This window comes from Zingiber officinale, chromosome 4A (assembly GCF_018446385.1).
Source record: "Zingiber officinale cultivar Zhangliang chromosome 4A, Zo_v1.1, whole genome shotgun sequence".
Lineage (NCBI taxonomy): Eukaryota > Viridiplantae > Streptophyta > Magnoliopsida > Zingiberales > Zingiberaceae > Zingiber > Zingiber officinale.
In genome coordinates, this window is record NC_055992.1 from 67,066,446 (window position 1) to 67,138,534 (window position 72,089).

General features: G+C 40.9%; 1 pseudogene; it reads right to left on the minus strand.

Annotated features, from left to right (window-relative positions):
• Nucleotides 1–23,566: 23,566 nt before the first annotated feature.
• Nucleotides 23,567–23,705, minus strand: LOC121974112 (annotated as a pseudogene).
• Nucleotides 23,706–72,089: the final 48,384 nt, after the last annotated feature.

Genomic DNA, 72,089 nt, shown 5'->3' on the forward strand with positions numbered 1-72,089 from the left:
AGTAATCCACTACCACGAGTAGAAAGCGTTTCTGCTCGGGAGCTATGGAAAAAGGTCCCGCAATGTCCATACCCCATTGGTAAAAGGGGCAAGAGACTATTGAAGTTCTCAAAGTCTCCGTCGGCCGATGGATCAGGTTCTGATGCTTCTAGCAAGAGAGAAAGGTGGTTACTAATTGCTGAGCATCCCTTTGTAGGGTAGGCCAAAAATACCCAACCAGGAGTACTTTGCGAGCCAACGTTCTTTCTCCTGCGTGGTTACTGCAACATCCTTGATGAACTTCTTGCAAGGAATATTCTACCTCGTCTAGGCCTAAACATTTAAGCAGTGGTCGAGAGAAGGTCCTCTTGTATAATTGATTCCCGATCAGTACATATGCATGGGCTCTTTTTCTTATCGATCAGGCTTCTTCTTCATCGGCAGGTAAGATGCCTTGCTGAAGGTAAATGATTATTGGAGCTCTCCAATCAATCATCTCTTCGAAATTATTTTGTAGGTCAATCTAAACTATTAGGAAACTCTAAGTTATTGACCTATCCAACACCCAAGTGGTTAAAGAGCTGGCTATTTTGGCTAGGTCATCCGCCCTTTGGTTATCTAACCAGGAAATCTTGGTCACTGTGACTTCCTTGAAGCCCTCCCTCATTTTCTCATATGCTTCTCTATACAACTGTAGCTTCTCATTGTTAACTTCAAAGTTGTCAGCCACTTGCTAAGTTACCAGCTGAGAATCTGAATGAATGATCACCCGAGTGGCTCTAACGTGCCAAGCTGCCTGCAATCCAGCTAGTAGGGCTTCATACTCCGTCTCGTTCTTGGTAGCTCTGAAGTTTAGCCAGATCGCTAGTTGCATGATATCTTTCTGAGGGGATATCAGAAGTATCCCTACTCCGCTTCCTTGTTGAGTGGACGACCCATCCACATATATTTTCCATGTTTCCTCAAAGTCAGGCTGATGGACCTCCATGAGAAAATCTACCAAAGCTTATGCTTTAATCGCTATTTGAGGCTGATATTATATATCATACTCTCCCAATTCTGTTGCCTATTTGATGAGACGGCCGACTGTTTCCATATTAGTAAGAGTTCTCCCCATGGTGCTATTGGTCAAGACCGTAATTGGGTGTACCAAGAAGTAATGTCTTAGGTGGCGAGCCATGAGGACCAATCCATAAACCAACGTTTCTAGGGGCATATATTGGGACTTGACCCCTTTCAATAAGTAGCTGAAGAAGTACACTGATAGTTGTTGTAAAGCCCGAAAAATTCCCGAATTTATTTTAGAATTATTCTATGATTTTTCTGGAATTTTTAGATATTTTTCCGGAATTTTCCGAGTAGCGGAAGTAGCAAAAATAAATAGAATCGTAAAACGGCCTAAGCGGGAATTGAACCCGAGACCTACGGTTTACGGATAATGTTAGAAACCAGTGAACCCAGCAGGGCCGTGCTGAAAGGAAAGGGATTCAATAATATTTATGTTAGGTTTGGGCGGAAATTACCACTTAATATAAATAGGAGGTTCAAGTGGGTTTGGTTTATTTTAACTTAGTTTTGGTTTGGAAATCTCTCAACCAAAACCTCACGCCACTTTTTCTCCTCTCCCAAAACCTCACGCCGCCTCTTCTTTCCTCCTCCTTCTCTCGGCGCCCTAGCCCAAGGTCCCTAGGTTCATCTTCCGGCGACGACTCCAACACGAAAGAGGTTCTTCTCCGCGAGAGGAACGCGAAGACGTGATCGGATCGTCGAGAGGATCATCTCCACCGGAGTTCTAGCGAATAGAATCGTAAGAAATTACGATCAAGAGGTAAGAAACCCCTCGCCTGCAGTATAATAGCTTCCGGTTGAGTTTTTATACTTTAGTTAGGATGTATGCGGATTTTTATCGATATCTAGGGTGTATTTAACTCTCTTCGCAGATTAGGGACTTAGTTGAGCACCTTTAGATGGGCCGGGCATGTCTTCCCTCTTCAGATAGGAGGTTAGATGTTGTCGGGTGCCTAGAGGTGGTCTCCCTAATAGGGAGAAGAGTTAGAGCATCCCAGGTGTTCGATAAAATAGCTAGTTTAGTAAAAATGCACCATAGGCATTTGTAACAGCTCAGTTAGATACTTTAGAGGTATCTATTCAGTATTTTCAGTTTATTTCAGCTTATATGGATTAGATATCCAATGGGTGGGCTCCCACGCCTCTAGGTTTAGATAACCTAGCTCTAGGTTCGAGATAACCTAGGAATAGTATGAAAAGCGTGTATTAGCTATTTCAGTTTATTTTCAGTGGCACTGCATTCGATTAGATATCCATTGGGTTGGACTCCCGCATCGTCCCTAGGTTCGACAACCTAGTAACCCTGCTAAATTCGGGACTTGCAACCCGGTCTAGTAGGGATGCTGTACAAAGCAAGAAGAGTTCAAAGCAAGATGTTTATTATTTTCACTTATTATGTACTAGTTTTCAAACTCAAAATCAGTTATGTTAGTTGAGTTGATTTCAGTTTAGTTTAGTTTAGCTCAGTATTATGTTTCATTCAGTTCTCTATGTTAGCTTTATGATTAGTTGTATGCTATGCCATGACTTGTTCAATATGCCATGTTTCTATGATTGTATGCCATGCCATGCTAGCCTGTTCAAAATATTTTCGAATAGCATGTTTTCAAATCATAACCGCATCGTATGCATGATTTTGTGAGGTAGATGGTTTCTTACTAGCGTTAGCTTAGTACTACTTTTCTTATACTGCAGATACAGGTAAAAGAAAAGTGGATTAGCAGTGGAGGCTGGAGGTCAATGCAGATGAGGATGTGTGTGTGTGGAACTGGAATGAAAGATCTCAGGGATCTAACAAGTTTTAATTATGCATTAGAACTCGTTAGCATTTACGTTCAGCACTTTCAGCTTATTAGTTTTGATACTTTCATTTTCATGCAATTTAGATTTGGAACGCATTGAACTATGAAAGAATGTTTTAAAATGTCAGTAATCATGTTAGAATGTTATTACATGTTGTTAGAATAGTTTATTATGCAGTAGGTAGTCGTTAGATTGTATTTTGGCACGCCAAAGTGCTGAAGTCTGATTTTCCGGGCGAAATCAGACTCTGATCGATCTCCCGACCGATCGAGCTGATCGTGCCAGAATCGGTCTGCCGACCGATCCAGACGGATCTGATATCAGATCTCCTCGGATCGGTCACCGACCGATCGGTAATAGAGCTTCCGGAGAATTCCTTCTGGATCGGTGCCGACCGATCGAGATATCCGGATCGGTCACCGACCGATCGGTATATCAGAATACAAGAGCTTCCGGAGAATTCAGTTCTGGATCGGCCCGACCGATCAGACATACTGGATCGTGTCTGCCGATCCGGTGGGAACGAATCGTAGCAGGTCTGATCGATCCGTGGATCGATCAGCAGCTAGCTGGGAAGTAAATTATGAGTCCCTAGCTAAGTTGGGATGTTTAGTTTCCCCTCTTTAGCACATGTACACCAGCAAAGGAGGTCTTTAGACCTTTCTTATCAGCTGTCTTAGTTATAGTAGAGTAAAATTTTAATTAGCCCAGCTTTCCGCACAGTATAGTTTAGCACAGTACAACTGTAGCGATTCGCCTTATAGCCTAGTAGTAGAAGGCGGGTCGTTACAGAGTGGTATCAGAGCGAGGTTCCATACTTCCTACACACACATCAGCATTGTACCTGCAGCTTCCAAGTAAGAATACCTCTACTCTCTTAATTGTTCTTGTTTATAGTTACAGTTCATGTTATATGCTTATTGCCGGTTAGTACATGATAGTTTAAACAGGATGTTAGAAATTATATAACTGTGATAGTATTAGTTATACATATGTTCTCTATGTCATTAGAAATGGCACGAGGACGCCCAGCTAGAAGGGCACTAGCTACTGAGCCCCAGCAAGAGGCAGGCAGTTCAGTGCCTCCTCCAGACCTTACAGCATTAGTGGCTCAGTTACAGCAGCAGCTAGCTGAACAGCAACATTAAAGGCTAATCAGCAAAGTACCCCCACAGTCACCCCGGAACCGAATTTGACAACTCCGGTAGTCTTAGAGGTTCCACCAGCTCAGCCTACAGCACCAGCACCAGCACCAGCAGCCCCAGCAGCTGAGCCAAGGAAGGAAGCCTATCTAATCCAGTGGCAGCGAGTCAAGCCAGAGAACTTCTCAGGCACTAGTGAACCATGGGATGCTCAAGCCTGGTTCAAAACACTGGAGAGCACGATGGAGCTTCTGGACTGGCCAGAACACGAGAAGGTGAAGTGTGCCTCCTTCTGCTTGACAGGAGATGCACGCATGTGGTGGGAAAGGATCAGAACGAAGCGCCCCGTGAATCAGATGTCATGGGGGGACTTCGAGAGGGAATTCTTCGAGGAGTTCTTTCACATGCGGGTTACAAACCGCCACTACGACGAGTTCACGGAGTTTCGTCAGGGCAACCTTTCGGTGGAGGAAGCCGTGAAGAAATTCAACAGGTTGGCTCGTCTATGTCCAGAGTTAGTCAGCACAGAGAAGGAACGAGTCCGGTTGATGCTCAAGATGCTGAGGCCCGAGATCGCAGTGAACGTGGCTGGTGGCATTCATAGGCCACAGACCACGGAGGAGCTAGTGAGCAGTGCCTTGACCACAGAGTATTACCAGAACAACATGAAGCAACAGAAGCAAGTCTCCTCAGAGTCCAAAGGCCAAGGAAGCTCTCACACTCAGAAACAGCAGGGCCACAGCTCCAACTGGAAAGGGAACTCCAACAGCAAGCGCAAATCAGGGAGTGACCCAAGAGGAGGGCCATCTAGCAAGCGACCCAGTTATCCAAAGTGTGCTACTTGTGGGAAATTCCACCCAGGGGTTTGTCGCAAGGGCGCACGAGGATGCTTTGAATGTGGACAAGAAGGGCACATGGCCAAGCAGTGCCCGAACAAGGCCGGTCTTCCTCAGCCACAGCAGATTCAGTATGCAGGCCAGCCAGCTCAGTTATATCAGATGCAGGCCGCTCTAGAAGGCCCACATATCAGCCAGGGCAGATTAGAAGCCCCCCAGCTATGGCGAATGCGAGGATCTACTCACTCACCAGAGAGGACGTAGCAAATGCCTCGACAGTCGTCACAGGTCAGATTAGCATTTTTCAGTATAGTGCTACTGTTCTATTTGATACTGGGGCAACCCATTCATATATAGCCAGGATGTTCTCCGAAAAATTAGAGGTACCCCCAGAGATACTCAGCGGTCAGTTTTTGACGGCGCTACCTTCAGGAGAGATCATGGCGTCCACGCACTGGCTCAGAGCAGTGCCAGTCATTATAGCAGACAGGGAGCTTTTTGGTGATCTGATAGTGCTAGAAATGACTGACTATGACGTTATCTTCGGAATGGATTTTTTGGTCAAATACGGTGCCTCTATCGAGTGCCGTAAACAGAAAGTCACGTTCCAACCTGAAGCAGAAGCACTGTTCGAATTCGTCGGGGAACCAAGGAGAAAGGCCAAGAGGTTTCTCTCAGCTATGAAGGCACAGAAGTTACTGGATTCAGGATGCACGGGATTCTTAGCACACGTGGTCAGCACCAGTCAGGACAGGGACCAACAGTTACTACCCAGCAGTCTTCCCTGAAGAGCTACCAGGCTTAGCACCAGACAGGGAGATTGAATTTGAGATAGAGCTTATTCCCGGCACAAATCCAATTTCCAAGGCACCAGACCGCATGGCTCCAGCAGAACTGAAGGAACTTCAGGAGCAATTACAGGAGCTGCTTGACAAGGGTTTCATACGCCCGAGTCACTCACCATGGGGAGCGCCTGTATTGTTCGTGAAGAAGAAGGATGGAAGCATGCGACTGTGCATAGACTACAGATCACTGAACCAAGTCACCATCAAGAACAGGTATCCTCTTCCCAGAATCGATAACCTGTTCGACCAGCTGAAGGGAGCAGCAGTGTTCTCTAAGATAGATCTCAGATCAGGTTATCATCAGGTGAAGGTTAAAGAAGGGGATATACCCAAGACAACATTCAGAATCAGATACGGACACTACGAGTTCGTGGTCATGCCCTTCGGCGTGACCAATTCTCCAGCTACATTCATGGATCTCATGAACAGAGTATTCAGGGAGTATTTGGATAAGTTTGTTATTGTGTTTATCGATAACATCCTTATCTACTCAGGAACTCAGGAAGAACACTCAGAGCACCTGAAACTAGTGTTGCAGACCCTTCAGCAAAACCAGCTATACGCCAAGTTCACGAAATGTGAATTTTGGCTAGATCAGGTGTCCTTCCTGGGTCATATCATCTCAAAGGATGGTATTATGGTAGATCCCAGCAAGATAGAAGCAGTAAGTAACTGGAAGAGACCCAGGAACGCGAGCTTTATGGGATTAGCAGGATATTACAGGAAGTTTGTAGAGGATTTCTCGGTAGCCTCCCCAGCGGCTCTTACGGAAAGAACAGGAAATTCCGGTGGAGGATCGTGAGAATGAGCTAAAAGGAGATTGACGGTGCTCTATTTTGGCTCGCGGTGACACCAGCAGCTTTGACATCTATAGTGATGCCTCTAAGTTGGGACTAGGAGCAGTACTGATGCAAAACGGCAAGGTGATCGCCTATGCCTCCAGACAACTCAAGGATTATGAGAAGAATTACCCTACTCATGACCTTGAGCTTGCAGCAGTAGTGTTCGCTCTCAAAATTTGGAGACATTACTTATATGGAGCTCAGTGCAGAGTGTATACAGATCATCAGAGTCTGAAGTACTTCTTCACTCAGAAGGATGCGACAGCGCAGATGGCTTGAGCTGGTCAAGGACTACGATATAGACATCCTCTACCATCCAGGGAAAGCCAATAAGGTAGCAGATGCACTTAGCAGGAAATCCAGTGCTACCTTATTGTCTCTTACAGCCATGTCGCCGCCCCTACAGAAGGAGATCGTGGATTTCGGTCTCGAACTCATCGTGGGACAGCTCTCTACTATGACCCTAGAGTCTACCTTGCTTGGTGATATTCAGTCAGCTCAGGATCAGGACCCTGAGATTCAGAGAATCAAGCAAGGGCTAGCAGAATCAGAAAGTAGAGAATTCAGAGTGTCCGATAGCGGGGTGTTGTATTTTGGTGACTCTGTGTTCCGGATCGGGAGGAGCTACGGAAGATTTTAGATGAGGCTCACGGGACTCCCACGCGATGCATCCAGGCTCCACCAAAATGTATCAAGACTGAAGAAACACTTTTGGTGGCCCGGGATGAGCGAGACATCGCCAGATATGTTAGCATCTGCCTCACATGTCCGAGGGTCAAGGCGGAACATCAGCGACCGTGAGGAGTTCTGCAGCCTATACTGATTCCAGAATGGAAGTGGGAGGATATCTCGATGGACTTCATAGTGGGGCTACCCAGAACCACAAATGGTTTTGATGCCATCTGGGTAATAGTTGACAGGTTGACTAAATCAGCCCACTTCCTAGCTATCAAGATATCCTACTCCATGGAGAAGCTAGCTCAGTTGTATCTCCAGGAGATCGTCAGACTACATGGAGTCCCACGAACCATCATTTCAGACAGAGAGATTTACATCACACTTCGGAAGTGTGTTCAGTTAGCTATGGGCACCCAGTTAAAATTCAGCACAGCTTTCCATCCTCAGACAGATGGTCAGACGGAGCGAGTAAATCAGGTACTCGAAGATATGCTCCGAGCTTGTGCCCTAGATTTCAAGGGAAGTTGGTGCAAATATCTGAGTCTAGCAGAATTTGCATACAACAACAGCTATCAGGCCACTATCGGCATGGATCCTTATGAGGCACTCTATGGGCGGAGGTGCAGATCACCAATCTGCTGGTATGAGAGTGGTGAACAGAAGGAGCTAGAGCTTCAGACAGATCTAGTGGCAGATACCACAGCAGCTATACAGCAGATTCGCCAGAGGATAGAAACAGCACAGAGCCGTCAGAAGAGCTATGCCGATACACGCCGCAGACCCCTAGAGTTTTCAGTTGGGGATACAGTTTTCCTCAGAGTAGCTCCCATGAAGGGAGTCATGCGTTTCGGAAAGAAGGGCAAGCTAGCTCCCAGATATGTGGGACCATACCTTATCACGAAGAGAGTGGGCAAGGTAGCATATGAGCTAGAGCTACCTCAGGAGATGTCAGCTGTCCACAACGTATTTCATGTCTCCATGCTGAAGAAGCATATTCCAGACGCCACCCAGGTGATTGAGCCCCAGTTGGTACAGGTCCGTGATGATCTCAGCTATGACAGTCGGCCTATTCAGATAATAGACCGAGCAGTAAAGAAATTACGGAACAAGGAAGTACCATTAGTTAAAGTCAGCTGGCAAAATCACACAGCAGCAGAGGCGACTTGGGAGACAGAGGCCAGCATGAGACAGAAGTACCCAGAATTGTTTTAAGTTCGGGGACGAACTTTTTATAAGGTATGGGGGATTGTAAAGCCCGAAAAATTCCCGAATTTATTTTAGAATTATTCTATGATTTTTCTGGAATTTTTAGATATTTTTCCGGAATTTTCCGAGTAGCGGAAGTAGCAAAATTATAAAGTAACCAGTAGAAGGAATTGAACCGAGCTACTATTTTACGGATAATGTTAGAAACCAGTGAACCCAGCAGGGCCGTGCTGAAAGGAAAGGGATTCAATAATATTTATGTTAGGTTTGGGCGGAAATTACCACTTAATATAAATAGGAGGTTCAAGTGGGTTTGGTTTATTTTAACTTAGTTTTGGTTTGGAAATCTCTCAACCAAAACCTCACGCCACTTTTTCTCCTCTCCCAAAACCTCACGCCGCCTCTTCTTTCCTCCTCCTTCTCTCGGCGCCCTAGCCCAAGGTCCCTAGGTTCATCTTCCGGCGACGACTCCAACACGAAAGAGGTTCTTCTCCGCGAGAGGAACGCGAAGACGTGATCGGATCGTCGAGAGGATCATCTCCACCGGAGTTCTAGCGAATAGAATCGTAAGAAATTACGATCAAGAGGTAAGAAACCCCTCACCTGCAGTATAATAGCTTCCGGTTGAGTTTTTATACTTTAGTTAGGATGTATGCGGATTTTTATCGATATCTAGGGTGTATTTAACTCTCTTCGCAGATTAGGGACTTAGTTGAGCACCTTTAGATGGGCCGGGCATGTCTTCCCTCTTCAGATAGGAGGTTAGATGTTGTCGGGTGCCTAGAGGTGGTCTCCCTAATAGGGAGAAGAGTTAGAGCATCCCAGGTGTTCGATAAAATAGCTAGTTTAGTAAAAATGCACCATAGGCATTTGTAACAGCTCAGTTAGATACTTTAGAGGTATCTATTCAGTATTTTCAGTTTATTTCAGCTTATATGGATTAGATATCCAATGGGTGGGCTCCCACAGTCGCCTCTAGGTTTAGATAACCTAGCTCTAGGTTCAGATAACCTAGGAATAGTATGAAAAAGCATGTATTAGCTATTTCAGTATTTTATTTTCAGTGGCACTGTACTGGATTAGATATCCATTGGGTTGGACTCCCACAGTCGTCCCTAGGTTCAGACAACCTAGTAAACCCTGCTAAATTCGGGACTTGCAACCCCGGGTCTAGTAGGGATGCGCGCACAGCAAGTACAGTTGCCGGGCCCAACAGCATGTTTATTATTTTCACTTATTATGTACTAGTTTTCAAACTCAAAATCAGTTATGTTAGTTGAGTTGATTTCAGCTTCAGTTTAGTTTAGTTTAGCTCAGTATTATGTTTCAGTTCAGTTCTCTATGTTAGCTTTATGATTAGTTGTATGCTATGCCATGACTTGTTCAGTATGCCATGTTTCTATGATTGTATGCCATGCCATGCTAGCCTGTTCAAAATATTTTCGAATAGCATGTTTTCAAATCATAACTGCATCGTATGCATGATTTTGTGAGGTAGATGGTTTCTTACTAAGCGTTAGCTTACAGGTACTACTTTTCTTATACTGCAGATACAGGTAAAAGAAAAGTGGATTAGCAGTGGAGGCTGGAGGTCAATGCAGATGAGGATGTGTGTGTGTGGAACTGGAATGAAAGATCTCAGGGATCTAACAAGTTTTAATTATGCATTAGAACTCGTTAGCATTTACGTTCAGCACTTTCAGCTTATTAGTTTTGATACTTTCATTTTCATGCAATTTAGATTTGGAACGCATTGAACTATGAAAGAATGTTTTAAAATGTCAGTAATCATGTTAGAATGTTATTACATGTTGTTAGAATAGTTTATTATGCAGTAGGTAGTCGTTAGATTGTATTTTGGCACGCCAAAGTGCTGAAGTCTGATTTTCCGGGCGAAATCAGACTCTGATCGGTCTCCAGACCGATCAGAGCCTGATCGTGCCACTGGATCGGTCTGCCGACCGATCCAGACGGATACAGTATGCTACGGTATCCTCCTGGATCTCCAGCGCAATACAGTAGCTTCCGGAGAATTCCCAGGTTCCTGGATCGGTCTGCCGACCGATCCAGACATACCTGGATCGGTCAGCCGACCGATCCAGCGCAATACAGTAGCTTCCGGAGAATTCCCAGGTTCCTGGATCGGTCTGCCGACCGATCCAGACATACCTGGATCGGTCTGCCGACCGATCCAGCTGGGGACAGAATCGTAGCAGGTCTGATCGATCCGTGGATCGATCAGCAGCTAGCTGGGAAGTAAATTATGAGTCCCTAGCTAAGTTGGGATGTTTAGTTTCCCCTCTTTAGCACATGTACACCAGCAAAGGAGGTCTTTAGACCTTTCTTATCAGCTGTCTTAGTTATAGTAGAGTAAAATTTTAATTAGCCCAGCTTTCCGCACAGTATAGTTTAGCACAGTACAACTGTAGCGATTCGCCTTATAGCCTAGTAGTAGAAGGCGGGTCGTTACAGAGTGGTATCAGAGCAGTGTTCCATACTTCCTACACACACATCAGCATTGTACCTGCAGCTTCCAAGTAAGAATACCTCTACTCTCTTAATTGTTCTTGTTTATAGTTACAGTTCATGTTATATGCTTATTGCCGGTTAGTACATGATAGTTTAAACAGGATGTCAGAAATTATATAACTGTGATAGTATTAGTTATACATATGTTCTCTATGTCATTAGAAATGGCACGAGGACGCCCAGCTAGAAGGGCACTAGCTACTGAGCCCCAGCAAGAGGCAGGCAGTTCAGTGCCTCCTCCAGACCTTACAGCATTAGTGGCTCAGTTACAGCAGCAGCTAGCTGAACAGCAACAGGAGATAGCCACCTTAAAGGCTAATCAGCAAAGTACCCCCACAGTCACCCCGGAACCGAATTTGACAACTCCGGTAGTCTTAGAGGTTCCACCAGCTCAGCCTACAGCACCAGCACCAGCACCAGCAACCCCAGCAGCTGAGCCAAGGAAGGAAGCCTATCTAATCCAGTGGCAGCGAGTCAAGCCAGAGAACTTCTCAGGCACTAGTGAACCATGGGATGCTCAAGCCTGGTTCAAAACACTGGAGAGCACGATGGAGCTTCTGGACTGGCCAGAACACGAGAAGGTGAAGTGTGCCTCCTTCTGCTTGACAGGAGATGCACGCATGTGGTGGGAAAGGATCAGAACGAAGCGCCCCGTGAATCAGATGTCATGGGGGGACTTCGAGAGGGAATTCTTCGAGGAGTTCTTTCACATGCGGGTTACAAACCGCCACTACGACGAGTTCACGGAGTTTCGTCAGGGCAACCTTTCAGTGGAGGAAGCCGTGAAGAAATTCAACAGGTTGGCTCGTCTATGTCCAGAGTTAGTCAGCACAGAGAAGGAACGAGTCCGGTTGATGCTCAAGATGCTGAGGCCCGAGATCGCAGTGAACGTGGCAGGTGGCATTCATAGGCCACAGACCACGGAGGAGCTAGTGAGCAGTGCCTTGACCACAGAGCATTACCAGAACAGCATGAAGCAACAGAAGCAAGTCTCCTCAGAGTCCAAAGGCCAAGGAAGCTCTCACACTCAGAAACAGCAGGGCCACAGCTCCAACTGGAAAGGGAACTCCAACAGCAAGCGCAAATCAGGGAGTGACCCAAGAGGAGGGCCATCTAGCAAGCGACCCAGTTATCCAAAGTGTGCTACTTGTGGGAAATTCCACCCAGGGGTTTGTCGCAAGGGCACACGAGGATGCTTTGAATGTGGACAAGAAGGGCACATGGCCAAGCAGTGCCCGAACAAGGCCGGTCTTCCTCAGCCACAGCAGATTCAGTATGCAGGCCAGCCAGCTCAGTTATATCAGATGCAGGCCGCTCTAGAAGGCCCACATATCAGCCAGGGCAGATTAGAAGCCCCCCCAGCTATGGCGAATGCGAGGATCTACTCACTCACCAGAGAGGACGTAGCAAATGCCTCGACAGTCGTCACAGGTCAGATTAGCATTTTTCAGTATAGTGCTACTGTTCTATTTGATACTGGGGCAACCCATTCATATATAGCCAGGATGTTCTCCGAAAAATTAGAGGTACCCCCAGAGATACTCAGCGGTCAGTTTTTGACGGCGCTACCTTCAGGAGAGATCATGGCGTCCACGCACTGGCTCAGAGCAGTGCCGGTCATTATAGCAGACAGGGAGCTCTTTTGCGATCTGATAGTGCTAGAAATGACCGACTATGACGTTATCTTCGGAATGGACTTTTTGGTCAAATACGGTGCCTCTATCGAGTGCCGTAAACAGAAAGTCACGTTCCAACCTGAAGCGGAAGCACAGTTCGAATTCGTCGGGGAACCAAGGAGAAAGGCCAAGAGGTTTCTCTCAGCTATGAAGGCACAGAAGTTACTGGATTCAGGATGCACGGGATTCCTAGCACACGTAGTCAGCACCAGTCAGGACAGGGACCAACAGCTAGCAGAGGTCCGAGTCGTTTGTGACTACCCAGCAGTCTTCCCTGAAGAGCTACCAGGCTTAGCACCAGACAGGGAGATTGAATTTGAGATAGAGCTTATTCCCGGCACAAATCCAATTTCCAAGGCACCATACCGCATGGCTCCAGCAGAATTGAAGGAACTTCAGGAGCTGCTTGACAAGGGTTTCATACGCCCGAGTCACTCACCATGGGGAGCGCCTGTGTTGTTCGTGAAGAAGAAGGATGGAAGCATGCGACTGTGCATAGACTACAGATCACTGAACCAGGTCACAATCAAAAACAGGTATCCTCTTCCCAGAATAGATGACCTATTCGATCAGCTGAAGGGGGCATCAGTGTTCTCTAAGGTAGATCTCAGATCAGGTTATCATCAAGTAAAGGTTAAAGAAGGGGATATACCAAAGACAGCATTCAGAACCAGATACGGACACTACGAGTTCGTGGTCATGCCCTTTGGCGTGACCAATGCTCCAGCTACATTCATGGATCTCATGAACAGAGTATTCAGGGAGTATTTAGATAAGTTTGTTATTGTGTTTATCGATGACATTCTTATCTACTCAGGAACTCAGGAAGAACACGCAGAGCACCTGAAACTAGTATTGCAGACACTTCAGCAGAACCAGCTATACGCCAAATTCACGAAATGTGAATTCTGGCTTGATCAGGTAGCCTTCCTGGGTCACATCATCTCCAAGGATGGCGTTATGGTGGATCCCAGCAAGATAGAAGCAGTAAGTAACTGGAAGCAGCCGAAGAACGCCAGTGAAATCAGGAGCTTTCTGGGATTAGCAGGATATTACAGGAAGTTCGTAGAGGATTTCTCCAGGGTAGCCTCCCCACTGACAGCTCTTACCAGAAAGAACAGGAAATTCCAGTGGACAGAGGACTGTGAGAACAGCAGTGCTCCTATTTTGGCTCTGCCAGACGACACCAGCAGCTTTGACATCTATAGTGATGCCTCTAAGTTGGGACTAGGAGCAGTACTGATGCAAAACGGCAAGGTGATCGCCTATGCCTCCAGACAACTCAAGGATTATGAGAAGAATTACCCTACTCATGACCTTGAGCTTGCAGCAGTGGTCTTTCTCTCAAAATTTGGAGACATTACTTATATGGAGCTCGGTGCAGAGTGTATCAGATCATCGGAGTCTCAAGTACTTCTTCACTCGTAGGATCTGAATATGCGACAGATGGCTTGAGCTGGTCAAGGACTACGATATAGACATCCTCTACCATCGGGAAAGCCAATAAGGTAGCGGATGCACTTAGGTGAAATCGCTACCTTATTGTCTCTGACCATGTCGCCGCCCCTACGTAAGGAGATCGTGGATTTCGGTCTCGAACTCATCGTGGACAGCTCTCTACTATGACCCTAGAGTCTACCTTGCTTGGTGATATTCAGTCAGCTCAGGATCAGGACCCTGAGATTCAGAGAATCAAGCAAGGGCTAGCAGAATCAGAAAGTAGAGAATTCAGAGTGTCCGATAGCGGGGTGTTGTATTTTGGCGACAGACTCTGTGTTCCAGATCAGGAGGAGCTACGGAGACAGATTTTAGATGAGGCTCACAGGACTCCCTACGCGATGCATCCAGGCTCCACCAAAATGTATCAAGACCTGAAGAAACACTTTTGGTGGCCCGGGATGAAGCGAGACATCGCCAGATATGTTAGCATCTGCCTCACCTGTCAGAGGGTCAAGGCAGAACATCAGCGACCAGGAGGAGTTCTGCAGCCTATACAGATTCCAGAATGGAAGTGGGAGGATATCTCGATGGACTTCATAGTGGGGCTACCCAGAACCACAAATGGTTTTGATGCCATCTGGGTAATAGTTGACAGGTTGACTAAATCAGCCCACTTCCTAGCTATCAAGATATCCTACTCCATGGAGAAGCTAGCTCAGTTGTATCTCCAGGAGATCGTCAGACTACATGGAGTCCCACGAACCATCATTTCAGACAGAGACAGCAGATTTACATCACACTTCTGGAAGTGTGTTCAGTTAGCTATGGGCACCCAGTTAAAATTCAGCACAGCTTTCCATCCTCAGACAGATGGTCAGACGGAGCGAGTAAATCAGGTACTCGAAGATATGCTCCGAGCTTGTGCCCTAGATTTCAAGGGAAGTTGGTGCAAATATCTGAGTCTAGCAGAATTTGCATACAACAACAGCTATCAGGCCACTATCGGCATGGCTCCTTATGAGGCACTCTATGGGCGGAGGTGCAGATCACCAATCTGCTGGTATGAGAGTGGTGAATAGAAAGACAGATCTAGTGGCAGATACCACAGCAGCTATACAGCAGATTCGCCAGAGGATAGAAACAGCACAGAGCCGTCAGAAGAGCTATGCCGATACACGCCGCAGACCCCTAGAGTTTTCAGTTGGGGATACAGTTTTCCTCAGAGTAGCTCCCATGAAGGGAGTCATGCGTTTCGGGAAGAAGGGCAAGCTAGCTCCCAGATATGTGGGACCATACCTTATCACGAAGAGAGTGGGCAAGGTAGCATATGAGCTAGAGCTACCTCAGGAGATGTCAACTGTCCACAACGTATTTCATGTCTCCATGCTGAAGAAGCATATCCCAGACGCCACCCAGGTGATTGAGCCCCAGTTGGTACAGGTCCGTGATGATCTCAGCTATGACAGTCGGCCTATTCAGATAATAGACCGAGCAGTAAAGAAATTACGGAACAAGGAAGTACCATTAGTTAAAGTCAGCTGGCAAAATCACACAGCGGCAGAGGCGACTTGGGAGACAGAGACAAGCATGAGACAGAAGTACCCAGAATTGTTTTAAGTTCGGGGACGAACTTTTTATAAGGTATGGGGGATTGTAAAGCCCGAAAAATTCCCGAATTTATTTTAGAATTATTCTATGATTTTTCTGGAATTTTTAGATATTTTTCCGGAATTTTCCGAGTAGCGGAAGTAGCAAAAATAAATATAAACGAAAACGCCTAGCGGAATTGAACCCGAGACCTACGGTTCTATGATAATGTTAGAAACCATGAACCAGCAGGGTCGTGCTGAAAGGAAAGGGATTCAATAATATTTATGTTAGGTTTGGGCGGAAATTACCACTTAATATAAATAGGAGGTTCAAGTGGGTTTGGTTTATTTTAACTTAGTTTTGGTTTGGAAATCTCTCAACCAAAACCTCACGCCACTTTTTCTCCTCTCCCAAAACCTCACGCCGCCTCTTCTTTCCTCCTCCTTCTCTCGGCGCCCTAGCCCAAGGTCCCTAGGTTCATCTTCCGGCGACGACTCCAACACGAAAGAGGTTCTTCTCCGCGAGAGGAACGCGAAGACGTGATCGGATCGTCGAGAGGATCATCTCCACCGGAGTTCTAGCGAATAGAATCGTAAGAAATTACGATCAAGAGGTAAGAAACCCCTCACCTGCAGTATAATAGCTTCCGGTTGAGTTTTTATACTTTAGTTAGGATGTATGCGGATTTTTATCGATATCTAGGGTGTATTTAACTCTCTTCGCAGATTAGGGACTTAGTTGAGCACCTTTAGATGGGCCGGGCATGTCTTCCCTCTTCAGATAGGAGGTTAGATGTTGTCGGGTGCCTAGAGGTGGTCTCCCTAATAGGAGAAGAGTTAGAGCATCCTGTGTGTTCGATAAAATAGCTAGTTTAGTAAAAATGCACCATAGGCATTTGTAACAGCTCAGTTAGATACTTTAGAGGTATCTATTCAGTATTTTCAGTTTATTTCAGCTTATATGGATTAGATATCCAATGGGTGGGCTCCCACAGTCGCCTCTAGGTTTAGATAACCTAGCTCTAGGTTCAGATAACCTAGGAATAGTATGAAAAAGCATGTATTAGCTATTTCAGTATTTTATTTTCAGTGGCACTGTACTGGATTAGATATCCATTGGGTTGGACTCCCACAGTCGTCCCTAGGTTCAGACAACCTAGTAAACCCTGCTAAATTCGGGACTTGCAACCCCGGGTCTAGTAGGGATGCGCGCACAGCAAGTACAGTTGCCGGGCCCAACAGCATGTTTATTATTTTCACTTATTATGTACTAGTTTTCAAACTCAAAATCAGTTATGTTAGTTGAGTTGATTTCAGCTTCAGTTTAGTTTAGTTTAGCTCAGTATTATGTTTCAGTTCAGTTCTCTATGTTAGCTTTATGATTAGTTGTATGCTATGCCATGACTTGTTCAGTATGCCATGTTTCTATGATTGTATGCCATGCCATGCTAGCCTGTTCAAAATATTTTCGAATAGCATGTTTTCAAATCATAACTGCATCGTATGCATGATTTTGTGAGGTAGATGGTTTCTTACTAAGCGTTAGCTTACAGGTACTACTTTTCTTATACTGCAGATACAGGTAAAAGAAAAGTGGATTAGCAGTGGAGGCTGGAGGTCAATGCAGATGAGGATGTGTGTGTGTGGAACTGGAATGAAAGATCTCAGGGATCTAACAAGTTTTAATTATGCATTAGAACTCGTTAGCATTTACGTTCAGCACTTTCAGCTTATTAGTTTTGATACTTTCATTTTCATGCAATTTAGATTTGGAACGCATTGAACTATGAAAGAATGTTTTAAAATGTCAGTAATCATGTTAGAATGTTATTACATGTTGTTAGAATAGTTTATTATGCAGTAGGTAGTCGTTAGATTGTATTTTGGCACGCCAAAGTGTCAAGTCTGATTTTCCGGCGAATCGACTCGATCGATCTCGCACCGATCGAGCTGATCGTGCCAGCATCGAATCGGGACCGATCGAGACGGATCTGATGCTCAGTATCCTCTGGATCGGTCGGACCGATCGGAATATCTGAGCTTCGGAGAATTTTCTGGATCGGTCCGACCGATCGGATACCTGGATCGGTCGACCGATCCAGGTCAGATCTAACCCTGGAGAATTCCTTCTGGATCGGTCAGCCGACCGATCCAGATACCTGGATCGGTCTGCCGACCGATCCAGCTGATCAGAGGTCCGATCGATCCGTGGATCGATCAGCAGCTAGCTGGGAAGTAAATTATGAGTCCCTAGCTAAGTTGGGATGTTTAGTTTCCCCTCTTTAGCACATGTACACCAGCAAAGGAGGTCTTTAGACCTTTCTTATCAGCTGTCTTAGTTATAGTAGAGTAAAATTTTAATTAGCCCAGCTTTCCGCACAGTATAGTTTAGCACAGTACAACTGTAGCGATTCGCCTTATAGCCTAGTAGTAGAAGGCGGGTCGTTACAGTTGTACATCATCTTGCTCTTTTACCAACACCGCCCCCACGGCCTCAGGGATAGCTAATAGATATACCCAGAGCAGCTCTCCCACAATAGACTTAAATAGGGAGGGTAAGGTCTCTAGATGCTTCTTTAGTTCCTCAAAAGTTTTGTTGTACTATTCATCCCACTGAAACTTGGCAGCCCTTCTAAGCACTTTGAAGAAAGGGAGTGCTCAGTCAGTAGATCGGGACATGAACCGAGAGAGTGTCGTAATCCTGCCCACTAGCTTTTGTGCTTCCTTCAGATTCCTGGGTGCCTGCATGTCAGAGAGGGCATGAACCTTCTCCGGATTGGCTTTAATTCCTCGCTCAGTAACCAGATACCCTAGGAATTTTCCCCCTCGGGCATTGAACAAGCACTTCAGTGGATTTAACTTTAAGACATACTACCGCAGGGTACTACAGGTTTCTTCCACGTCGACTATACAGCTAGTGGCTGTGGTGGACTTGATGAGGATGTCATCTATGTAAACGTCCACATTTCGCCCGATCTACTTTCGAAAGATCTTGTCCATCATTCGCTGATAAGTTAGCTCCAGCATTGGTAAACCAAATGGCATAACCGTATAACAGAAAGTGTCATTGGCTATGACAAAGCTCACCTTCTCTTGATCTTCTGGAGTGAGAGGGATCTAATGGTATCCTTGATAGGCGTCAAGCATATAGATACTCTCACAACCCGAAGCAGAATCCACCATTTGGTTGATTCTTAGTAGCGGGTAGCAGTCCTTGGGGTTGGCTCGGTTGAGGTCTCTGAAGTCTATGCAGACTCTCCACTTATTATTAGGCTTGGGCACTAGGACCACGTTAGATAGCCAGGATGAGAATTGTACCTCTTTAACGTGCCCTGCTTTCAAAAGCTGATCCACTTCAGTTCGGATGATCTAATTTTATTCGACCAAAAAGTTTCGCTTCTTCTGCTTGACCAGCCGAGAATCAAGCAGGAGGTGTAGCTTGTGCTCAGCTACCTCGAACATGACTCCCGGTAGCTCCTCAAGGGACCAGGTGAAGACGTCCCTATTGCATGTCAGGCATTTGACCATATCTGTCTTGATTTCTATCGGTAGATCACCTGATATGCGGGTGATGCTCTCTTGCCGCTCCGGATAGAGCTGGACCTCCTCCCAGGGAATGGGTTCCTCTGTTATAGGTAGAGGCTCCTCTTGGATGACGTGGATTCCGCCATTCTGGGTTCTTTAAACCTTGCATGCCTCCACTTTTTATATGTCAATATAACACCTGCAAAAGACCAATTGCTCGCCTCTGATTTCTCTGACCTGGTCTCCCACTAAGAATTTAATCTTCTGATAGAAGGTGAAGACTATCGCTCGGAACCCGTCCAATGTCGGTCTTCCCAGGATGACATTATAGGAGGATGGTGAATCCACCATGATGAAAGTGGTTCTCCGCGTCCTCACTAGGGGCTCGCTATCCAGAAATATGGCTAGCTTGATTTGGCCCATTGATCTTACCTCATTGCCGGTGAACTCGTACAATGAAGTGGCTATAAGCGGGAGCTCGTTGGCGTTGATTTGCATGCCCTCAAACGCATTCTTGAACAACACGTTGACAGAGCTTTCGGTATCAACAAAACCCTGGTCGCGCAGTTGTTGGCTATGATGGCCTTGATTATTAGGGCATCATCATGTGGGAGCTCCAACCCTTCCAAGTCTTGCAACTCGAAACTAATTATGGGCCCGATAGCTTGTTCCCTCTCGGCTGCACCCTACAGCATGTATCTCCAAGCGACATTCATGAGATATTCGAGCCCTAGCGGAATTTCCATCCGTGGGCCCTCCAGAGATCATGCCAATCTCTCGGATGGCCACATTTCCCTTATTCTCAAGTGGAGGCAAGCCTAGTTCAGCTACTTGCCGAGATTCCCGGGTGAACTAGAACAATCCTCAGTGGCATGGGTGTGGGACTTGTGGTAAGTGCAAAAGCGGGGTCCCCATTGACTGGGTCTTGGGGCTTGGACAGCTTCTACCCGCTGAGTCATCCTAGAATCTTGACCGGGCGGGAATCCTGGTCGGGCATCCTTGGAACGGCAAAAAGGTCGAGCTGGGGGTTAGGACGACCTTTTCTCAGGCTTGTTGGCAGGAGCAGGTGCCTTGTCTGCTTTTCGCCGAGCCGCCTGGGCTTCTTCTACGTTGATGTAGCTGGTCACCCTCCCCAGCATCTCATCAAAGTTTCGTACTAGCTCCTAGAAGAGAGCCTGGAAGAACTCCCCCTCCACCAGATCGTGAGAGAAGGCATTCATCAATATTTCTGAGGTAGCGGACTGGATGTCCTGGGCTATCTAGTTGAAGCATTTGATATAGCTTCTCAAGGGCTCGGTAGACCCTTGCTTGAGGGAAAAGAGATAATGGTTTGTCTTCTAATACTTTCTACTACTAGTGAAATGGTGCAAGAAAATGGTCTTAAAGTCTTGGAAGCAGGTGATAGACCCGTTCGGAATCCATTGAACCATTTTTGTGCCAAGCCGGATAGAGTGTTTAAGAACACTCGGCACTTGATGGTGTCACTGTATTGATGCAATAGGGCAGCATTCCGAAATTTTTGAAGGTGATCCTCTGTGTCCTTGCTACCATCATATTCTCCAATAGTTGAGGGCTTGTTACCCTTCGGTAGATTTTCCTCGAGTACCATTAGAGAGAAGGGCACTTACTCCTCATGCACCTCCCTGGGCTCCTCCCAGAGGACTATGACTTTCCCCTTCTTTGAATCCCTAGGAGGAGAGCTCTTGGACATGGAGGCATGTGACTGTTCTTTCCTATTATAATAGTCCAGGCCCTTGTTGTAATAATCTCGGTAGGGCTCTCGATAGAAGACTTAAAGGAAATCCTCGGGCTATTTTCTTTTAGATCCCCTATCCGAGACACGGGTTGGGTCCTTAGAAATTACGAACATCTTATGTGGGTGTGAAGTAGTGGTCTGTTTTTCAGAAGTTGCTCGCCTCTTGACCTCCTTGAACAGTTCATATTCTCCCGCTTTCATGGTGGCGTTGATCCTTTTGGTATCATCCATCTTTACGCTCCAGAACAGGTAAAGTAAGTTCCCACAGACAACGTCAATTTGATCCTATCTGGAATCTGAGTCAGATGAAGGTCAGCTGAGATGTCATTAGCGTTGACGGAGAGGCGACTTGGACACCCTTGTGTATGCACCCGGGAAAACAAACCCCCCCCCCCCCCCCCCCCCCCTCCCCGCATGGGATTGATAGGCAGCGGTGACTAAGCCGATGGTACTTAGGCTCTACGCACAATCAGACAAGCACATGAAACATTAGAGATCCAAAACCAGGGAAAAAGTCTCCGACGCATGCCCTCCGATGCTCAAGTTAGGTACTTTTTCCCCAGAAGAACAATCTGCGAAAGATAAAAGAACTATAGAAGACAAGTACGAATGTGTGCGTACCTGCTTAAGGGAGAGGATCTCCCTTTTTATATGACCATGCATACCTCTAGAGCCTGACCGATGTTAGAGAATGTCGAGTGTCAGGGCCTGTCGGGTGATGGAGGACACATGGCACTCTCTTATGGGTTGAGAGAAGGTTCTATTCATAGATGATAGCAGACCATTAGAGTATTTCCTGACATTTGGCGGTTATTCCCTGACAGACAGTTACGATTCCCTGACCCTGTTGTCGCCTAGTGCCTTCTGTCCCACCCTAGTTTAGCTATGAACCGTTCGGGCTGACCGTTAGGGTGTGGCGCCTGGCCCGAGTCTTGATGAGAAAGATGAGCTACGACAAGGGTCCCATCTTTCACTATTGGAGTATTGAAGGGTCGATCGGGAGTTGTCTTGCTGGAAGTACCAGGTCTGTCTATACGGATTGGGTTAGGGAAACCAGACCAGTCGAGGAATGTCCGGCCTTACTCCCGGCCACGTCTCATGTCTCTGATTTGGGCTCCTAACCTGTTAGTACCTGACAGGGGATGATGCAGCTGATGACATCAAACGGTCTAACTATTTCTTTCCCCTAACTACTGATTGGTGCGTCCCCTTGACTTCTAACTACCACGTCCCTTGACTTCTGACTGTCTGACCTTATCGGACCCCACCTTTATACATCGTATCATATATAAATATGTATTATTTGTGAGTAACAACTAGCTACTACTATCGGGTCTACTGATAATGGTGACAAAAGGTAAATACGCTCGTCCCCAACGTCCCCCCCCCCCGGTCGGCAAACCGTCCTAGAGCCAATACGGAAGAGGTAAATCACGGACGACTACTAGCTTTTGAAATAATGACTAGCACATAAGAGATGTATTTACCTCGGTTTTATTAAAATTCGAACCCCAGACCTTATGATGATAATATTTTATGTGCTAACTACTAGACCGTCCCAAGGAGATATTTTTTTTTTTTTTTACTATCGGATCTACTCATAATGAGTAGACATGATGTGTCTGTATATAACATGAGAAGAATAATAAACAATCAAAGTAAAACAACAACAATAATTCAATCGTGCATAATATCCTGCACTATACTACGATATAATAGCCTACCTAAATGTCAATGCATAAATAATGATGAATAGCTTCAACATCAATCAGTCTAAAATAAGGACACGTAAAAAAAAGGTTTGGTTCAAGAAATGGTATAAAGTAGAGTATCAAGATAAAAATAAATAACTACAGTCTAATCAATAAAAGAAAATAATAATGTAACAAAAAGTCAAAGAATCAATGTCAAAGGATAAAGTAAGTATTACTTAGAAATCAATGAAACTGATTAATCATCATTAAGGATACAAAGAATCAATATATTGATTATATTAATCCAATAATCCACCTATGAATTGATTTATTAATAATCAATATTAATCAATCTCTTATTAATTGATATGTTAATCAATATATTAATTAATTAATCAATCACCAACTTGATTAGTAATTCAATTAACTACTAAGTTAATTAACTAATTAATAACTTAATTAACTCTTAATTGATATTTAATTAATTATTTATCTGATTTAATAATTCAATTAGCCTCTAATTAATTAATAATTAATTACTCAATTCTAAATCATTCACCATAGTACATCAATTAATCAATTAACTCTTAGTTAACACTAGTAATCGTGCATATGCGTTGCATGAGCTAGGTGCCTTATACCAAGTGGAACAATGCAGGGAGAGATTTGAGGGAAGAAGAATTGTCCTATAAAAAATAATTTTAATTTTTGAATATTACCCTTACTTTTATTTTTTTAGTGGGGACAAGATTCTAATATTTTTATACTTATAAAAAATTGAGGTGGAGCAACTACCCCACTAAAGTTATATGTAGTTTTGCCCATAATGCGTGTGTATTATAATACATGAACAACTCTCCTTTATAAAAAATTTAATTTAATACTTTATATCAAATATTAAACTGATAAGAACAAATAATATACGTAATCTTAGCTAAAAGGTCGCTCATAAATTTGATAAGGATGTGCTAGACTCAATAGTGCAATGTTAGGATAACACTCAAAAATTCCAGTAGCAAGCTACTGTAATGAACTCCTCTTATAAAAAATTAATTTAATATCATATTTGATTTTAGTAAAAAAGCCAAGAAAAGTATGTTTTTTAACATCACCTGCCTAAGGTATTTATATAAGTTTCTCTGCTCGTAGTGTTATAAATTCTAAGATGTGGAACTAAACAAAACTCTAAATTTATAATTGATTAATGAGAAAAATTCTTAATAATATAGTACAACTAAGTCTTGAACTTTATAGCTCTGATTGATTAATGAGAAAATTTTTCAATAATACGTCGTAACTGAGTCTCGAAATCTAGATCATTGATTAATACATTTGTGGAAATTATTAATAAATCTTAGAATTATTTTCGGTGTGAATAGAAAAAAGATATTAATATAACTTTATTTTTAGCTCCACTAAAATTAGTTAGTAAAGAGGGTAAATTCTTAATAAAATACTAAGATATTAATTCTTATAATAATTATTAAATAAATAAATTATTTAATCTATCAATTATAATCATTAAATATCTAATTCAATTAAATGGATTAATCATCATTTAGAAAAACTATTAATTACTTAATTAAACTGATTAATTATCAAATTAACTGATTAATTAATTAGTTAATCGGATTAATAATTTGAATTAATCATCATATAATCAATTCATTGTCTAATTTATCAACTAAAAAAATTAATCACTCTATAAATAAAGTAACTCATTAATTAATCAATCAATTAATTAATTAATTAATCTATTAGTTTAATCAAATTATTAATTCATTAATTAATCAATCTTAATTAATTAATCAAATCCTAATTACTTAATCTAAATAATCAAAATAATCTAATTAACAAATTGTGACCGATGGTGACGATGCTTGGCGACAGTTGTGGCTGTCAGAGCTCTGGAGTTGTTCGGGCTAAGACCGAGCAACAGTGGCTGCTAACGGTGAGGAAGAGGAGAAGTGGCAGTGTGTGGTTGCTTGGACTCGGAGATGACATCGGGAGAGGAAGTTGTGACAAGGAGGTAGCACTACAAGAAAAGCCCTCATAGACATCGGTGGAACAACAGCGGTTTTAAGTAATTTGTGGTGTCTTTGAGTATTTTACATCGATTTTTCCAAAAATCGGTGTCTATGAGCGCAGATTTTCGCTCATAGACATCGGATTTTTTAGCCAATGTCTATGAGCACCCATTTTTCGTTAATAGACACCGATTTTAACAGCGATTTTTAAAACCCGGTGTCTATGATAGTTTTCTTGTTCTATGTACGAAATCGGATAGTAAAAAATCGTTGTTAAAAGTGATGTTAATAAACCAAAATAAAATAATTTAATTTTCCCACCAATACTTAGCTAAAATTTTCAACACTTCTAACTCTTCCCTCCAACCTAAACCTATATGGTGCCGTCCACGGGAGACAGAGAGAGAGAGAGTCATCTTCGGGCGACTCACCTTCTCCGCCTTGATCTTCTCCTCCCCTCCCATCGCCGACCCAATCTCGACCTCCTTCATTCTCCCAAATCGAAGCAGACAGAAACAGAGATCAGAGATCTGTGCTTCCGATTCACCGCTCGATCCGCCAAGATACAAATAGGTTCCGAGAAGGCGTCGCCGCTCGATCTCTTATCGGTCGTCGTCGCTTCCCTCTCCGGCGGATATGGGCTCGATTCTGGCGCCGGGGATGCGTTCTGGAGAACCGACTGCTGATCGCCGTCCTGAGCACCATCATCGCCGTGCTTGTCGGTTGCGTGGCAATCTTCTTCGTCTAGCGATCGAGCGGAAAGAAGCCCGCCGAGCCGCCAAAGCCTCTAGTGGTGAAGACCCAGATGGATGCGGAGGAGGACCAAGGGAAGAAGAAGGTCACCGTCTTCTTCAGGACGCAGACCAGGACGACTGAGGGGTTCGCGAAGGTTAGGGTTTTTATCCGAGTAGTTCATTTTTTTAATTTTTCTCCCATGATCTTAGGTTCCCCCCCCCCCCCCCCCTTCTAGGCACTGGCTGAGGAGGCAAAAGCACGGTACCCTAATGCCATATTTAAAGTCATGGATATCGTAAGATCATCTTCCTTCTGTTTCAGATAATTGGAAATACTACTGATTAATTGACTGATCTGTAGTTAGTTTCCTCAATTATAGGACGAATATGCTACTGAGGATGATGAGTACGAGGAGAACCTTGATGTGCGTAGATTATATACACTTTTACACATACTTTGACGCACATCTACTTGTACTTCATGCGCATAATCTATGTTTATTGCACCCTATTTCATTATAATATCATAGTTCCATTATATTTTATTCGGAGATCTACTCTTTGCTTGTTTTGGTTGATAGGACATGATTTGGAGAAAAAACGGAGTTTACATGAAGTCGAGAGCTTGTAGAGTGATACGGGCATGTAAAACTAAGTTTTCTTCATGTTCTGGCCGTGTGGCACCCACACGGCCGTGTCAAGGCTGTGTGGGGGGCGTGTAAAGGTCGTGTGAACCTCACACGGCCATGCGAAGGTCGTATGGAACTTTCAATACAGCAGACCAAAAGTAAAATGGTCATAACTTTGTGATAGTTTGGATTTATGAGCTATTACAGATATCAAAATGTAGATAACTTCAAAATCTACAACTCTTAGGAAGACTTCAACCAGAAAAAACCACGTCTTGAAGGTCTAAAATTCGTTTCTATGTGACACGGCCTTAGCACAGGGCCGTGTGGAATCCCTGCACTGCACACCAAGTGTAAAACAGGCATAACTTTGTGCTCCGTTGGAGTTTTGGGCTGTTCTTTGAACCAATTTGTAGATAACTTCAGGGTATACAACTTTGATTGAAGACATCATGTAACACCCACAAATTTATTAAGCTAAGTATGTGAAGATTTTCTCTTAGAATAAAAAGATAAGATAGAAAAAATATATATATATAAAAGAAAAGGAATTGGTCAAGGATTGAACCTTGAACCTTTTAAGCTAAGGATTATGGAATTACCACTAGACCATCATAATTTATTGTTAAAGGAGGAATGGAAACTCTAGATAAAGTTAAGAGCATGATAAAAAGAAGGAAGCAAGAAAAAGATTCAATTAGCTTTCTTCCTCCTTCTCTTGATTAAGAAGAAAACAAGAAAAAGACAAATTGTCTTCTTCTCCTTCTTTCTTTTTCATTTTCGTGGGATGATAAGATGAGGGAATTGGAGAGCAAAAAGGGGATGAATGAAGACATTTCTTCATCATTAAGAGAATAAAGGATGAGTTAAGAAGAAGGGAAGGCAAAGTTTCTTTTTGCTTCTTACTCCCACCTAGCATAAGAGGAAAAACAAAGAAGGGATTTCATTTTTCTTCCCTTTCCTCACCCTTTGCCGTGACCTAGAGCATCCCCTCTCCTTTTTCCGAAAATCCAACCAAGGTATTCTCCCTAAGAAAACCAAACCACAAGAAGGAATCCTCAAGATCTACCTCTCACAAGCAAGAGAAGCAAAAAGGAGCACTAGGAGGAGAAGCTCTCTTCTTTCTCTTCACAAAGGGTATCTTCTCTAAGGAAAAGACCAAGCAAGAGGATGTGAGTATCCCCTCACCTGTGGTACAAGTTGTTATATGATTTTTGTTTGAGTTTAGATGGATTAACAACCTAGAATTTCTTATGGGAACTTTCGGCCATGACACTTGTAAGGTTTATGGAAACTTAAAACCAAAACCAACATGCTTAAGTTTTCCCCCATGATATGCTATGAATATGATCTTGATATTTCATGTTTGTATGTGGCTTGGAATTAGGTAATACCCTACCTTATGGTTCGGACATGAAGAGACTTAAAACCCTAGGAAAGCTCAATCTAAAAACTACCATCCTTATGATCTCTTCTATGATGTGATATGAATATTTTCTTGATGTTTTATACTTGTATGTTGCTTAGAACTAGTAGGACCCTACCTTAAGGTTTCGGCCATGAAGGGATTAAATACCTTAAGGCGGCTCAACCTCAAATCTAGCTTGCTTATGTTTTACCTTATGAAAAGATATGAAGATAACATAATGCTCTTGAGATTTCATGTTGTTTAGGGTTAGGTTGTCACATGATGAATTTTCGGCCAACATGAAATGTAGGGCTTAGGCAAGCCTAAATTCAACCCTAACATGTTTATGTTCTTCTCTATGATATGCTATGAAATTTATAAGGTACTCACATGCTTGTAAATTCTAGAAGAAGTATCAAGTATGAAGTTTTCCTTAATATATTATGAATGTTCTCTTGATGTTTTATACTTTTAGGTTGCTTAGAACTAGTAGGACCTTACCTTAAGGTTTCGCCCATGAAGGGATTAAATACCTTAAGGAGGCTCAACCTCAAATCTAGCTTGCTTATGTTTTACCTTATGAAAAGATATGAAGATAACATAATGCACTTGAGATTTCATGTTGTTTAGGGTTAGGTTGTCACATGATGAATTTTCGGCCAACATGAAATGTAGGGCTTAGGCAAGCCTAAATTCAACCCTAACATGTTTATGTTCTCCTCTATGATATGCTATGAAATTTGTAAGGTACTCACATACTTATATTTGGTTGAAAACCTTAGAGTCACATTGATGACATTCGGCCACCTATGTTTGTGGACTTAGGAAGCTTGAAACTTTAACCTAATATGCTCATGTGGTTGCCTATGATAAATGCATGGAAATTGTTTAAGGTTCACATGTTTATATGCTATTTGTAACCAAGTTTTGGACCTTGTATGTTTCGGCCAAGGTGGGTTTCAAAACCTAGGAAGCATAGAACCTAAATCAAATATGCTTATGATGTTCCTTATGATAAATGTTATAGAAATGAATTTGGGTTCATATGCTTATATGATTTCATGTAACCTAAATGAGCCTATGCATGTTTCGGCCACCCTTAGTGGGTTGAGGATTTAGACTAAATTATGACTCATTATGTACTTTCCTTTGTCATGATATGAATTAGGAAAAGTTAACTCGTGATCCATGCATGATTATGTTTTCTTTTTCCTTCCATGATATATTTTATTGCTCGTTTAAGTATGCTTATGAACCATGCATGAGAATGATACCTATAATGGCTATGTGCCCAAATATGATGGCTATGTGCCCAAGACAAGTATGATGGCTATGTGCCCAAGTATGCATGGCTATGTGCCCATTTATGCATACCTTATGAATGACATGAATGACGTGAACATGATATGCTATGAATGACATGAACATGATATGTTATGAATGACATGAACATGATATGCTATGAATGACATGAACGTAATACGCTATGAATGACATGAACATGATATGCTATGAATGACATGAACATGATATGCTATGAATGACATGAATATGATATGCTAAGAATGAAACGGATATGTTATGAAATGATAAAGATATGATATGACATGTATTTTACTTTGAATGGCTTTTACCAAAAGGGTGGGCTCCTTATGCGCCCCTAGGTCGAATTACGGGCCTAGTAAAGGGTGGGCTCCTTACGTGCCCCTAGGCCAAGCTACGGGTCTAGTTTCCTAGTAGGTTGAAGACTAGCTACCTTGGGTCTACTTAGGATGCGTGCATTATGTATGTATGTGGTACTAAGCCGGGCCCTTTTCATGTTGAGATTATTTTCAAGTACTATATGATATTGTTTTAAGACATCTCACCTATGACATAAAACATGTTTTGAAAGGCATATTGCACATGACATTACCCATCTTTTAAAGGACATCTTGCATCCATGCTTACGATATGATGTGAAATAATGCTTACAGTTATGCTATGATATGATGCCTTGCTGTTATGAAAAGAAATATAATGATGTTTTCACTTATGCTATGATGTACACTTATACTATGATGTGATGTATACCATGATATGATGATTTCTTATGTTATGATATGATCTATACCATGATATGATGATTTCTTATGCTATGATATGAATTATACCATGATATGATATGATTTATGCTATGATATGATGTTACTTATACCATGATAAGATTTATGCCATAATATGTTGTTTACTTTATGTTACAATATTATTGAAATTCATGCCATGATATGATATGTTTTTAATTATATGATGATATGAGCGTAATTTATTCCATGATGTATGATATGATGATTTTACATGATATGTTAGTTTTTGTGAGTAGGAAAGGATCTCACTAAGCCTTGAGTGCTTACAGATACTTTTCCTTGTACCACAGATAAAGGTAAAGGATGGATAAACTAGAGGAGCAGTAGGAAGGGGCAAGAGATGTGTGATGGTGACTTGGCTAAAGAAATAAAATGACCTGCTTAAAAGAACTTATGAATAATATGTTATGTTATGTTGATGTCTTTCATGATTCCCTATGCATGTGTTAGAAATGAATAATATGACTATTAAGTTGAACCATGCTATTTCATGTTCATATGCTTAGTATGATTTTAGAAAAAAAATATATATATGCTTCCGCTGTATGTATGTTATGTCTGCTAAGTCTAAGTGAAAGTCAGTAACCCCGCCCCTCTCACTAGGTAGGAGTGGGAAAAAGGGGGCGGACATTACAGGTTGGTATCAGAGCCAGGTTAACTATCTCACTACACACATCAAGCCACCATCCTGTCGCTCCAAGTAAGAATTTTCTATGCTTACTTTATTTTATGCCTGATATGTTTATTTAAGTATACATGCCTATCTTATCGTTATGATTTTAGTCTAGGGATATATGATGGTAGGATAGGATCGACGATAACATATGCTAGGTCATGTTAAGAATGATAACTACCTTATGTTATTCTAGTTGGGAGCTATAAACGACTTACGCTAGCAGTGTTGTTATTTATGAAGATAATCATGGCTACTAGAAGACGCAGTGGCAGACCCGATGAGACAGTAACTCCACCAGACCTGACTCAGGTAGTCACAGACCTCCAGCGTCAAATCACCGAACAACAACAATTGATTACAACTCTGATGGGTCAGCAAGGAAATCCGGTCACCCCGCCAGCAAATCAAAACACTATGCCCGTCATACCAACAGCTGCCCCGGTGCCGCCGGTAGCCCCTGTTCCAGTAGTCCGACAGGAAACTTATTTGATACAGTGGCTGAGATTAAAGCCGGAGAATTTTACGGGTACATGTGAGCTATGGGACACCCAGGCATGGTTCAAGACGGTGGAAAATAGCGTAGACCTGCTGGATTGGCCCATACCGGAAAAGATCAAGTGCGTGTCTTTCTATTTTTCCGGAGACGCAAGGATGTGGTGGGAAAGAGTTAAGGCCAAGAGACAAGTCAATCTGATGAACTGGGCAGATTTCGAAGCAGAGTTTCTGGAGGAATATTTTCATATGCAAGTGACAAATCGGCATTATGACGAGTTCATCGAATTTTGGCAAGGCGATTTATCAGTTAGTGATGCTGTGAAGCATTTCAACCGCCTCGCACGCCTATGTCCAGAGTTGGTCAGCACGGAAAGAGAACGGGTCAGGTTAATGTTGAAAATGCTCCGACCTGAAATAGCTTTGAATGTGGCCGGCGGAGTTAATAGACCGCAAACCACGGAAGAGCTAGTCAGCAGTGCTTTGATCACTGAACATTATCAAAAGGCGATGAACGAAGGAAAGAGTCCGGCACGGACGGAAGGACAGAAATCGTAGAGTACCAAGATGAACTGGAAAGGAAATTCCACTGGAAAAAGAAAACAATGGAACAACAGTAAAAGTGGTCCAGCAAATAAGCAGTCGAGGTACCCTCTGTGTGCCACTTGTGGCAAGCAGCATTCCGGAGTATGCCACCAGGGTACGAGGAAGTGCTACAATTGTGGACAGGAAGGACATATGGTCAGAGACTACCCTACCCGGTTCCAGGTACCATCTCAGCAGCATGACCAGAATAGGAGTACCCCTGCACAGCTACATCAGATGCAAGCGGCTCTAGAAGGGACTCTGATTAGCCAAGGGAGATTAGAAGCCCCACCAGTGACGACGAATGCCAGGGTTTTCTCTCTCACCAAGGAGGACATGGCGAGTGCTTCTACAGTGGTCACAGGTCAGCTATCTATTTTCAGTCAGTATGCTACTGTATTATTTGATACTGGAGCAACCCACTTGTTTGTCTCCACACCCTTCACGAAAAAGTTAGAAGTACCACCACAAGTCATAAATGGCATTTTCTTAACAACCTTGCCTTCGGGATAAGTGATGCCTTCCGATCAGATGCTGCGAGCCGTGCCTATCCGAATCGCAGACAGAGAACTCTACTGCGATATGATAATACTCGACATGCAGGATTTTGATATTATCCTAGGCATGGATTTCCTGAGCAAGTACGGCGCTTCAATCGAGTGCCGTAAAAGAAAAGTAGTCTTCCAACCGGAAGCCGAACTGAGGTTTGAATTTATTGGAGAACCAAGAAAAGGTATGGAGGGATTCTTATCAGTTATAAAGGCGCAGAAGATGCTAGACAAAGGATGTACTGGCTTTCTAGCACAAATGGTCGACGCAAGTCGAACTAATGACCAGAAACTAGAAGATGTCTCGGTGGTATGCAAATATCCAGGGGTATTTCCCGATGAATTACCAGGATTAGCCCCTGATAGAGAGATAGAATTCGAGATTGAATTGATTCCTGGCACTAAACCGATCTCTAAAGCACCCTACCGAATGGCGCCGGCTGAGTTGAAGGAACTGCAGGAACAACTATCAGAGTTACTCGACAAGGGACTTATCCACCCTAGTCACTCCCCATGGGGAGCTCTGGTACTGTTCGTAAAGAAGAAGGATGGATCTATGCGAATGTGTATAGACTACCGAGAACTAAATAAGGTAACAATCAAGAACCGGTACCCTCTTCCACGGATCGACGACTTGTTCGACCAATTGAAGGGTGCAACCGTCTTCTCAAAGATTGACCTGAGGTCCGGCTATCACCTGGTGAAAGTGAAACAGGGTGATATTCCGAAGACGGCATTTCGAACAAGATACGGACACTATGAGTTTATAGTCATGCCCTTTGGTGTAACTAATGCTCCTGCTACATTTATGGATCTGATGAATCGGGTATTTACAGCGTATCTTGACAAATTTGTGATCGTCTTCATTGATGATATCCTCGTCTATTACAAAACCCCAGAGGAACACGTTGAACACCTGAACATAGTGCTACGGATCCTTGAGGAGAAACAACTATATGCAAAGTTTTCCAAATGTGAGTTCTGGCTTGATCGAATATCATTCTTGGGTCATGTTATCTCCAAGGACGGAGTAATGGTGGATCCAAGCAAGATCGAAGCTGTAAGTAACTGGAACAGGCCGAAGAATGCCAGCGAAGTCAGGAGCTTTCTCGGGCTTGCAGGCTATTACAGGAAATTTGTAGAAGTTTTTTCCAAAATTGCAGCCCCTATGACATGTCTCACCAAAAAGAACAAAAGGTATGAATGGACGGATGACTGCGAGAAGAGTTTCACAGAATTAAAAAGGAGACTGACTAGTGCGTCGATCCTTACTCTTCCGGAATGTGACAAGGGCTTCGATATGTACAGCGATGCCTCCATATTAGGATTGGGAGTTGTACTCATGCAAGACGGCAAGGTCAATGCCTACGCCTCTAGACAACTTAAAGAGCATGAAAAGAATTACCCCACCTATGACCTGGAACTAGCCGCTGTGGTCTTTGCGCTCAAAACATGGAGACATTATTTATATGGAGCTCAGTGTAAGATTTACACCGACCACCAGAGTCTGAAATACTTCTTCACATAGAAAGACCGGAATATGAGACAACGTAGATGGCTCGAACTAGTCAAGGATTATGACTGCGAGATCTTTTATCATCCAGGAAAGGCGAACAAAGTGGCTGATGCACTCAGCAGGAAGTCTTGTGCCACCTGATGTTGTTAGTTAGAGCCCTAGAGCCAATCATTTGATGATTGTATGGACTCATTGTATCATATTCTTGTATATTAATAAAGGCATTTGTTTGGTTATTATACTTATTTGTATTAGTGCCAAATAGACTAAGTATAATAGCGTCCTTGAGTAGAAGGTTCATACCTATATCAATCGATTAGTTGAATCGATAGTGAGATGATATGGGGAACACTACTCTAAATCATTCCTAGTCGAGTATTAACATTCAGGGACAATGTTAATACAATAAGACTAGTATGTAGGTCAGCTCGATGACTTGATCTCACAAGTCATGGATATAGAGATATCAAGCTGACACATGGGTATGCATTAGAGAATGTATACTAAATGACCCGCCATGAGAAAGTATCATGGATCATTATATGAGTGTCATATAGTTTCTCATGTGGCTATTAGTATGACTATTAGTCCTTTGACCTAAAGTCACCATGGATCCCTATATAAGGAGTTATGTACTTTGGTTTCGTCAAATGTCACCCGTAACAGGGTGGACTATAAAGGCGATTACTGGGTATGTAACAAATTATGCAGAGGGATGTGAGTGATGTAGATGGGATCTATCCCTCCCATATGACGGGAGTGACATTAATATTCTTGATAGAGTTAGACCACGAAGTGCATGGCCATGCCCAAATGAGTCAACATGAGATGTTGAGCTCATTTGATTAAGTGAGTCTACTTGGAGTTCAAGATTTAAATTGATTAGAGGATGACACGGTCTATGCCTCACATTGATCAATCTAGATGTCTAGGATAGAAGGATAATGTTACATATTGTGAGGAGTCACAATTAGTAGTCACAAGGTGATGTCGGATCTCGACATTCTTGTAACTTGGGTAGTAATGATGTCTTGCTAGATACCGCTCATTACTTATGCTCCTAAATGGGTTTAGGGCATTGCCAACGTTACAAGAACCTATAGGGTCACACACTTAGGACAATTAGATGGAGATTTGGTTTATATGATGAACCAAGAGGATTAGATTCATTTGATGAATCAAATTGGATTAAGAGTAATCCTAATTGGGCTAACTTGAGTTCGACTCAAGTTGATTCATATGTTCGATGAGTCTAATTTAGATTTTGACTCATTGAATCAATTTAATTAAATGAATTAGATTCATTATATTAAGTTGGCTTGAATCAAATGGTTAGATTAGATCAACCATGGAAGAGATTGGGTCAAGTTTGACTTGACATAAGAAGGAAGACCAAAGGTTAATTTTGACTTGACCTTTTGCCACCTCATTGGTGAGTTGGCATTAGGTGGACCAATGATGATACTCCACATCATCATGGGTGCCACCTCATGGAAGTTACAAAGCCATTCTCTTTAATGGCTTCATATTAATTGCAATTAATGCAATTAATTTGGGAGTTTTCACCATTGAGAGTGGCCGGCCACTTTGGGTTTGAATGTGAATTCATTTTTCCATTCAAGTGGTGTATCTTCTTCTTCTTCCTCTTGAAGCTCTTCCTCTCCCTCTCCTCCTTGCTTGGCCGAATCTCACCAAGGTGCTAGCACACCTTTGTATGAGGTTTTCTCCACCTACGTGTCCGTGTGGATACTTCTAGAGGACCGACGCTTGACGGTCTAGAGATCCGGCAACTCCTTGGACGAGCAGGAACGCGAAAAGGGCACGCTTCAAGGTATATTCATAACACATAGATCTAGGAGTAGATCTAGATATTTTTGAAACTCGTACTCATAATTTTCGTTTGGTTTTCCTTGCACGGATCCGTTGGCCTTGGGTGATTCGGGGTTTCCGCGACGCAAAAAGCGGTTTTCGCGGCCCGAAGTATCAGAGCCACGTGCAAGGCTTGTACGAGTTTGTTTTTGGTTTTATGAAAACTAAAGTTTCTGTAATTTTCTGTAAAATTATGATTTTCAAGGTTTTATGGGTAATTTTTCCGTAGAAGTGAAGCACAAGTGTCTCGGCACTTGTAGGCTTCGGCTACCGGAAAGATTTTTCCAAAACGGCTTCGTTTCGCCCCAAAATTTTTGGGGACAGCGGGCTAGGGTGCCATTAGATCGCTTAGGAGCAACTCGCGATGGTTAGATCGCGGGTAGGGGTACTGCCCCTAACCCCGCAAGGGGATTTGCTCCGAGGTTGCACCCGAAATCGCTAAAAACGAACCCGCCGGGAAGATTTTTTCCGAAACGACAATGTCTCGGCCCAAATCGTTTTGGGACAGCAGGTTTAGGCGCTGTTGGATCGCAAAGGAACCCTCGAGATGGTTAGATCGCGGGTAGGGGCGCTGCCCCTGGCCCCGCAAGGGGATCCGTTCCGCGATTGCGCCCGAAACCGCTAAACGGGTCTGTCGGGAAATTTTACTCATAAAAATTGTAAAAATTAATTTAAAATTACAGAAAATTATGAAAAATATATAATTTTGAATTATATATTAATTTTGTGATAATCATGGCCCAAAAACCCAATATGATTGGATTGTGTTGTAATTCATAATACGGCCTGCGTGCCGTTATGTGTTTGCGAGTGTTGTATTATATTCGCGACCTACGCGTCGTGCCTTCTCTTATATTCTTGTTGTAAATTAGATTTAGACTCGAATGTAACTCGAGTTTCAAATTATAATGTACAAATTGGAGCGGTGGAGGGTCCACACGAGACGGAGTTCCGAGGCGGGCACGAGCAACACAAGGTGGTCAAAGGGAGGAGCTTGGAGAAGTTGTTGACCCTAGGTTGACCAATCGATCTTCTCATTGGCTTGAGAAGATCATAGTAGGGCCATGACTAAATCACAAATAGATTAATTAATTGCTTGTGTATGTGATGCATATTTAATAAGTAGTTAATTAATTAGTGCCTTACGATTAGATTAGATCTAAGTCGTGCACATGATGCACCCTTGCGATTAGATTGGATCTAAGTCATGCACAAGATGCATCCTTTTCGATTAGATTAGATCTCAATCGACTCAACTCTAATGCCTAACCGTGCCGTGATACCTATCACTACCTCGATCACATGTATTGTTGAATCTGCCAAAGCAGAGCAATACATATTATCTTGGTAGGGTACGGAGGGACAATCTTGGTCCCGCCTATCAACGCATGGGTGAATACAAACTCAATTAGATTGAGTATTCCTAGTTACTCGGTTGGATCGAGTCAACTATAGGCATTCTTCCAATAGTTGGAAAGGTAGGAAAAAATCACGTTTATATTAACTCTCGGGCGTATTAGCCAAAGCTAACTCGAGTTTTAATATAAATATGGATCTTGATCCTATAAACAAGAGTTGCATAGAGATGTAATTGGTAATCGTTACCTACAGATCATACTAAGCCTTGGGCGTATTAGCCAAAGCTAACTCAAGGGTTAATATGATGTGGATCTTGTCTCACATGAATTATAGTATTCAGTGGGAGCATCATTTAGTTAAAGACTTAATTAAATGATTTTAAAAGAATATGATATTTATTTCTGCAAATTTTCTGTTGTAGATAACCATGACGTCGAACACGAATTCCTTCTCCCTGCGATCTGTCCTTGAGAAGGACAAGCTCAACGGAGCGAATTTCCTGGACTGGTACAGGAACTTGAGAATAGTTCTCACCGAGGCGTAAGCATGCGTTGGGCGCCCATTCGGAGGCTCCTCACGCCAATGCCCCAGGCGAGACAAAGATGCTTACAAGAAGCATCAAGACGACGCATTAGATGTGTCCTGTCTAATGCTCACGACCATGAACTCTGAGCTTCAGAAGCAACACGAGTTGATGGGCGCTTATGATATGGTTGAGCATCTTCGCCAACTATATCAGGGACAAGCGAGGCATGAGAGATTTGAGATCTCTAAGGCACTGTTTCAGTGCAAGATGTCAGACGGGTCTCCTGTAGGTCCTTATGTACTCAAGATGATTGGATACATAGAGACCTACAAAGATTGGGGTTCCCACTTGGCCAAGAGCTGGCCACTGACTTGATCTTGCAGTCCTTGCCAGATAGCTATAGTCAATTCGTTTTCAACTATAACATGAACGAGATTGACAAGTCACTGCCCGAGCTACTTAGTATGTTACGAACTGCTGAGATTAACCTTAAGAAGGTTAAGCCCATTCTGATGGTCCAGAAGCACAAGGGCAAGGGCAAGCCCAAAGGTAAGGGAAAGTCCCAAACTAAGGGCAAAGGCAAGGCATTGAAGCCTAAAGGAGGGGTCGCCAAGGATGCTACATGCTTCCACTGCGGTCAGACCGGGCACTAGAAGAGGAACTGCAAGGTATACTTGGAGGATCTTAAGAAGAAGCGAAGTGAGACTTCCACTTCAGGTATATATGTTATAGAAGTCAATCTATCTATTTCTACATCATGGGTATAAGATACTGGATGTGCTTCTCACATTTGTCTTGATGTGCAGGCTGAGAAATAGCAGAGCATTGGCAAAGGCGAGGTGGACCTACGGTAGGCAATGGAGCACGGTGGGCTGCATTCTTTGTAGGAACTTATCAGCTATCTCTGCTCTCTGGGCTTGTACTAAATTTAGATGATTGTTGTTATGTGTCTGCTCTTACTAAGAACATAGTTTCAGTTTCTTGTTTAGACAAGAAAGGATACTCTTTTATAATAAAAGACAAATGTTGTTCTGTTTATTTAAAAGATATGTTCTATTGTAGTGCACCACTAATAAACGGACTCTATATTCTAGACCTTGAGAGCCCTATCTATAACAATAGTACCAAGAGGTTCAAGTCAAATGACATGAACCAAACTTATCTCTGGCACTGTCGCTTAGGTCATATAAATGACAAGCGCTTATCCCAGCTCCATAAGGATGGTTTGCTGGACTCATTTGATTTTGAATCATATGAGATATGCGAGTCATGCCTGCGAGGCAAGATGACCAAGACTCCTTTTAGTGGGCACAGCGAGAGAGCGACTGATTTGTTAGGACTCATACATAGTGATGTATGTGGCCCTTTCAATGTCGCTGCTAGTGGCGGTTATAGATACTTCATCACATTTACTGATGACTTCAGTAGATATGGTTATGTGTACTTGATGACACATAAGTCTGAATCATTTGAAAAGTTTAAAGAATTCAAGAATGAAGTACAGAACCAGCTTGGCAAGAGTATTAAAATACTTCGATCAGATCGAGGTGGTGAATACTTGAGCCATGAGTTCCGTGACTACTTAGCTGAGTGTGGGATTTTATCTCAACTCACTCCTCCTGGAACACCATAGTGGAATGGTGTATCCGAAAGGAGGAATCGTACCTTATTAGATATGGTACGATCTATGATGAGTCACACAGATCTTCCAACATATCTATGGGGATATGCTCTAGACACGGTAGCTTTCATTCTCAACCGAGTTCCATCCAAGGCCGTGATAAAGACACCATATAAGATATGGACTGGGAGAGATGCCCAGGTTTCTTTCATGAGGATTTGGGGCTGTGAGGCTTACATACGACGTCAAGTCTCAGACAAATTAGGACCCAAATCCGACAAGTGCTATTTCATCGTATATCCCAAGGAAACTAAGGGATATTACTTATACATTCCCAGTCAGCACAAGGTAGTTGTGGCAAAGACTGGGGTCTTTCTAGAAAGGGACTTTGTTTCTAGAAAGACTAGTGGGAGCACGTTCGATCTTGAAGAAGTTCAAGATGCGAATACTTGCACTGAAGCCTCGATGGAAGTTGAACTGGAACCACAAAGTGTTGTGGATGATGTTCCACAAGGAGTTGAGGAACAACAACCAGTTCAAGTAGACATACCTCTTCGCAGGTCTAATAGGGTACGTCATCAGCCTGAGAGATACTCATTTCTCTTGTCTGACCATGATGACGTTATGCTCATAGAGGATGAGCCTACCACCTATCAGGAAGCTGTGATGAGACCAGATTCCGAGAAATGGCTAGAAGCCATGAGATCCGAAATGGAATCCATGTACACCAACCAAGTATGGACTTTGGTTGATCCACCTGAAGGGGTAAAACCCATTGGGTGTAAGTGGGTCTTTAAGAGAAAGACTGACATGGATGGACTTATCTATGAGGGTCGCTTGGTAGCTAAAGGTTTCAAGCAGATTCATGGTATTGACTATGATGAAACCTTTTCTCCAGTAGCGATGTTTAAGTCCATTCGGATCATGCTTGCTATTGCAGCCTACCATGACTATGAGATATGGCAGATGGATGTCAAAACCGTGTTTCTGAATGGAAACCAACTCGAGGATGTGTACATCACACAACCTGAGGGTTTTGTCGATCCACAGCATACTAGCATAGTATGCAAGCTGCATAGGTCCATTTATGGACTAAAGCAAGCTTCTCGGAGCTGGAATCTTCGATTCGATGATGCAATCAAACAGTTTGGTTTCATCAAGAACGAAGATGAACCTTGTGTCTACAAGAAGGTTGTAGGAGACATAGTTGTCTTCCTCATATTGTATGTGGATGACATACTACTCATTGGGAAGGACATCCCTATGCTTCGGTCTGTCAAGACCTGGCTAGGGAGTTGCTTCTCAATGAAGGACTTAGGTGAGGCATCCCGCATTCTAGGAATACAGATTTATAGAGATAGATCTAAGAGATTGCTTGGCCTAAGTCAGAGTACATACATTGACAAGGTACTCCTTCGGTTTGCCATGCAGAACTCCAAGAAGGGATTTCTACCGATGTCACATGGCGTGAGTCTTTCGAAGACTCAAAGTCCCTCTTCTAGAGAGGAGAGAGACCGCATGGATCAGATCCCTTATGCCTCAGCCATAGGATCGATCATGTACGACATGCTATGTACTCGACCTGATGTCTCATATGCTTTGAGCATGACGAGCAGATACCAGTCAGATCCAGGTGAAAGTCACTGGATAGCGGTCAAGAATATTCTTAAGTACTTAAGAAGGACAAAAGAATATTTCTTGATATATGGAGGCAATGATGAGCTAGCTGTAAAGGGTTACAGTGATGCTAGCTTCCAGACCGACCAGGATGACTATAGATCGCAGTCGGGGTTCATATTTTGCATTAATGGTGGCGCTGTCAGCTGGAAGAGTTAGAAGCAGGATACAGTAGCTGATTCTACAACAGAAGCCGAGTACATTGCTGCATCAGAAGCAGCAAAGGAGGCAGTTTGGATCCGCAAGTTCATCACTGAACTTGGGGTGGTTCCCAGCATTGCTGAGCTATAGCACAGGCGAAGGAACCTCGCTCACACCAGCGGACCAAGCATATACTACGGCGCTTCCATCTCATTCGAGAGATTATCTATCGATAGAGGAGAGGTGAAGATTTGCAGAGTACCTACAGAGGCTAACATCGCAGATCCCTTGACCAAGGCTTTGGCACAGAGGAAGCATGATGGTCACACTAGGTCATTAGGCCTTAGAGCCTATACTGATTGGCACTAGTGAAATTCATGCCATGATATGATATGTTTTTAATTATATGATGATATGAGCGTCATTTATTCCATGATGTATGATATGATGATTTTACATGATATGTTGGTTTTTGTGAGTAGGAAAGGATCTCACTAAGCCTTGAGTGCTTACAGATACTTTTCCTTGTACCACAGATAAAGGTAAAGGATGGATAAACTAGAGGAGCAGCAGGAAGGGGCAAGAGATGTGTGATGGTGACTTGGCTAAAGAAATAAAATGACCTGCTTAAAAGAACTTATGAATAATATGTTATGTTATGTTGATGTCTTTCATGATTCCCTATGCATGTGTTAGAAATGAATAATATGACTATTAAGTTGAACCATGCTATTTCATGTTCATATGCTTAGTATGATTTTAGAAAAAAAAATATATATGCTTCCGCTGTATGTATGTTATGTCTGCTAAGTCTAAGTGAAAGTCAGTAACCCCGCCCCTCTCACTAGGCAGGAGTGGGAAAAAGGGGGCGGGCGTTACACATCAACTAGAGAAAATCGCATCTTAATGAAGTAAAAGGCGTTGTAATAAGACATAGCTATGCAGCGCCAATCAAGGGGTCAGTGAGCCACATGGCCATTTCATGCAAGGGGGTGTGAGCTCCACATGGCCGTGTGAGCCACATGGTCCAAGCCCGTGTGAGCCACACAACCATGTGAGGTTTCCAGAGGAGAAGAATGACATGCTCGTGTGAGCCACACGACCATGTAAGGTTTCCAGAGGAGAAGAATGACATGGTCGTGTAAGCCACACGGCCGTGTAAGGAGTGCAATGGCAGAGCTAGAAATGGTCGTGTCTCATACACGGCCGTGTGAGACTGGCAGAGAGGGGAGTGAGCCAGGCCGTGTCTCACACACGGCCAGGTCCTGGGGTCGTGTGGCGCCCGATTTTCCGCCTCTATATAAAGGTTTCTTCTTCATTTCAAGGGGGATCTTCTCCCTTTTGGGGGGAATTGAAGATTTGGGCGTTCCTCCACCTTCTTGGAGGGATTCCGACGATTCTAAGGGCGGATCTTCAATGTTTCAACTCCAGGGAGAGAGGATTGGATCCGATGACGGTCTTCATCGTAGATAAGCTTTTCTTCCCTATCTTTCTTGGATTTGAGGATCAAGATGTTTATCTTTTCTTCTACTTTTGGATTCTTTCTTTGTTCCATGGATTAGATCTCTTGTTCTAGGATGGAGGGAGTATTTGTAATGAATATTTGATGTAAACTCTTGTGGATTTGTCAAGATTCCTATTTCTATGATTTTGTCCTGTTTTGTATCTATTCTTTCTTGTGTAGATTGTTGTGATTAGGGCTTAATTACCATGCTTGATTGAATGTTTAAATATCTTGTGGATCTTGTATGGATTGCGTCTCATTCGATTTTCTAAGGGACGTTCGTGACAGGAACATGCCCGTGTAAGGACGTTTAAGAGGTAATCTTGAGAGAGAAATAGGTATTTCAAGGGGGTAGGATAGATTGGATGTATTAATCTTTATATCTTAATGAGGTAGAGAAGTAGTGGATTTCTAGGTTGATTTTTTGAGGGACGCACGTGACAGGCAAGCCAGTGTAAGGACAACATAGGGTTTATTCCTAATTGATCGTATTTAGATATATTTTAGTCCTAGGTCAGTTGTGTTGGGTTTTTCAGGCCGCAAAAATCGCTTTTTCGCGTCGCGGAAACCCCGAAACCCCCTAGCCATTGGATCCGTGCGAAGAAAACTTTCGAAAATACAAGTACGAGTTTCAAACTATGATCTACAGTAGATCTACAAAGGAAAAACATTTTATACCTTCGATGCGTGCCCTTTGCGAATCCCGCTCGTCCAAGGTACGCCAGATCTCGTGATTGTCAACGTAGACAATCCTCTAGAAGTATCCACACGAACAAGATGTGTTCTCTAACACACAAGGATGGAGAAGAGAGCACCACAAGTGTGCTACCACTCTCTAGGGCTCTCGGGTAGGATTGGAAGAAGAAGAAAGGAAAAGAAGAGAACACACTCCTCTAAAATCTCTATGTGACTTCCACTAACCTTTCTTCTTGGATTAGATTCACTCTCCTTTCTTCTCCCTTGCTTCAAACCCACGACCAAGAGAAGAGAAGGAGCAAGAAGAGAGCTTAGGAGGAGGAATATCACTAGAATGAGAGTTACACTTGCAAAAATAAAACTCTTTTCATCTAATTAAGTGGTTTGTAACCTCCATGGGATACCAAGAGTCACAACACTTGGTAACTCCCATGAGGTGGCACTTCACTTAAGTAACCATGATGATGTGGAGCATCATCATTGGTCCACTTAATGCCAACTCACCAATGAGGTGGCATAAAGTCAAGTCAAACTTGACTCTTCATCTTCCTCTCAAGTCAAGTCAAACTTGACTTAATCTCTCTCATGGTTGATCTAATCCAACCATTTAATTCAAGCCAATTTAATATAATCAATCTAATTCATTTAATTAAATTGATTCAATGAGTCATAATCTAAATTAGACTCATTGAACACATGAATCAACTTGAGTCCAACTCAATTAGCCTAATTTGGATTACTCTTAATCCAATTTGATTCATCAAATGAATCTAATCCTCTTGGTTCATCATATGAACCTAATCTCCATCCACTTGTTCTTTGTGTGTGACCCAATAGGTTCTTGTAACGTTGGCAATGCCCCTAAACTCATTTAGAAACATAAGTAATGAGCAGTATCTAGCAATACATCATTACTACCCAAGTTACAAGAATGTTGAGATCCAACATCACCTTGTGACTACTAATTGTGACTCCTCACAATATATGACAAGTGTCCTTCTATCCTAGACATCTAGATTGATCAATGTGAGGCATAGACCTTGTCATCCTCTAATCAATCTAAATCTTGAACTCCAAGTAGACTCACTAAATCAAATGAGCTCAATATCTCATATTGACTCATTTGGGCATGGCCATGCACTTCGTGGTCTCACTCTATCAAGAATACCGATGTCTCTCCCGTCATATAGGAGGGATAGATCCCATCTACATTACTCACATCCCTCCGCATAATTTGTTACATACCCAGTAATCGCCTTTATAGTCCACCCAGTTACGGGTGACGTTTGACGAAACCAAAGTGCATAACTCCTTATGTAGGGAACCATGGTGACTTCAGGTCTAAGGACTAGTAGTCATACTAATAGCCACATGAGAAAGTATATGACACTCATATAACGATCCATAATACTTTCTCATGGCGGGTCATTCAGTATACATTCTCTAATGTATACCCATGTGTCAACTTGATATCTCTATATCCATGACTTGTGAGATCAAGTCATCGAGTTGACCTACATGCTAGTCTTATTGCATTAACATTGTCCCTGAATGTTAATACTCGACTAGGAATGATTAAGAGTAGTGTTCCCTATATCATCTCACTATCGATTCAACCAATCGATTGATATAGGTAAGAACCTTCTACTCAAGGACATTATTATACTTAGTTTATTTGGCACCAATACAAGTAAGTATAATAACCAAAATTAAATGCCTTTATTTATATAGAATATGATACAACAAGTCCAAAATACAATCATCAAATGATTGGCTCTAGGGCTTTAGCTAACAATCTCCCACTAGCACTAGTGCCAATCAGTGTAGGCTCTAAGCCCCAATGACCTAGTGTGACCATCTTGCTTCCTCTATGCCAAAGCCTTGGTCAAGGGATCAGCGATGTTTGCCTCTGTAGGTACTCTGCAAATCTTCACATCTCCTCTCTCGATGATCTCTCGAATGAGATGGAAGCGCCGTAGTATGTGTTTGGTCCGCTGGTGTGAGCGAGGTTCCTTCGCCTGTGCTATAGCTCCATTGTTGTCACAATAGAGCTCAATAGGGTCAGCTATGCTAGGAACCACCCCAAGTTCAGTGATGAACTTGCGAATCCAAACTGCCTCCTTTGCTACCTCTGATGCAGCAATATACTCGGCCTCTGTCGTAGAATCAGCTACTGTGTCCTGCTTCAAACTCTTCCAGCTCACAGCACCACCATTAATGCAAAACACGAACCCCGACTGTGATCTATAGTCATCCTGGTCGGTCTGGAAGCTTGCATCACTGTAACCCTTTACAGCTAGCTCATCATTGCCTCCATATATCAAGAAATATTCTTTAGTCCTTCTTAAGTACTTAAAAATATTCTTGACCGCTATCCAGTGACTTTCACCTGAATCTGACTGGTATCTGCTCGTCATGCTCAAAACATATGAGACATCAGGTCGAGTACATAGCATGTCGTACATGATCGATCCTATGGCTAAGGCATAAGGGATCTGATCCATGCAGTCTCTCTCCTCTCTAGAAGAGGGACCTTGAGTCTTCGAAAGACTCACGCCATGTGACATCGGCAGAAATCCCTTCTTGGAGTTCTGCATGGCAAACCGAAGGAGTACCTTGTCAATATATGTACTCTGACTTAGGCCAAGCAATCTCTTAGATCTATCTCTATAGATCTGTATCCCTAGAATACGGGATGCCTCACCTAAGTCCTTCATTGAGAAGCAACTCCCTAGCCATGTCTTGACAGACTGAAGCATAGGGATGTCCTTCCCAATGAGCAGTATGTCATCCACATACAATATGAGGAAGACAACTATATCCCCTACAACCTTCTTGTAGACACAAGGTTCATCTTCATTCTTGATGAAACCAAACTGTTTGATTGCATCATCAAATCGAAGATTCCAGCTCCGAGAAGCTTGCTTTAGTCCATAAATGGACCTATGCAGCTTGCATACTCTGCTAGTATGCTGTGGATCTACAAAACCCTCAGGTTGTGTCATGTACACATCCTCGAGTAGGTTTCCATTCAGAAACACGGTTTTGACGTCCATCTGCCAGATCTCGTAATCGTGGTAAGCTGCAATAGCAAGCATGATCCGAATGGACTTAAACATCGCTACTGGAGAAAAGGTTTCATCATAGTCAATACCATGAATCTGCTTGAAACCTTTAGCTACCAAGCGACCCTTATAGATAAGTCCATCCATGTCAGTCTTTCTCTTAAAGACCCACTTGCACCCAATGGGTTTTACCCCTTTAGGTGGATCAACCAAAGTCCATACTTGGATGGTGTACATGGATTCCATCTCGGATCTCATGGCCTCTAGCCATTTCTCAGAATCTGGTCTCATCACAGCTTCCTGATAGGTGGTAGGCTCATCATCTATGAGCACAACGTCATCATGGTCAGATAAGAGAAATGAGTATCTCTAAGGCTGACGACGTACCCTATCAGACCTGTGAAGAGGTATGTCTACTTGAACTGGTTGTTGTTCCTCAACTCTTTGTGGAACAACATCATCCACAATACTTTATGGTTCCAGTTCAATTTCCATCGAGGCTTCAGTGCTATTGTTCGCATCTTGAACTTCTTCAAGATCGAACGCGCTCCCACTAGTTTTTCTAGAAACAAAGTCCCTTTCTAGAAAGACCCCAGTCTTTGCCACAACTACCTTGTGCTGACTGGGAATGTAGAAGTAATATCCCTTAGTTTCCTTGGGATATCCAATAAAGTAGCACTTGTCGGATTTGGGTCCTAACTTGTCTGAGACGTGACGTCAAACGTAAGCCTCACAACCCCAAATCTTCATGAAAGACACCTGGGCATCTCTCCCAGTCCATATCCTATATGGTGTCTTTATCACGGCCTTGGATGGAACTCGATTGAGTATAAAAGCTGCCGTGTCTAGAGCATAGCCCCAAAGGAATGTCGGAAGATCAGTGTGACTCATCATAGATCGTACCATATCTAATAGGGTATGATTCCTCCTTTCGAATACACCATTCCACTGTGGTGTTCCAGGAGGAGTGAGTTGGGATAGAATCCCACACTCAGCTAGGTAGTCACGAAACTCATGGCTAAGGTATTCTCCACCTCGATCGGATCGAAGTATCTTAATACTCTTGCCAAGCTGGTTCTGTATTTCATTCTTGAATTCTTTGAACTTTTCAAAGGATTCAGACTTATGTGTCATCAAGTACACATAACCATATCTACTGAAGTCATCAGTAAATGTGATGAAGTATCTATAACCGCCTCTAGCAGCAACATTGAAAGGGCCACATACATCACTATGTATGAGTCCTAACAAATCAGTTGCTCTCTCGCTATGCCCACTAAAGGGAGTCTTGGTCATCTTGCCTCGTATGCATGACTCGCATATCTCATATGATTCAAAATCAAATGAGTCCAGCAAACCATCCTTATGGAGCTGGGATAAGCGCTTGTCATTTATATGACCTAAGCGACAGTGCCAGAGATAGGTTTGGTTCAGGTCATTTGACTTGAACCTCTTGATATTTATGTTATAGATAGGGCTCTCAAGGTCTAGAATATAGAGTCCGTTTATCAGAGGTGCACTATAATAGAACATTTCATTTAAATAGACGGAACAACATTTGTTCTTTATTATAAACGAAAAACCTTTCTTGTCCAAACAAGAAACAGATATAATGTTCTTAGTTAAAGCAGGCACATAACAACAATTATCTAATTCTAGTACAAGCCCAGAGGGCAGAGATAGATGGTAAGTTCCTACAGTAATAGCAGCAACCCGTACTCCATTACCTACTCGTAGGTCTATCTCACCCTTCGTCAATGCCCTGCTATTTCTCAGCGCTTGTACATTAGTACAAATATGCGAAGCACATCCGGTATCTAATAACCATGATGAAGAAATAGAGAGGTTGACTTCTATAACGTGTATACCTGAAGTAGAAATCTTATTTCTCTTCTTCATAAGATCTTCCAGGTATTCTTTAGAGTTCCTCTTCCAGTGCCCTTGTCCTTGATATAGGTGACAAAGATGTTCAACCATATCGTAAGCGCCCATCAACTCATGTTGCTTCTGAAGCTCAGAGTTCATGGTCGCGAGCATAAGACAGGACACATCTAATGCGTCATCTTGATGCTTCTTGTAAGCATCTCGGTCTGCTCGCGTGGCAATGGCAGGAGGAGCCTCCGGAATGGGCTGCTCCAGAACGTACAGTTTACGTTCTTGGGTGAGAACTATTCTCAGGTTCCTGTACTAGTCCAGGAAATTTGCTCCGTTGAGCTTGTCCTTCTTAAGGACAGATCGCAGAGAGAAGGTTATTCGACGTCATGGTAATCTACAACAGAAATAAATGCAGAAATAAATACCATATTCTTAATCATTTAATTAGGTCTTTAACTAAATGATGCTCCCACTGAATTCTATAATTCATGTGGGACAAGATCTACATCATACTAACCCTTGAGTTAGCTTTGGCTAATACGCCCAAGACTTAGTATGATCGGTAGGTAACGATTACCAATTACATCTCTATACAACTCTTGTGTATAGGATCAATATCCGCATTTATATTAAAACTCGAGTTAGCTTTGGCTAATACGCCCGAGAGTTAATATATATGTGATTTTGACCTATCTTTCCAACCGTTGGATGAATGCCTATAGTTGTACTCGATCCAACCGAGTAAACTAGGAATACTCAATCTAATTGAGTTGTACTCACCCATGCGTTGATAGGCGGGACCAAGATTGTCCCTTCGTACCCTACCAAGATAGTATGTGTTGCTCTGCTTTGGTAGATTCAACAACAACATGCGATCGAGGTAGTGGTAGGTATCACGGCATGGTAGGCATTACGAGTTGACGTGTTTTAGATCTAATCTAAACTGTGATGCGTATCATATACTTGATAGATCTAATCTAATCGCTAGGCACTAATTAATTACTTAATTAACTAGCATACATCACATACACACAAAAGCAATTAATTAAATTTTGTGATTATGTCATGGCCCTACTACGATCTTCTCAAGTCAATGAGAAGATCGGATGGTCAACCTAAGGTCAACAGCTTCTCAAGCTCCGTCCTTTGACCACCTTGTGTTGCACGCGCCCTCCTCGTAACTCCGTCTCGAGTGGACCTTCCACAACTCCAATTTTGTACATTACAATTTTGAAACTCGAGTTACATTCGAGTCTAAATCTAATTTACAACCAAAATATAAGAGAAAGGCACGATGCGCAGGTCGCGAATAAAATAAAAATAAAATAAATACAGCACGCACATCACATAACGGCACGCAGGCCGTATTATGGATTACAACACATTTATTCCAATCCAATTGGGTCTTTTGGGCCATGACTATCACAAAATTAATATATAATTCTAAATTATATATTTTTCATAATTTTCTATAATTTTCATAAATTTTACAATTTTATAAGTAAATTTTTCCCGACGGTCCCGTTTAGCGTTTTCGGGCGCAATCGCGGAACGAATCCACTTGCGGGGCCAGGGGCAGCACCCCTACCCGCGATCTAACCATCGCGAGGGTTCCTTTGCAATCTAACAGCGCCTAAGCCCGCTGTCCCAAAAAATTTTGGGGCGAAACTTTGCCATTTTGGAAAATTCTTCTCGGTAGTCGAAGCCTACAAGTGCCGAAACACTTGTGCTTCGCTTCTACGAGAAAAATACCCAAAAAAACTCTAAAAACCATAAAATTAAAGAATATCACAGAACTGAATTTTTGTCATAAAAACAAAAACTAAACTCGTACAAGCTTCGCACGTGGCTCTTATACCATTGTTGGATTTTTCGGGCCGCGAAAATCGCTTTTTCGCATCGCGGAAACCCCAAAACCCCCTAGCCATTGGATTCGTGCGAAGAAAACTTTCGAAAATATGAGTATGAGTTTCAAACTATGATCTACAGTAGATCTACAAAGGAAAAAAATTTTATACCTTCGATGCGTGCCCTTTGCGAATCCCGCTCGTCCAAGGTACGCCGGATCTCGTGATTGTCAACGTAGACAATCCTCTAGAAGTATCCACACGAACAAGATGTATTCTCTAAAACACAAGGATGGAGAAGAGAGCACCACAAGTGTGCTAGCACTCTCTAGGGCTCTCGGGTAGGATTGGAAGAAGAAGAAAGGAAAAGAAGAGAACACACTCCTCTAAAATCTCTATGTGACTTTCACTAACCTTTCTTCTTGGATTAGATTCACTCTCCTTTCTTCTCCCTTGCTTCAAACCCACGACCAAGAGAAGAGAAGGAGCAGGAAGAGAGCTTAGGAGGAGGAAGATCACTTGAATGAGAGTTACACCTGCAAAAATAAAACTCTTTTCATCTAATTAAGTAGTTTGTAACCTCCATGGGATACCAAGAGTCACAACTCTTAGTAACTCCCATGAGGCGGCACTTCACTTAAGTAACCATGATGATGTGGAGCATCATCATTGGTCCACTTAATGCCAACTCACCAATGAGGTGGCATAAAGTCAAGTCAAACTTGACTCTTCATCTTTCTCTCAAGTCAAGTTAAACTTGACTTAATCTCTCTCATGGTTGATCTAATCAAACCATTTAATTCAAGCCAATTTAATATAATAAATCTAATTCATTTAATTAAATTGATTCAATGAGTCATAATCTAAATTAGACTCATTGAACACATGAATCAACTTGAGTCCAACTCAATTAGCCCAATTTGGATTACTCTTAATCCAATTTGATTCATCAAATGAATCTAATCCTCTTGGTTCATCATATGAACCTAATCTCCATCCACTTGTTCTTTGTGTGTGATCCAATAGGTTCTTGTAACGTTGGCAATGCCCCTAAACTCATTTAGAAACATAAGTAATGAGCGGTATTTAGCAATACATCATTACTACCCAAGTTACAAGAATGTTGAGATCCAACATCACCTTGTGACTACTAATTGTGACTCCTCACAATATATGACAAGTGTCCTTCTATCCTAGACATCTAGATTGATCAATGTGAGACATAGACCGTGTCATCCTCTAATCAATCTAAATCTTGAACTCCAAGTAGACTCACTAAATCAAATGAGCTCAATATCTCATATTGACTCATTTAGGCATGGCCATGCACTTCGTGGTCTCACTCTATCAAGAATATCGATGCCTCTCCCGTCATATAGGAGGGATAGATCCCATCTACATCACTCATATCCCTCCGCATAATTTGTTACATACCCAGTAATCACCTTTATAGTCCACCCAGTTACGGGTGACGTTTGACGAAACCAAAGTGCATAACTCCTTATGTAGGGAACCATGGTGACTTCAGGTCTAAGGACTAGTAGTCATACTAATAGCCACATGAGAAAGTATATGACACTCATATAACGATCCATAATACTTTCTCATGGCGGGTCATTCAGTATACATTCTCTAATGTATACCCATGTGTCAACTTGATATCTCTATATCCATGACTTATGAGATCAACTCATCGAGTTGACCTACATGCTAGTCTTATTGCATTAACATTATCCCTGAATGTTAATACTCGACTAGGAATGATTAAGAGTAGTGTTCCCTATATCATCTCACTATCGATTCAACCAATCGATTGATATAGGTAAGAACCTTCTACTCAAGGACGTTATTATACTTAGTTTATTTGGCACCAATACAAGTAAGTATAATAACCAAAATCAAATGCCTTTATTTATATAGAATATGATACAACAAGTCCAAAATACAATCATCAAATGATTGGCTCTAGGGCTCTAGCTAACAGGTTGTCTATTGCAAGAGGGAACCGACAACCTTCTACAAGTGGTGGACAATTGAGAAATAAGATTTGGTAGATCATTACATTGAATTCACATTACAAAGAAACCGAAACTCCTAGAACATACCTTTATTCATTGCCCTTATTCTTGTTTCTTATTCTTTCATTCTTTTGTTTACCTTTCATAGTTACACCTAGACTTTGTAAATCAATTGATTGGTTGTTTAGCTATCTCGCTTTGAGACATCTTTAGTGCTTATTCCAGTCCCTGTGGATTCGATATCTTTTATTATTACTTACGACATATCCGTACACTTGCGGAGGTCAACAAACCTGAAAAAGGAGAGCTTGGCTTTGTTCTTCTTGCCTATGTAAGTTGAAAGCCAAGAATTTTTTATTTTTATAAACAATCAGTTTCCTCAATGTTCGAGCTGATCCCTTTGCTTTCTTTAGGTATGGAGATGGCGAGCCTACTGATAATGCTGCCCAGTTCTACAAATGGTTTATAGAGGTTCTGGAAGCATGCACATTTATTTAATCTATTCTACCAATAATCCTTTTGCCTTGATCGATTGCTGATTATTAGTTTTTAGGGGAAAGAGAGAGGAACCTGGTTGGAAAATCTTCAATTTGGTGTGTTTGGTTTGGGCAATCAGCAATATGAACATTTTAATAAGGTTTGGCATGATGAAATTGTTAGTATTCTTTTTATGGGAATTGCTTGGCTGATATATTTGTGTATTGTGTCCTTGAAAATGTTGCTGTGGTGGTCGATGAACTGCTTCATGAGCAAGGTATATAGTTGATTTATTTAGTTTGTGATTTGACTAAGTCACATATGCTCCTAAAGCTGATTTTAAATCCTATCTTCAGTTGCAAGCTCAAAGTTCATGCATTTCATTTTTCTAGAGAATTTAACTTGTTTTGTAGACTAATTGTTACTCTAAAAACTTGTAAAGTCAACATGGTATGAGGAGTTACTAAGAAACAGTTGCGTAGTCATGTTATCTGTGAGTTTCATACATACAACTGTAATGTAGTAGTCATGTGCAAGTTTGTAGATGTGTTTAATGAATTTAAGCATCATTCTTACTCGGATATTCTTCTATCTTTTTTTTCCTCTGCATAGGCACCAAGCACATTGTCCAAGTGGGGTTGGGAGATGATGATCAAGGTATTGAGGATGACTTCTCTGCATGGTATGTAGTATCAGCAAACTTTTATGCATGCCATCCAAATTCCAATGTCGGCTGCTGCTATTTTTCTGTTTTCTATTTTTTTTCTTTTTTGCCCATCATTTTCTCATTACTCCTTTGTGGAATATGAAATATCAACTGTACTTTCAGGAGGGAGCTTCTTTGCCAGGAGTTGGATAAGTTGCTTCGGGATTAAAATGAGACAGGTGCATCTACTCCTTATACAGCTGCCATTCCTGAATACCTGGTTGTATTTGTCAAGCATGAAGAAGTTCCATATCTGGACAAAATTTTAAGTTTTGCAAATGGCCATGCTATTCATGGCATACAACATCCATGCAGGTAGAGATCCTCTTTACAAAGACAATTTAAAAACAGTACTGGTTAGGATTTTCCAGTCCATGAAAAGCATATCTAACACAACTTGTGTATCTTCAAGGGCTAATGTGGCTGTAAGACGAGAGCTTCATACTTTAGCTTCGGACCGGTCCTGCATCCATTTGGAGTTTGACATAGATGGCACTGGAGAACATTATATATCACTCTCACTTGCATATTTTGAGAACATGCAGGATGCATACACTAATTATATTTCTTTGTGTAGTTTTCACTGGATTTTGACTATCATCAATGTTGAGATGGAGATTAATTTTTAGTTAGATCCTCTTGGTCACCGCATTCGTGATCAAGATTGGAAATATGTTGTCAACATGTAAGCTTTTTGGCTTCTTTTATTACCTTTGTTGAAACATGGATGTATTTTGATGTGGTAATACAATTCCCACGGGTTATATGCATGAAGGGCCTTGAAATTGTATAATGCGGAGGCGGGAAGGAAAGGGAAAAAACAACCAACATGGGAAGTTGTCAAGGTATGTCTGATCCTTTTGATTAGCAATTGTTTCACTATCCTCGAAGGAGTTATTCCAATATTTCTTTTCTAACATAGGCTCCTCAACAACCGGATGCGAAGCAATGTGATTTTTATATCATGCGATATATGAAAGATATAATTGAAAATTTTGGAGTTGACTACAAGGATTCACTTCCAACAATGGTAATAATACAATATCTTTCATTTTGCATATAAGCCCTAAAGATAATTTGTTGCATTTTCCAACACTGCTTCAGTATCATAACTGATACAAACTCATATTTGATTTTGATTGATTATGAACGTCTCTTAGCTTTTCCCTCATTATATCAGATCTTACTACTGCTATGTTTTCCCCCTGGTGCTTGATGTGTTTCTATGTAGTCTTTGAATTTCTCTATTTCAATTTTGACAGCTGTAACATCCCAAAATTTCACTATGTGAAGTCCTAAAAGACCTTATTAAAATCTAGAAATGCTTTAGAAAAATTCTAAAGATTTTTAGAAATTTTTAGAGTATTTTTATGGAATTTTTGGAGTTCGTTTGGTATTTTTACCAAGAGAAAGAAGTTTTAAAAAGAAAGTGTTAAAGCTGGGTTTTGAACCCAAGACCTCGGACCCGAACCAGGTTCTAATCGGATGCAGCCAACCAGCTGAGCTACACGATTTTTGTTAACCTTATATGGGGCGAAATATATATAAGCAGTATTTAGGAATGTTTAAATAAATTGAAAATAAAAGTGCGCGGATGAGGAATCGAAGCTGCGACCTGGGATTTGGTTAAAGCCGGGCTGACCAAGTGTGCTAGCGATCGTTTCTTATTAAGAAAGGAGAAATATTCTATTTAAGAAGTAGTTAATGAATAGGAAATAAATAGGAAGGAAAAAGGGTTGCAGCCAAGTTTCGAACCCATGCGCTATGCCTTAAGCAGAACGCAGCCCACCAACAGACCAGCCGCGGGTTTGTTAATAAAATCCGAATCAAGTTGTATTTAAGCAATAGTTAGTTAACAGAATATTAAAGTTATAAGAAGAGAACTTAGGTTTTCCCCGTGACAAAATCTTCTCCTCCCCTTTCTCTCGGCGACGGCGTTTTCTCTCGGGCGAAAAATGCAGCGAGCTTTAGGGCATCTCCGGCGGCCGGCGAGCACCCTTCTCCGTGAGTTCTTCATACCTTTGTGATCCTCTCGTCGAGGAGAGCAAGAAGATACCAAGAGATCGTCGAGGAAGCATATATCCGAAGCCCTAGAAGCCTCCTTCTTCTCGGTTGTAAGTCCAAGAACAGCGAGGTGAGTTGCTTCTCACCTGCAGTAGGAGTTGTTTCGAGCTTTGATTCGTTTTCATGGCTTTCGGATTCTTGTTTTCTTTTGGATTTCGAAGCAAGTTTGAGGGGTTTTGTTTTTGATGCTTACTGCCATGAACCCTAAAGAAAGAAGATAGGGATTTTAAGCATGAAGAACAGTTATAAAATTTAGGTTTTCAGTAGCAATTTTCCTTCAATTAGTTTGGGATTCTGGATCAAGAGGTTGATGGATTCTATGGGATTTGGTGATGTTCGGATCCTTCCCACTGCTCCCGAAAGTTTTGGACAGATTGCTAGGGGATTTAGTCTTGATAGATAATGCTTAAGCTTCCTATTGTTCTGAAATCTCTGGAACAGATTGACATACTGGAATTGTTTTTATGAACGAGTTAGTACTTGCTGAACCTTGTGACGGTGTGTGATGTGTGGACTATGGAGATCCTTTGGACTTAGCTAAAGAACTCACTTAGTTTAAGAATTTGTTTAGTTTAATTCCTTATTAAGTTGATAAGAAAATTTTGTAATAAGAAGTTATGTTTCCGCTTTTCATTACCTGCATGTTTTAATTTATTAAACTGCGTGGTTGTGAAAATATCTATTCCAGCCGCCTGTGGCTGAGTATACTCTGTATGTATTTACGGATATGGTCACCGGTACAGGGGAGACTCTGCCGAAATTTTTCAGTAGGGTTTTCCTAGAGATTTTTATCATACCGGTTAAGTAGAGTTAGTAGTCAAGTAACGGTCATCCTTAGAGTGTAGTAGTAGTAAGAAGGGTGGTCGTTACAACAGCTATGTGCTCATCTATGATTAATAGTTCAATAGAATTCAGGGTCACTGATTTGTTATATGATGCTCTTGGTCCTTCCATGATTTTTGAATTCAACAATTATCATGCCTAGTAATTTGCTGTATGATGTTGTCGGTTCTTATCAATCTCTACACTTTAATTAGAAGGAGCAAATTATCTATGTTATATTCTAAGCAGCATATACTAAGTGTCATATATGAAAGTTTTAGATTTTACAATGATTTTTTTGTGCTAAATTACATATGTATATGTGTATCGGTGTGTATGTGCATGCGCGCAATTATCCTTCAATGAATTAAGCATTATGAACAATAGTCTTCCACATCAGCCTTTAAAAACTTAGTATTTTATTTTATTTGATACATGTACACATTTATTTTAGTTATTTGACATATGGAGGATTATTGGGTCCTGATCATGAATTAACTTTCTATAAAGTATTGTCCTTTCTCTTTGTTGCAAGTATCAATTAGAAAGGGATTTCTTTGGTTTAGATATTTTGCATTCCAAATTTAGTTTGTTGGTAGTTCTCATTGCAAAACCAAACTGAAAAGCTTTCAAAATGCTTGATTTGAAGTGTTAGAAGGATAGAGATTAGAAAAACTAGACTGGCCTCGTTAGAGCTAAGAGCAGATATTTGGAAAAAAATAAATAAATCAAAATTGCATCTTTACCATTTCTGCTCTCATTGCATTACAAGTGTAATAGGAAACCAGGTTAATCTTTTATCATGCCCACTATCTTATAAAAAAATTTAAAAATGCAATAGGAAACCAGGTTATGATTAACTTCGTTGCAATAATTTCTGATTTGGATTATATTAAGTTTCCAGGAATGATAGATCTATAACTATATGATGTAGTTGAGATAATTGATGAATGTTTATCTTTTTAAGCATTCCAATTAGTCATCTTGTTACCTGGTGCTCTTATTGCTTTTTCAACTATGATTTTTTATCTTGGTTTACTAATATATTATTTATGTGTTTTTACAGTTTAAAAATCTCAAGTACTCCAGAGTTGAAATTGATGAAGTGTGGTTCGAGTGGGTTGAATGCATGCTAGATTACATTTGAGTAGGAAAGGTATTTGATTTTTGAAAACTTTGGATGATGCATGCATTTACATGGAATGTAAATTGTGGATACTACCTTGATGTGTACAATATCTATTACCTTTTGATGTTGTAAAAAGATATTTGTGTATTTTATGGATACTGTTGTAAGAAGAATATTTATGTAATTTGCGAATATTTGTGTATTTTATGGATACTGTTGGAAGAAGAATATTTGTGTATTTTATGGATACTGTTGTAAGAATAATATTTATGTGTTCGTTACATGGATATTGATTTGTTTGTATATTATCAGTTTCTCACTGTTTTGGAAATTGAATATGTGTCGTTAAACAATATTGATATTACATTAGTTTTCCACCGCTGTAAAACCGGTGTCATTAACTAATATTACATCGGTCGTATACCGCTGCCAAAACTGTTGTTATTAATATATAATATTACATCAGTTTTACACCGTTGATGAAACGGTGTCGTTAAGTGATACTACACCGGTTAATAACCGATTCAAAAACTGGTGTCGTTAAGTGATACTACACCGGTTATAACCCGATGTCTAAAATGGTAGACCTTTTACATCGCCTTCATAGACATCGTTCGAAAATGTAATAGACAGCGGTAGAAAACCGATGTCTACGAGGGTTTTTCTTATAGTGTAGCCTAGGAGACTGGAGGTAGCGAGCACAGAGGAGGTTGACAGAGGAGTAACACGTGTGAAAGATTTAATTAAAACTTAAGTTTTAATTAACAAAACATAATATTATAGTTCACTCAACTCTTAATTTAGATAGGGTATATATATATATATATATATATATATATATATATATATATATATATATACAGTTATGTTCCGTTGCAGAACAAAACCTGCGAACCGCTGCGGACTGCTATCGTGGCAGCTGCCGCGTCATAAGTGAGAGGTTTCTAAACATTTTTTTTCGCTGCGACTTTTGTGAAGCCTAAGTCCTAACGCATCTCGACGTCTCCGCTGGCCTTCTTCTCGCGTCCGTCGCGAGCAGATCTGCTCACCTCCCGTAGCCAGGGGTTCCTTCCTTCTCGCGTCGTGCGCTTGTTCCCTCCCTCGGGTGGACAAAGCCCTGTCGCGGAAAACTACTCCCTCACCCTTCTTTTCGCGTCCGCCGCGAGCAGATCTGACGCCTCCCGCCGACCTCGGCTTCCTTTTTCTCGCGTCCAAGGCACCTGACTCCTCGTCGTGCCCTCATGCCCTCCTTATCGCATCTGCTGCCACCAGCAGCGGCTTCCCAAAAGTCGGCTTCCCTCCCTCGCAAGCTCTGCTCGTGGGCGCCGCCCTCGCGACAGACGACCTCGTGCCGCGACAAGGCTTACAAATAGGCTGTGAGGCTCGGCGAGAGACGAAGCTAGGGTTCCCAAGCTCTCGACGTATCTAGGGTTTCAGGCGCCTCCCTCACACGTCCACCCAACGAATCTAGGGTTTCTCTTGTAGGTAAAACCTCATTTGTTTCTTTCTATTTCTATTGCAGGTTTAATCTTATAAGAAATCAGTAGTTTAATTGATGTTCGATCGGAGTGTTTTGTTCAGTTTGGCAGTTTTGATTTTATACGACATATTGTTGTGGTTTTTGTTTGGTCTTAGAATTTCCTTTTAACACTTATGCAAAATGTTATTTCTCTTCGAAGTAACAACATCAGTTTCTGTAAGTAATAACAGACAGTAATTTGGTCTTCGAAGTTTATAAGAAACTTGCAGTTTCTATTGCAGTTTTTAAATTTGGTCTTCGAAGTTTATAAGAAACTTGCAGTTTCTATTGCAGTTTTTAACACTTATGCAAAATAGTATTTTTTTAGCTTAATTTTGTTAAATTTTACTGTTTAGGTTGTTAGTTTATTTTAACACTTATGCAAAATGTTATTGTTTATACAACAGCAGTTTCTATAAGTAACAATAGATAGTAATTTGGTCTTCGAAGTTTATAAGGAACTTGCAGTTTCTATTGCAGTATTTAATAATTATGCAAAATGTTATTGTTTAGCTTACTTTTGTTAAATTTTACTATTTAGGTTGTTATTGAATGGCATCATCAAGTAACAGCAGCATCAACCATACCAAATATGAAACTGTACGATGCAGGGACTGCGGATTAACAACATTTGTGCTAGTCTCTAGATCGATCAAGAACCCAGGAAGACTATATGATGGATGTATGCAGCATGGATGGTTAAAGTGGGTGAGGTCTGATACTGGACTAAATGTAGACACCAATAATATATATTTTAGGATGTTGCCAAGAGTGGAGTCAAGAGTAAGAAGTGAACATGTTGCTTATCCCGGCCATAATATGAGAAATTGGAATGTACCATTTATGGTCTGGATATTAGTGATAGTGAACTTAATTCTTGTAGCTATATATTTGTTTTGTTTGTTGGTTGGTCTAGTTAAGTAGTACTAGTGTTGTAATGTGGCAAAGAAATTAGATGGGAAATTAGAAGCATGTACTTGTATTTTGTTTAGATTCTGTAAGTTGTAATGGATCAATTTAGTTTTATGAATTGTTGTACTCCGTCTTTGATGTCTACCCTTTTCCCACTATACATATTTAGTTATGAATTGCTCTATACATATTTAGCTCTAAATAATTCTAATAACTGTATGAATTCCATTAAAAAAAAACTTGGTAGTAAATTTAGAAATATAGATGTATCCTAGTGGATGGTGTATTATGATAAATTTTTGAAACTCTCTAAGTGTAATACATTATGGGTGAGCTTTATTGTGGCTCCTTAGTTTATGAGGAGGAAATCGGGCAGAGTTTCATTTGGCTGCACGCCGAGTGACAAAGAAATTAGATCTAAACTTCACTCAATCACCTTTTACATCTCCTCCTTGTTACTGGGAGGAGGAAAATTTGCTTTTAGTAAATCTCTCTAAATATTTTCTCTTTGTGTGGGACTAAGTAGATATTGGAACCCACAATTTACTACTATTTTTCTTCATAATATTTCACAATAATTATCATATCGTTTTTTTCATGAACTTCAGTAATGTGGAATATATTCAATTCACAACAAGGAAGAAGAAAATAGCAAAAGTTTTCTCTTTTGTAGATCAGATCCATTTATCAACTTCGGTCAAGAGTGTTGCATTAGCAAATCTCTCAGCCATTTATCAACCAATATTGATTAATCAAGGAGCCAACCAACAGAGTGTTTCATCAGCAAATCTCTCAGCTATTTATCAACCAATATTGATTAATCAAGGAGCTAACCAACTTCTTTGTATTTGTACGTTGTCAGTAGTGTGAAAATATATCATATATCATAGCAACATATTAAAGTAACCCTCTAATTGATTAAAACCTGTCCATGAACTACATCCATCATCCACAAGTAAATATATACAATCATTAGAAGAGTCATTATAAGAGAAGAATAAGAGAATGGTTTAAGATGTCAGATAATACAGGAATTAAGAATACAGCTCCTGTGTGGTTTGAAAAAGAAGTAACAGAAATTAAACTTCTTATTCACTCCCATTGCAAACTCAATTACCAAACTGCTATCTTCTATGGCTCTTACACAAAATTACATTTGGGAAAACTTTTTTAAGTACTTGAACACCACACTATGAATTCTAACCAAGATATCCACGCAGCAAAATATCAGCCTAATTGGATAAACAAATTAAACAGTATAAGAATGATCGGTGTAATTAAAATAAGCTAAAAATAAAAATTAAAATAGTATGTGAACTAGATCTAAGAAATAAATAAAGAATCCATTGAATCGATAACACGACACTAAAAAGTCAATCTCAACAATAAGCCAATCAAATAACGACACTAAACATAATGACAACAATAGATGCACGAAACCAATGAATATTTTGATAGTGTTAGAAAGTAATTTCATTATCTTGCTGAGGTTGTTCTCATGATAATAGATTTTTAAAAATAGTTTAGGAATTTTCTTTGCTTTACACGAATGGTGCACTAGAATGTCCAATGAATATAAAAGAATAAAATTCTCTTGCATAATTTGGTTATGGTATTTGAAGTTATCAATGCAGATAGAAGAGGGGACGGTGAAAATGATGCAATAGAATATATACCTTCATTAAGTGTAACCTGAGATCACTTGGCCGAACTTCTTCCCCAAATAAAATCCATAACAAATTGAGAATACTGATACAGAACGTCAACAGCAGCTTGTTTTTTTTGTTCAGTCTGAATTAACACAAGAATAGTAGCAAAAACTACCATAAAAATCAACATAAGCTATCAAATATATGAGCACAAAATAGATTCATAAACAATAAAACATAATGAGTACTATCTCTGACAAACATGTGTTGCCTTGCTAAAATGATAATGTTGAGTCCAAACCCAAATACAAAATTTCAGGCGACATTATGCCTTAACAATAGTAGTAATAAGAATATGTTGGATGTATTTGTTAATAATAAGAATAAGATCACTTGTGGTGCTACAGATCACTGTTTCCAATAAACAAGCCATTGAAAAGTCAATCTCAACAATAAGCCAATCAAATAACAACACTAAACATAATGACAACAATAGTTGCACTAAACCAATCAAACATAATGACACTAAACATGACTGGCACATGAAACCAAAATTTTCACCAAATAACAATAAGCATACCATATGAATAGATGCACTAAACCAATCAAACATAATGACACTAAACATGACTGGCACATGAAACCAAAATTTTCACCAAATAACAATAAGCATATCATATGAATAGATGTACTAAACCAATCAAACATAATGACACTAAACATGGTCGACACATGAAACCAAAATTTTCACCAAATAACAATAAGCATACCATATGAATAGATGCACTAAACCAATCAAACAAAATGACACTAAACATGATTAGCACATGAAACCAAAATTTTCACCAAATAACAATAAGCATACCATATGAATAGATGCACTAAACCAATCAAACATAATTATAGGACCGTGATCGTTCGATAGAGGGGGGGTGAATATCGATTCGAAAACTCGAGTGAAAAAGCACGCAGTGGAAAAGTAAATGAACACAATTGATTTTACTTTGTTCGGAGCCTGTGACGACTCCTACTCGAAGGCTCGTGGTCCTTGACCACTTTCGTTGGGCAATCACTAGCAATTCGAATGTGATTACAAAAATAGTACAAGAAATGCTAATGAAACAAAACACAAAGTTGTACCGACAGAAAAGAAAACTTAAGGAGCAAGAGCGCGTTGTCGGAGCTTTGTCAGCGTTGCTGGAGCACAGAGCAGCAAAGCAATATAGGAATTCTGAGAGTTGTGTTGTTTGAAGCTCCACCCCTGGGGCTTCTTTTATATGCTGCTCCGGGCGCCCTGGTGCGACGTGGTAAGTCCAGTTAGGATGCTTCATGTGGCGAGGCGACGCAGAGGATAAAACTTGCCTCCGGGCGCCCGGATCCCTTCCGGGCGCCCGGACCACCATTTTCCAGAGATTCCTTCTCCTGCAAAACAAGGTTAGTCCGAGGCAAAATATACCCTGCAACACAGATTGTTAGCACAATGAATTAACAAAAAAAGTATGACTTAGATTCCGTCTTTCCGAGACCGGAATCTAGTCACGATCTCGACTTAGATATCCGAAATGGATCTAAGCCAGATCGACGCCTAATGTTCCCTTCCTAGGAACGCGTCCTCGCAGTCACTCCCCTCTAGTGACTTACCTCACTTACCTGCCAGACGTCCGGTCAGCCCGTCGACCCGTCTGGACTTCGTGCCAGCTATTCGGTCAGCCCGTCGACCTAGCTAGACTTCTTGCCAAGCGTCTGGTCAGCCCGTCGACCCGCTTGGACTTCTCGCCAGCTATCCGGTCAGCCCGTCGACCTGTCTAGACTTATCCTGCACACTCGATCAGAGTGTTAGATCAACAATAAATCTAACTTAACCTATTTGTCATTCATCAAAACCTGGGTTAAATCGTTAGTGCTAACCGCACCAACAATCTCCCCCTTTTTGATGGAATGACAACCTGGTTAAGTTAGTGAAGACATTTGCAAAAAAAAAAGATAACATCGTTATGTGGAGGTTTTTTAAGTTAGTTTGTATTTTCAATTGGTTTGGCTAACTTAACCCACCTAACCCTCCCCCTTTGGTATTCATCAAAAATAAGCATGGATTAAGTAAACATAAACATAGACTTCAGACAAAGTAAGGAATCATGTCAAGTTACTCTGGGGGAGTTAAACTTAGTAATTTATCTTTTGTAAAAGAGCTAAGTTTTGAGACAAGTTTAAAAGATCTATTTTTCAAAACTAAGTAAAATTGATTTTCTAAAACTGAGTTGGTAAAGGATTCAACTTTCAAGACTTAAGTACATAAAGGACTTGATTTTTTTTTTTAAAGCTAGTTTTCAAAAATAGGTGTATATATAAAAAAAATCCAGATTTAAAGGCAAAGTTTTGTGAAAAATAGCTAATTTTTCAAGTATAGCTTCTAAGGTTAAGGTTTAAGAATAAGTTCTAAATTTCAAGAAAAATAATTTAAAACAGTTTTCAACTCTTTTCAAACATAAGCAAAATTTCAAAACTAAGTTTTAAAATATATTTCAAGATTTGATTTTAATTTTCAACACTAAGTTTGTAAAAAAGTTAAAAAAAACTTAGTTTATAAACTTACACTTAGTTTACAAAAATTAATTTTTGTAGAATTAAGTAGAATTAAGTAAAGTCAAATTCTCAGAACTAGATTTTAAATTCAATTTTCAAAACTACGTTAAATCTAATTTTGAAATTCAATAACTTAGTTTTCAAAAATAGGTTTAAGAAATTTTTAATAAAAATGTTTTTTTTAAAAAACTGAAAAAAAATTTAATTTATTCGTCGCCCTGGACCTGACATTAAATCAAATGTCTAACCAGTTAATTACTGACTGACTTATCAAAAGATAGCAGCTTTCACTTGGTTAGTCAAGTTAAGGTCAATCTTAACTTGATTAATATATATTTTGTTTTTAACGCCCAGACTTATGTCGATGCACTGAAATAAGCATCTTAAGTCTTAGGTAAGTGGCCTATGCATCTCACCCCATTCTATTGTTCGGCAAACACAAGCAAGGTAAGCCTAGGGTTTTGGTGAGATGCTCAAAACTAGTCCTATGGGTACATGTTCTCTAAGGATTTTGAACTAGTCTAAGGCTAAAAGTTTATTTAAAAATCTAAAAATAGGAAGGTTTTAAAAAACTGACACATGTTTGAACTTATGAGTTAAAAACAATCATCTTTGAAAATATTTCTGAAATTTAAAATTCCTAGGCTACCAAGATAGAACATAATCAATGCAGGTCTAAAATATCACTAGATAGATCCAAAATATTTTACAGGTAGTGTAGATACAGAAGTGAGTCATAACTAGAGCTACTGAGATGATGAAGGGGGTGGTCCAGATCCCAAGGATCGGAGAAGCGCCATCAGCTCAGTGTGTCGGGTCTCCCCGGCAGCTCGTAACTCGGCAACCTCTCATCGTATGTCCCGATGAAAATCAGAGTTCTCCTGCTGGAGACTCGCCATAGCTCTCTCTAGTCCGGTCATACGGTCGGCTAGAGTGCGGGGAGCATGACGTGGTGCTCGAGCTGGGGGCGGTGGTGGAGCCGGTGCGGCTTCCTCTGGAAACAGTGCAAGCATGAACTCGTCCACCTGTGCGTCTGGATTGGGCTGGTGCTGTGCCCCCCTCCGCCAAGACATAGTCCCGTCATCCCTATCTACGTGGATACCATCTAGGGAGAAGTTCTGAGCTGCTATAACATCGAACTCGGTCATATAGGCAATGTCTCCTCTAGTGACATCAATGTGCAACGAGGACATATAGGCTGTCAGAATGTGACAGAATGGCATGTGGACTCGTCTATCAGTCACGTATCCAGCCGAGTAGATAATGATGGAGAAGATATATAGGCTGATGTCAATATCTAACCTATGACTCAGGGCATAGAGTAAAAATGAATGGAATGGGTGCATCACAGTGATGTCCCGAGTAGTCAGTGGTAAAATGCAAAGCACTAAGACCCTATAAAGAGCGTAGTCCTGGACTCGAAGTTCTACCGACCTAGAATAATCATCTATTATAACTAAACAGTATAAGTTTCCATTTATGGATTTGACTCCATGGGACTCAAAAAGATCTAAGTGTAGAAATTCTAATATTGAGTTGGTTTGTGGCTGATTTATTGGTTTGTGAGTGGATTTAGTTTGTTTACCTTGTTGACAAGCATTACATATGGTTGAATCTATGTTAGGTAATTTTGGTAAGCCTCTCACTAGTCTATTTAATTTGCTTATATTTCTAAAGTTGGTGTGAGACATTCTTCTATGTCATAACCATGTTTCTTCTTTTTGTGTTAAATAACACTTAATGGAAGAAGTGGTTAAGTTGATGGCATAGATGTTGTCTTTTCTAAAACCTTTTAGACTTATGGTAGGATTATCTAAATGTTTGATTAAACACTTGTGGATAGAAATTTAACCTTATACCTAGTATCACATAATTGACTTATACTCAGAAGATTATATTTAAAATTTTCAACAAGTAAAACACTTGTAATTATAAAATCTATTTTTATTTTTGAGCAGGCATTATTTAAGTTAAGTTTAAAATTAAAGTTTTGACATTAATTATTTCGAAATTAATTTTTAAGTTTAAAATTAAAATTTTGAAATTAATTTTTAAGTTTAAAATTAACATTTTGAAATTAATTTTTAAGTAAAAATTTTGAAATTAATTTTTAAGTAAAAATTTTGAAATTAATTTACAAGTTAAAAGTTTTGAAATTAATTTTTAAGTTTAAAATTAAAATTTTGAAATTAATTTGTAAGTTAAAAGTTTTGAAATTAATTTTTAAGTTTAGAATTAAAATTTTGAAATTAATTTTTAAGTTTAAAATTAAAATTTTGAAATTAATTTTTAAGTTTAAAATTAAAATTTTGAAATTAATTTTTAAGTTTAAAATTAAAATTTTGAAATTAATTTTTAAGTTTAAAAATTAAAATTTTGAAATTAATTTTTAAGTTTAAAATTAAAATTTCGAAATTAATTTTTAAGAATAAAATTAAAATTTTGAAATTAATTTTTAAGTTTAAAATTAAAATTTTGAAATTAATTTTTAAGTTTTAAAATTGAAATTTTGAAATTAATTTTTAAGTTTTAAAATTGAAATTTTGAAATTAATTTTTAAGTTTAAAATTAAAGTTTTGAAATTAATTTTTAAGTTTTAAAATTGAAATTTTGAAATTAATTTTTAAGTTTAAAATTAAAATTTTGAAATTAATTTTTAAGTTTTAAAATTGAAATTTTGAAATTAATTTTTAAGTTTAAAATTAAAATTTTGAAATTAATTTTTAAGTTTTAAAATTGAAATTTTTGTTAGGACCAAAAGTAGCTAGAGGGGGGGTGAATAGCTCGTCGCGTTCTCTCGGTGCTCGGCGTTGCTTGGCGTTGCTTGTTTCTTCAAGAATATGCAGCGGAAAATACAGAAACAAATGCAACAACGCTAACACGGTTGGTTTACTTGGTATCCACCTCACAAGAGGTGACTAGTCCAAGGATCCACACCACGCACGCACCCTCCACTATGAAAACACTCCTTTTCGGTAACTACCGAGGGCGGAGAAGCCCTACAACACTCTCAATACAAGAAGAAGAAAGGGAAATACAAGTTAAGCAAAAGCTTACAAGATGTGCCGTAAAAACCCTAACCCTAACTTCTTCCTCTTGCAATAGATCCGCCTCTTGACTTGGAAAGCCTCCAAGAACCTTCAAGAACTGGCGATCACGTGCTTGTAGAGAGCTGTGGTGGAGCTGGAATGAATCTGAGAAGAGCTCGTAAAGAGATACCGAAGACCACGCTCGCCTGCGGCTTTAAACCCGACGCAACGGTCGGATCCCGATCGATTCGAATGTTCCCAATCGATCGGGGAGGCTTTGGATCGATCCACGGATCGATTCAAACGGGCTGGATCGATCCACGGATCGATGCCTTCTATGCATCGAAGCGTCCCAATCGATCCATCGATCGATTGACCTCTGAATCGATCCACGGATCGATTCAGCTTCTCTGAATTGATCCATTGATCGATCAGATCATCCGATGATCGAGCCCATCGATCCACGATCGATTCGGAAGGCTGATTTTTCTAAAGTTCTAAACTCCAGATCCAAGGATTGGTAATGCCTAGCATCTAGTCACTCCCTTGACCTGCTAGGACTTTTCCCTGTACCAAGTGTCCGGTCAATCCCTTTGACCCACTTGGACTTTTCTCTGTGCCAAGTATCCGGTCAATCCTTTGACCTACTTGGACTTTTCTTTATGCCAAGTATCCAGTCAATCCTTTGACCTACTTGGACTTCCCAGCACCAGATGTCCGATCATCCTTGATCCATCTGGATTTTCCCTTGCCTGGCTTCACTCACCAGGACTTTCACCTAGCTTCACTCACTAGGGTTTTCCATCTGCCTAGCTTCACTCACTAGGACTTTCACCTGGCTTCACTCACCAGGATTTCCATCTGCCTAGCTTCACTCACTAGGACTTTCATCTGCCTAGCTTCACTCACTAGGACTTCCTTCTGCCTAGCTTCACTCACTAGGACTTCCTTCTGCCTGGCTTCACTCACCAAGACTTTTCTTCTGCCTGGCTTCACTCACCAGGACTTTCATACTGCCTAGCTTCACTCACTAGGTCTTTCATTTTGCCTAACATCCCAGTTAGGACTTCCTAGTCAAGTATCCAGTCAACCTTGACCTACTTGACTCTTCTTCAATCAATATCTTATTGTCAAACATCTAAACCCAAACCAAGACTCAGCTTGGTTACCCAGGTCAACCTTGACCTGAGGGATATTGCACCAACAATCTCCCCCTTTTTGATGTTTGACAATACCATAATAACACTTACAATCCCATATGTAAGTCAGGCTAATCCCATAGCCTCCTTCTTCATACCACTAGGTAAAGAAAGCATAAATTTAACCATACATTCTCCCCCTATTGGCACACATCAACCTATGCTCCAATTCTGGGCACACTTCAACAAATCCATTTGTTGAAGACTCTCCCCCTGAAGAGTTGCTCATCGTTGTTCACAACATCACTCGTTGTGATTAACACGATAATGAAGGTCCCATACCCTTCATTTATCCTTAACTTCTCCCTCAATGTAGACAACTACTCAACCTTGAGCATTATCTACTACTTGAGTGTCCACTTGAAATAATGAGGATATCCACTCCCCATTTCTCCCCATTTCAAGTTTAAATGCTCAACCTTGAGCAAGTTCACAACAGAAGGTTAATCACCTTCCAAGGTTCATGAAAAATAATTTTCATGTCTTTAAAGAGTCCCTCCCCCTAAAGACATGGTGGTAACTTCTGTCATTGCACCAACAATGACTTGGAATCCCTAAACCATTAGGAAACCCAAATTTAGAAGTTTTGAGGTTCAAATATTCAAAATTTGAAACAACCTTAACCTAAACTTCTACTTAGTCTTCGTTAACCAATCCATCCTTGTTTTTAACATGAAAACACCCTTTTTATGTATACAAATGTATTTAAGGGGTTTGGAATGATTACCTAGACTCAAAGAGGTTCAAAGATGCTGAGATCAGGCCTTCCCAGCCAAAATTAGCAACTTGGATCGATTGGAGTTGGGTTCCAATCGATTGAACCTTTCTGAATCGATCCACTGATCGATTCAGACTCCCTTGATCGATCGGCTGATCAATCCAGCGAGCTTCTGCTCGCGGGAATTGCCGTTTGAATCGATCCATGGATCGATTCAGGAACTCCAATCGATCCATGGATCGATCGGAGCTCTGATAGTTGCTGAAATTCCATTTCAGTCAACTTCAGAAACCCCTAGAAAATTCTACAAAAATCCAAAAATTATGAAATTTCGTGTAGACATTATTTAGGGCATACTTAATCATGGAAAAATAGCTTTCTATGAAAATACATCATATTTTCAAAGATTGACACAAACTTGAAAACTTGCAAAAACTTTAGTGTTTTTCTTCAAGTTTGTGTCTAACTATTCAATGGTGATTACTATCAAAAGATAGCCTTCACCAAGGTTTTCCAAAAACATTTTAAAAACATTTTCACAACCAATATCCCATCATGTTCCTTGGGCATAATGCACATGACTTGTACATTAGCTTTCCCAATGATGGGAAAAACACATAACTATGTGTTTTGATGAACCTAAAACTCAAAAGAATGCACTAAATCAACATCTTGAGTTTTGTTCATCATCCTAACATCTCACTTGTATATAATATGCACTAAAACACATACAAGTCACCTTATAGTCTTTGTGAGATGTAGATTTTGGTTTTGCCCTAATCTAGGGATCATGCATATTTATCTAGGCATTTTAGAAATGTTAGACATCCACCTAGGATGTCACTTGTCAATAAATGTCGTTAAATGCCATTCGTCCTTAATTACAAGGAATAAAACTTAATGCATGATTATGTTATGGCATACATCAAAAGAAAATAATTTTCAAAAGAAAATATCCTATTACTACATGATGTATGAATGTCATGACATGGTATTTTTGGATTTTTCATAATAAAACATGAATGCAAGACTAGACATGATGTCATGGCATATGATGGGCAAACAATCATGGCAAGATTTAGCATAAATAAAATATACCTAGATTAACTATCTAAGTATCCTTAAAGTCTTAGCTAAACTTACACCTTAAACCTAGATTGCCCTAAAGTGCTACAAGAGAATGCCAAAACCTAAATTGGCATTTCTAATTTCCTTGATTTAATGTATGCCAATTGAAATTAAGCATATTCCTCAAATGTTGGCATATTCCATTTTTCCACAAGAGTAGCACTTTTAAATTAAGGCTCGGATTGCATTAAATTGCCTAAGAACATACCAAAATCCCAACTTGATAGTTCTTATGAATTTCCCAATATGTGCCATTTAAGATTAAAATCAAATTTCACCATTTGGCACATTTTACTCTTTCAAGGAGTAATCAATAATTCCATTTCATTTTCAAAGGTTAACAAAAACCTTGAAAATGCTCCTTGAGTGTCAATTTCCTCAAAGTTGGGTTAACTACCCTTCTAATCGGAGTTGACACTCTCTAACCCATCTATGGGGTAGAGAAGATGCTCCTAGGAACCCAACATCTATTGGTGCTCCTTGGATGCTCTAGGTACTCACTAGGGATAACTTCCCTAGATACCTTCCTAGTGACCTTGTTGGGCTTCTTAGAAGCCTTGGTCACATTTTCTAGGTCAACTCTAGGGATAACCTCCCTTGTGACCTTGTTTGTGACTTTCTTAGACTTCTTAGAAGTCTTAGTCACATTTATTGCAAAAATACTCTTAGGGATGACTTCCCTAGTATTTTTGGCTTGACCACTGGACCTAGGGTTTGTTCCATAACTATATGGAACTCTATGGTAAGAGGGCACATCCTTCTTAGCCTTTGGTTTGTATCCCAAACCTCTATGGCCATTAGATGATCTTTGTGCTCCTAGACCTAGGTTATGCTCATTTTGCCCTAATAGGATATTTTCCATCCTTTTTAGGGTCTTTTCCATTTTATCAAGTCTTGACCTCAAGACTTGATTTTCTCTCACTAAGTCCTTAGTATTTGACCCATGAGCAATTTTGTTTCTAGGCTTGTATCTAAAATCCTTAGAGTTTTCGCCTAGATTTTTACCTACAATCCTAGCCTTAGGTGTAGTAGTTTTAGCATGAAAAGCTATATGTTTTTCTTTAACACTATCATGCTTTCTATTTTCATGGTAAATAGCATTAAAATGATATAAATTTGAACTATCATGCTTTTTACCATAATGTAGAGGAGTAGGTTCAATAAATGTTACCTTCTTCTTTACCTTAGAGGCTCCCCCTTGACTAGAGCTTCCTCCATGAGCCTTGACCATCTTCTTCCCCTTGGGGCATTGACTTCGGTAATGCCCTTTTTGTTGACACAAGAAGCACACAATGTGCTCCTTGCTCTTCTTTGTCCCGGGGGTGGTCTCCTTGGGCTTCTCCTTGCCCTTTTGTACCACTTGGCCCTTCTTCTTGGCCAATTTAGGGCATTTGCTCTTGTAGTGCCCACTTTCCCTACACTCAAAACATATTATATGATTTTTATTATTAATTGAAATATTTATACCTTCTTGTATAGGGTTGGCACTTGCTCCTCCATTTGATATTTCTTGAATTTCAGAGGTGGCACCATCTTCTTCTTCTTCACTTGACCCGGATGTAGAAGCTTCTCCTTCTTCTTGATCCGGTGTCACCAAGGATTGCTCCCCCTCAATCCTAGAGGTGGAGGCTTCATCATCTTGAATATGAAACAAGGAGTATGCTCCCTCCTTGTTCCCTTCGTTGCATTCCCTTGAGGATGAAGCATCTTGGATTTCCTCTTCTTCGGAGGTTGAGCATCTATCAACCTCGGAATCCTCCTTTTGGTCTTGCTCCAAAGAGTCACCCTCTTTGGATTCTTCATGATCTTGTACAGTGGAGGGGATCTCTTCATGAAGCTTGGCCAATTTGCTCCAAAGCTCCTTGACATCTTCAAACTCTCCAATTTGTTCCAAGATGTTGCTTGGCAATAAATTGACCAAAAGCTTGGTCACTTTGTCATTGGCCTCACATCTTTGGATTTGGTCTTTGCTCCACTTGCTCCTTTTGAGTACTTTGCCCTTGGAATTTGTGGGAGCTTCAAAACCTTCCATGAGAGCAAACCATTGCTCTATCTCCATCATAAGAAAATTTTCGATTCTTGATTTCCAAGAATCGAAACTCGTAGAAGTGTATGGTGGAGCCACCCTTGTGTCAAATCCAAGTCCATCTTGGAATTTCATCTTGAAGTTGAGCTTGATAAAGTCTTGAACTTGAAGAATTTGCTCCAAATTCTTCACCCTCTAGCTTTTCTTGATATGTTTGACCCTTCCGGCGATGATTCCGGTGAAGAGCAGCCTTGCTCTAATACCACTTGTTAGGACCAAAAGTAGCTAGAGGGGGGGTGAATAGCTCGTCGCGTTCTCTCGGTGCTCGGCGTTGCTTGGCGTTGCTTGTTTCTTCAAGAATATGCAGCGGAAAATACAGAAACAAATGCAACAACGCTAACACGGTTGGTTTACTTGGTATCCACCTCACAAGAGGTGACTAGTCCAAGGATCCACACCACGCACGCACCCTCCACTATGAAAACACTCCTTTTCGGTAACTACCGAGGGCGGAGAAGCCCTACAACACTCTCAATACAAGAAGAAGAAAGGGAAATACAAGTTAAGCAAAAGCTTACAAG